At 37.1% G+C, this 72,089-nt stretch overlaps 1 protein-coding gene and 4 long non-coding RNA genes across 5 annotated transcripts in view; 3 read left to right on the top strand and 2 right to left on the bottom strand.

Moving 5' to 3' along the window:
* The window catches only part of LOC134821651 (uncharacterized), a 2,304-nt gene extending 2,067 nt beyond the window's left edge, over window positions 1–237 (bottom strand). The window contains exon 1 of the mRNA XM_063832355.1: window positions 1–237. This exon is cut by the window's left edge and continues 2,067 nt beyond it. Within this exon, the coding sequence (XP_063688425.1) occupies window positions 1–237 (237 nt within the window).
* Window positions 238–18,633: 18,396 nt separating this feature from the next.
* LOC134821893 (uncharacterized) lies at window positions 18,634–24,865 on the bottom strand. The gene is made up of 4 exons (XR_010161077.1): window positions 24,744–24,865; window positions 23,481–23,568; window positions 19,513–19,647; window positions 18,634–19,305 (listed from the first exon to the last, which is right to left on the bottom strand). It is a non-coding gene; the product is annotated as an uncharacterized LOC134821893 (long non-coding RNA).
* A 2,204-nt stretch (window positions 24,866–27,069) lies between these two features.
* On the top strand, window positions 27,070–31,578 carry LOC134822256 (uncharacterized). Its single transcript, XR_010161156.1, has 5 exons — window positions 27,070–27,677; window positions 27,847–28,077; window positions 29,913–30,227; window positions 30,421–30,547; window positions 30,772–31,578. It is a non-coding gene; the product is annotated as an uncharacterized LOC134822256 (long non-coding RNA).
* A 14,595-nt stretch (window positions 31,579–46,173) lies between these two features.
* LOC134821693 (uncharacterized) lies at window positions 46,174–50,373 on the top strand. The gene is made up of 2 exons (XR_010161030.1): window positions 46,174–46,410; window positions 49,913–50,373. It is a non-coding gene; the product is annotated as an uncharacterized LOC134821693 (long non-coding RNA).
* Window positions 46,771–49,794, top strand: LOC134821694 (uncharacterized). Its single transcript, XR_010161031.1, has 2 exons — window positions 46,771–48,731; window positions 48,936–49,794. It is a non-coding gene; the product is annotated as an uncharacterized LOC134821694 (long non-coding RNA).
* Window positions 50,374–72,089: the final 21,716 nt, after the last annotated feature.

Genomic DNA, 72,089 nt, shown 5'->3' with positions numbered 1-72,089 from the left:
AACAGTACGAACGTTCAGTGTCCCGATGAACGTTTTCCTACTACACGACACAACGCTGCCACAATTACTGCTCTTCTTTTCCGGTTCTGTACTTATCCTGTTGTGTTGTGTTGGGTACAACAGTACATCATCGCCTGGCCCTCCCAGATTGGGATTTAAGCCAGCCAAGTCATAAAACTGCCGACCCTCCACAAGATTCGTGTTAGGGGCTTTAACCCTAGTGCTGTATAAATTCATCATAGTTGTTTTTCAAATAGCTAAATGACCCCATGGAGTCCCCTTCATGGTGGCAAATGGTCATTTCCCAAAGCCACGCTACCGGAACATTTGGGTTTGAACCGCAGGAACATCAACTTGAGTTGAACTTTTTATCAGACTTTAACCAATCGAACTGTCTGCTCAGGGTAAATGATGTGGTGAATTCTTCTTCTTCTTCTTCTTCTTCTCCGACACTACCCGAAGGTAGCCACTCCTGTCCCTGAGCTAGGGGGGCTAGGGTGTCAGCATAAGCTAAACTTTTGCAGGAGCTAGCCCTCTCCCTGACTGCCCGTTACCCCGGGTATGGGGGTCATCCTTTCCACCAGAGCGTGGTCCAATCATTTGGGTCGTAGTGGAAAGTCAGAGGATATAATGACCAACACCTCCAGCTGATGCTCCGCACCTCTCTTCTTCAGAGGCTAGGAGTTCGAGAGACAACTGACGTTCCTATCTTGTCTCTCCGGGGGTCAGCTATCTACCCGTCGCCCATCCTGATTCTAGCCTGGAGTTCACCACCATCCATCGTCCAGTATCCAGTCTTCACCACGTGGAGGCATCAGGAGGACTTGTTGCAGAGAGGCTAAGGTCGACTTATTCGACTAGGTACTGACAGGGGGGCACTAGCGGGGTACCTCCGATTCACAGCCCTGGCTTTTATAGTGAGAGCACAGAACTGCTAGTCAGCGGTGATCTTTTTGATCACCTACGCATCTACAACCATTGGAAGACTAAACCCTATGTCATAAGGGGTGATTCGGAATCAGCGTCCGAAAATACATCGATTGAAGTTGGTTTCAACTGTCGGGGGCCCTTTTAGAACAATCTCGAAGATCGACTGTAGAGTGATTTAGCACGCTCGGGTTTTTTGCCTATAACTCTCCGTGGGAGCATTTTACCCTACGTCATGTGGGGTGATTCGGAATCAGCGTCCAAAAATACACCGATTCAGATCAATTTCACACCCTAAGGGCCTTTTCACAAGAATTTTCTTAAAATTTGGGCGAGCGATTTAGTAGGAGCGATATAGTAGGAGCGGTATATTACATTGGCAAATCCAAAATGGCAACGTCAAACTAGGTAGTGTGCCATCGACAGTGGACAGTGAGCCGCGCGTGCCGACTGTAGGATGGTTTTTTAGCGCTAATTTCGGCCAGCACAATTTTCTTCAAACAAATAGATATTAAGTATTCTTCCAGACCTCTGATTGCAACAAAAATTGGTAAGCTTACTCATAGACTTACAAGGAAAGTGTCCGAAAAGTTTAAAGCATATCCAACTAGGCGGTGCACGATAAAATAAACTTGCTCGGATTTTCAAAATTTTTGTACCATCGTTTTCTAGAGACTGTGAGAATTTTCACAGTACCAAATTTATCGTACCTTTTTGGAATGATCAGTGAGTTTCGCCTAGGTGCCATATTTATTTGATGGTGCGCGGCTTTTGGAGCAAAATTGGGTGTAAAAGTCGCGTAATTTGACGAAATTCGTTGATTTTTGTCGTATTATTGAGAAAAGACAATTTTTTTGAGAAAAGACAATTTTATTATTTATCACCAATTCAATACATAATCAATAAATATATATCCGAATAAATTTGATTAAAAATTAAATGATACAAGTATGCTAGCAGCTAGCGCGCTTATATTTGGTAAGTATTCACGCTGTTAAAATGGGTTTTACCACACCGCCACTCACATTAGCACAGCTGGCGAACGGACCCAGGCGCTATTAAGCTTTTATGAGCCCTGGTTGACTGCCGAGAGTGGCGAAGGGGCTGATATTAATTTTATCTTAGTTTAACCTAGATTCCAATAAAATTTTAGTTTTGTGTCATAATTATATGATTTTTATGCGATATTTAAGTTACAGCTGCTCGCAATACATTATTGCTTAAAAATTGTTAAATATGCTCGCTATACGCTTAATTTTAGATACCGTATGTATATATACATATCAGCTCATAATACCAAATAACAATAATAAATAAATTAAAAGAATTGAAGAGGTCCAAAACCAATTCAAGCATGACACAAAGTTGAATACATTTTCATCGGAAGCTGCAAGCTTATTAACGTTTGATTCCGTACGTTCATGATCCGTTATTATGCATTCACCTTCAGGCGGTGTCGACGGATCATGCGAAAAGGGTTTTTGACAGGCTGTGCCCTTACCATAATTAAACTGAACCATTGCCTGATACGATGTAAACAAGAGTGTTGGATAGGTGAGCCGCGCAAGCGCTCGCGCATTTGTGTCGCTCTGACAAATAGCACTTGAATAATTTAGCTACCAAGACGTAAATCGCGCGTTACGTAAAGTATTATTTTACCCTTCGGATAAAGTGAACGTTACACCCGCGTGTAACCTGCTTTAATGTTTTGTGTGCATGTGTGAGTGTATAATGTAATGATTGAATGAATCTTTTTTCTTTTGTGGTGCATATATGATGTGAGTGACAGGTGTAAAATCTAAAAGATATAAATATAAGATATAAATATAAATGGGGGTCTTTTCATAGGAAAGTGTTGAAGTTTAAGTCCCGCCAGTTAATATTGTCAGGTTGGTGTTGAGCCTTCATGATAGAAAGCTTCAATCGGGATTTAATTGAACCTAGTGAACCTATTTTACCACGTGCATTTGACTGCTCAAGAAACCTATTCCATAGATTTGCCCCTTTATATGCGAAATTGTGAGATGAGTGTGGTGTCACAAATCTGTCATCTCTGAGCTCAGACTTCTTAAAGAGAGAATACATGGATATGGGCTGATGACTTTTCACTATCTTCATTGTTTCAGTAATGCATCTGTATCTATATATGTTATGTACTGTCATTAGTTCCTTAGATTGGAAAATAGGTTTTGTTGATTCTCTAGAGTGGAATTCTGCCCCAAGTATTTGGCAGCGATGTGGCCTTGCTTGTTTATCACCAGTCTTCCTCAAGCTGATACATATAGAACACGGTTTAATGTGAGGTATAGTTGATTCATTGGATATTTGACCTTTCTTGTTTATACTGCACTGGATTGGCCTGCTACGAGAACAAGTTTTAAACTTGTCGCTAAATGCTTCCGAGTCCCCAAATAAGATTCGGACACATTTCTTCTGTGCAAGGAATAGTGGTGAAAGCTTATTAATTGATACACCACCCCATACAGTTATACCGTATCCTAGATGAGATTCAAAAAGAGTGTGGTATATCTGTTTGTACAGCTGGCTGGGGAGGGAGTTTTTTATTCGATAAATACGGCCACATATGCTGTTTAATTTCTTAGTTAGTTTCTCGATATGAGGTGTCCAACTCAGTTTGTCATCAATAATTACACATAGAAATTTCGTTTCAGTAACCTGATTGATCGGGATCCCATCATTTTCTAGATTCAAGTCATTTTCAGTATTATCAATGGTCTTACGTTTAGTAGGCGAGAAGTACATGTAACAAGATTTTTTAACATTAATGTGCAGTAGGTTATGGCGCATATATTGGCACACAGAGTCGAGAATTTCATTCGCTATTTTGTATGCTTGTTCCTTAGTTTCAGCAGCTACAAAGATGTTTGTGTCATCTGCAAATAGTACAAATTTTCCTAATGTATTACATATATAGATGTCATTTATATAGATAAGAAAAAGCAAGGGGCCCAAAACGGATCCTTGAGGTACGCCTAGTTTAACTGGGAGAGGCTCTGATTCTTCACCAAGTACACTAACATACTGGTATCTATTATTTAGATAGCTGGGGAGCAGCTTTAGTGCGTTTCCTCTAACTCCGTAATTACTAAGTTTCTTAAGTAGCATATCAAATGGTAAGGTATCAAATGCTTTAGAGAGATCGATAAATATTCCTAATACGTGGTTTTTATTATTCCGTTTTTCTTCGACGTGATTTACGGAGTAGTTAAGAGCATGACTTGTCGAGTGGTTTTTTCTAAAGCCGAACTGATTTTCGAATATTATTCCTCGAGATAAGAAAAAGTTGTATAATCTACTGTAAATAATTTTTTCAAATATTTTACCAAATACTGGTAATGTTGATACTGGCCTGTAATTCTCTAGTAATTCCTCATCTTCTTTTTTATATATCGGGGTTATCTTACCCGTTTTCAGTTGATCAGGGAAGACACCTTCATTCATGCAGTTGTTATAAATGCTGGCAAGATGTTCTGATATAGTTTGACTACACTGCTTCATTACATGTGCCGGTATGTCGCTAGCTTTACCGTTATTAAATTCACTTATAATTTGTATTATTTCAGAGCTTGTACATTCAGCAAGATAAATACTTGACGGACAGGACTGTGGCAAGTAGTCAGTGAATGATTTAGCAATTATAGGATCTTCATCAATCCTCCTCTCATAGACCTCGTTCAGATTGGAGTCGATTGACACAAAGTACTTGTTAAATTCATGAGCAATAACTCGTCGACAAATAACACGCTCATTGTTTATCATGAATGACGGTTTCATTTGCTTATTTTGCTTTCCTCGCACTTTATTAATTAACTGCCAGGTTTTTTTACTGTCACCCTGACACTCCTCAATTTTGTTGCACGTGTAGAGGCGTTGAGCTAGTCTTATTACGTGTTTAACTCTCCTACGTTTGTCAGTAAAATTAGCATGCTTTTCCCTGGCATCATTACAAGGATTGCAGTGACAGGCTTCCTTGATCTCACGACAAAGTTTACCTGGATATGATTATGCAAACATTTTTCTCTCTTCGCTTTATGCCAGTGGTCGTGCAGCTCATGTTTTTTATTTATAGACGCGATTAATCCTCCTGTTATCCACGGATTTGTCATTGGCGTTCTTTTGGAGACTTTAGGTTTACTGAGTTTACATGATTTGTCTAGATTCGTTTTGAATGTGTCGTGAAATTCAATAAAGTTTTTTGGTGGGTGCTCAGAGAAATGTTGGTTTAAGGATGAAACAAGGACTCGAACGTTGGATTCACTGTAATCATAATATTGGGTATGTTTAACTTGAGGTTCAGAGTTAGTTACAGCTAGGTCTTCAAAAATATGAAAAACTGGCAGATGATGCGAGATTCTGTCAGATTCTGTCATATCTTCGGTTCCTGAACATGAATCATGCTGAAAATTTGTCAGAACCTTCCAATCATACTTAACTACCGAACCTAACTTAGTTGGGAGAGATTGGCCTTGATTAAGAGGTCTAAAAATGACAAAGTATGTATAAATTCGTTGATAACTCAAATTCTGAGCATCAAAATTGCTCAAACTAAATTAGGTTCAGTAGAACATAAGTGTTTACGTACGTACTTACGTAAGCTGACCAAATGTCAACAAAATTGTTATATGGGAAGTATTATAACTTTTCGATTGTTTCCAAAATAATGTGCTGGCCGAAATAAGAGCTAAAAAACCATTCAATGGTCAGCGCGCGCGTCTTATTGTCGATGGCGCACTGCCTAATCCAACCATCAGACATTATGTTACAGCTAAAATCAGCGTATTTCGCCCCATTTTTATCACTACATCAACTCCAATATCCACCAAATTTTTCGGACAGTTGTGAAAGCCCTATTGGAAGGTCGTTGCCAATTTTCAGAATGATCTCATTCAAGGAACTGAAGATATATCCAAATAATACGACAAAAATCAACGAATTTGGTCAAATTTGGTCAAATTACGCGACTTTTACAGCTAATTTTGCTCCAAAAGCCGCGCACCATCAAATATGGCATCTAGGCAAAACTCACTGATCTTTCCAAAAAGGTATGACAAATTTGGTATTGTGAAAATTCTCACAGTCTCTAGAAAACAATGGTACAAAAATTTTAAAAATCCGAGCAAGTTTATTTTTATGGTGCACCCCCTAGTTGCACAGCTATTATACAAGAATTACGTTATTCACAATAGCTATGAAGATATCCACCCACAGTGTTAGATCATTTTGCACAAGGCTTTCTTCCCCCGGTCCCAGTGAACCTCTAGGCTCTGACTCAGCCCCTTAGCCTCAGATCGTGACATCATGAGATTCTGATAAATCAATCACAAGGCGCGTCACAATTTTTATTTTTATCAGACTTATGACATTAGTATTAGCATCAAACAATTCTCCGTTTAATGTCTAAATATAATTTTTTGAGACAAATTATATTGAAATAAACAGGATGAATATTATTAGTAGAATAATTACTACATCGCTAGTCCTGCTACATCGCTAGTCGCAAAAGCTTCAAACTGTGAAGATCAAATAGAAATTTATCTGAAAATATTGCCAAAGTAGATGTTTTGTGCGTACCAGGATATCAGCATCTTTGTAGTTGTACTACATACACTGGTCATTGTCACATTTTTTAAAAATGTTTAAAAATTTGATCGCTGGTATGAACTTAAAGTAGATTGGCGAAAAACATCTGTTAGTGCTTGTAAGCATAAAGTAAGCATTAAGTATTGGATATGGAACAAAGTCAAAGAGAGCTTGAAAGCTCTGATGACGTCATAGTCACGTGACCTCAGGCTCATAATCACGTGACCTCAATACCGTCGACAATTCATATGACAAATTTTACACTGCAATCATAGTCGACGATAGCTAAGTATCTTCTATTTCTTTTAAATCTGAGGCATATATAATTGATGTATCGAAAGGATTTTCCCTTTTTTACCACCTTACCATTCTGATTGATTTTGCACATGACTGACATGTTTTAACTGGAGAAGGGGTTCGCACAGTGGTAGTTTTATAAACCACTTTTAATTTATTGACCTATTATACACAATTTTAAAATTGACACAATTTTAAAATTATAATTTAATTATTTTATATATATGTATTGTCCATAACTAGGGTGGCCTGCTAACAGAACCATGATCTGCCTTGATTCATCCTTCAGCACAGAGAAAAGCTCCTTTTTTTATACATTATGATTACAGAGGATCTGATATTTAGATATATATTGCTGTGCTGTAAAAATTGACTTTATTTATTTATTTATTTATTATACCTAGTGGTAGTTTTACAGACCACATTTAATTTATTAACTTATTATACTTAGTATTTATTTTTGGTGACTGTATCACCCAGTACAGTTTTATCATTTGATAATTGTACAGTTTATTGACGACACATTGACCGAATGTTATTTTATATTCTAATTTATATACTAGATATTTTATTTATTTTCCAACAGACGACAACTTCCTGTTTTTTTTCCTTCTATATTAGTTACTCATATCTCTTGTACAGACTGTTCTACAAGGACATTGACAGATGATACTCATATTAGGCATTCATTATTGCATCTAAATTATTTCACTTGCATTAGGTTTAGAAATTTATTCTCTGGTATGGTTAACAGATTTCAAATGTTTAATTAATTTGTAGTATGACAGTATATAAGAAGTTATTTAATTTTGCTTGGGCTGTTGTGTTGACTGTTGGGGTTTAGTGGTGGTATGGAATTTTAATTTTATATAAATTTACACTATGAGGTTGGGGCATTTTGCATAGTAAATATGGTTACTACTCCTATATATCATATTATTTGATTGGTATTCGATTTCTGATTATTTCCCTAGGAATATGATTATTATATCTCAATTTGGCTTTAGGTAGGGTGCCCCGCTAAAAGAACTGGATTCTTCCAGGAAGCATCCCGTGCACAGAGCTTGGTCTACATATATATTAAATTATTAACCATTCATTCTGTATGTGCACGAAAATTTATTTCAATCAAAACCCAATCAATTGGGTTCTGGCCTGGTCAGCCCCCTGTCACCCGATCTTGAGGTGACGTACGACACCTTGCTAACCCAATACATGTCTGGAAGGCTGCTAATTTTCACATGCCAAACTCACAAGGTTCTTAAAGAGTTGTGCGAGATGACGATCCATAGAGGCCGCAGAATTATGAGGACTACCAGATCCTCGTGGAACTTAAGCGATCCATGATATCATGACAGGCCCTATAGTACAAGATACATTTTAGGAAAGGAAATTCTATTGCAAATATCGACTTAAAAAATGTTGGTGAATTTATATCTGGAAGATAACCAAGTAAAACAAGTAAAAAAGGATATGGTAACATAGTGTATTCAATGTGAACAACAACATGAATAAATTATCATAGCGAAAGTCCGTTTACCCTAAGTAAGGCGGCGGCGGTTGTACGAGGATGGAAGGCGATTAATAGGGACTACTGGTTACTGGTTAGGACAGAACTTTGATCTATAGAGCTAAATAGTATGAACTAATCTTAACATCATCATATTGGTACGGTTGAAGGGATGAAAATAATACGGTCAAGAATTTTACTAAGAACTACATTACCTCCCCTGAGTAATATGAACTATAACAATGTCGGACAATAATCTTGGCAACACGATTTACCGTAATATTTAGAGGCTGAAATGTGAAACAAGTTTGTCATGACTAGCTCATTGTTATATTTCTTGTTTATTTGTTTCAGTTATTTTAATACTAATGTTTATAATGTTTCAGAATGTTTTAACCTCAGTGTGATTAAGTCTAAATGAACAAAGAGTTTTACTTATACTTCATTTAATCACACTGAGGTAACAACTATGGACAAACTACTGCGTCCTGAGACTTTTAGCGCCGACCCCTCTGCTGCCAACAGTTCCAAGGAGTGGGAGCACTGGAAAGCTAGGTTCGTGAAGTTCATTGGATCAATCACTAGCATTACGGAGGCTAACAAACAGGACCTACTCGTAAACTATGTAAGCACGGAGATCTATGCTCATATTTCGGAGACAGCTGATTACACAGCCTCAATTGCAGCATTGGAGAGTGTCTTCAATCCTAAGAGGAACGTCATTTTTGCACGACACCTGCTTAACACTTGCAAGCAAGACTCCAATACAGTGGACGCCTATTACCAAAAACTCAAATTTTTAGCCAAAGACTGCGTTTTCGGTGCAGTAAATGAGGCTACACACCAAAATGAAGCCATAAGAGAGGCATTTATAGCTGGCCTACAGTCTCCTGGTATACGTCAACGGGTATTGGAAAGCGAGAAGACTGCATTGTCAGACATCTATTCCTTAGCTAGAGGGCTAGAGGCAGCAAAGGTTCAGGCCCAATCTTATGTCAACCAAAGTTCATCTCTCAACGCAATTGTTAATAACAATGAATCAGTGTCAGATTCAGAAGGGTGTGCTAACCATGATGACAACTTCGTAGCAGCTGCCCCATTTCAATTCTCCTGTTATTTCTGCGGTGGGCCCAAACCGCACACAAACAGACAGGCCTGTCCTGCTTTTAACTCTAACTGCAACGGTTGTGGAATTCAGGGACATTTCCAGAAAGTCTGCAAAGCCGGTCGCCAATCTCAAGTTCGGGGCGGCAGTGCCCGCGGCAAGAATCGACGTAACAATCAATATCGTAGCTCTCAGAATATGACATCATCAGCAGTCCCTCACAGTAGCTCTCAATCCCAAAACGGGACATCATCGGCTCTTCACAACCATTATCTTGCAGCTTCGCCAAGAGTATTACCAGAGTCCTTGTCAATGGAAGAGAGCTTGATGCCTTGGTAGATTCTGGAAGTTCAGCAACTTTTCTCAGTAATGCCAGTGTCCGGAAGCATCAATGGGACATTAATCGCGGAGACCATGCACCTGTCAGTATGGCCTCTTCATCCCACATCTCTCATCCTGTCGGTCACTGTACAGTAGATGTTCATTTCAATGGTGAATTATTACCAAATCAAACGATTGTGGTAATGAAGGACTTATGTGCTGATATGATCATAGGACTAGATATCCTTTCTGATTACAAATCCGTGACATTGGAGTTTGGAGGCCACAAACCTCCTACTATTGTATCTGCAGCTGCTTGTCTCATCAAAACACCTAAGCTCTTTGGACAATTAGAGGGAGACAGCCACCCTATAAGTATCAAATCAAGGAGATATTCTAACATTGATAAAACATTTATCAGAGTCGAGGTTAAAAAGCTGCTAGAAGCAGGAATCATTAAAGAGTGCGAGTCTCCATGGAGAGCCCAGGTCCTGGTCCACCAAGGGAATGAGAATCACAAGAAACGCCTTGTCATCGATTACTCCCAAACGATAAACAGATTTACTAAATTGGATGCTTATCCAGTCCCTCGAATCGACGAGATGGTAGAAGATATCTCAAAGCGCAAGTACTACAGTACACTTGATCTCTCATCTGCTTACCACCAGGTCCCTATTGCCGAAGACGAGCAAAAATATACCGCTTTCGAAGCTGATGGTAAGCTCTACTGTTTCATGTTTATCCCTTTCGGGGTGACTAACGGAGTGTCTGCCTTTCAAAGAACTGTCAACGATATCATAGCTGCAGAACACCTATCTGGTGTATACGTATATGTTGATAATATCACCATCGTAGGCATGACTAAGGAGGAGCATGATAATAACCTAGCAGAATTCCTTACAGCTGCTGCTAAGTACAATCTTGAATTTAATGATAGTAAAACAGTGTCCGGGGTCACTTCGATTAAGCTTCTTGGATATCTTGTTAGTCATAATTCCATAAAGCCCGATCCTGACAGAATACAACCTCTCCTGGGTATGCCTGCACCCAACAATGACAAATCCCTAAAGAGTGTACTTGGCTTGTTCGCTCATTACTCTAGGTGGGTCAAGAACTTTTCAGACAAGATTCACCCCCTGTCTCATGTCACTTCATTTCCTCTCAATGACAAACAGATAAAAGCATTTCAACTGTTAAAATCTGAAATTGCCAAAGCTGTCCTGGCCACGCCTGATCCTAATCTTCCTTTTACTCTAGAAACGGATGCATCAGACTATGCAATTGGCGCTACTCTCTGTCAATCCACTCGACCGATTGCATTCTTTTCCAGAACTCTTAACTCATCAGAGCGCAATCATCACTCAGTAGAGAAAGAAGCTTACGCTATCGTGGAGGCAATTCGTAAATGGAAACACTACCTCCTAGGGTCCCAATTCACTGTCATCACGGATCAACAGTCAGTTTCCTTCATGTTCGGTCTCTTAAACCATGGTAAAATTAAGAACGATAAAATAACCCGTTGGAGGATTGAGCTTTCGCCTTATGCATTTGACATTATGCAGAGGCCTGGAAAAGATAACCTTCCAGCCGATGCTTTATCTCGATTAGTGTATCCTCATTGCTCAGCGATCACTAGTCTAAAAGCCTTACATGATCAGCTTTGCCATCCAGGAGTAACGCGTATGTCTCACTTTGTTCGCTCTCGGAATCTTCCTTTCTCTGTGGAAGATATTAAGAAAATGACAAGATCCTGCAGGGATTGTGCCGAGGTTAAGCCACGCTATTTTAAACCTCAACAGCCCCAGCATCTTATAAAAGCTACGGCCCCATTTGAGCGTTTGAACCTGGATTTCAAGGGACCACTCCCAACAAACACGAAAAACAAATTCATCCTCACTATCGTAGATGAATATTCTCGCTATCCCTTTGCTTTTCCCTGTACCGACACTTCCACCGATTCTGTCAAAAGCTGTCTAACGTCAATCTTTGGAGTATTTGGCATGCCGTCCTTCATTCACTCCGATCAGGGTAGTGGGTTCATGTCTGCAGAACTCAAGAAATGGCTACTAGAAAAAGGCATTGCTACAAGCCGTTCTTCACGTTTTAATCCCCAAGGAAACGGTCAAGTGGAGAAATACAATGGAACAGTGTGGAAGGCTGTACAATTAGCCTTAAGGACGAGAAAACTTCCACTAAAACTTTGGGAGCAGGTGATTACTGATGCTTTACATTCTATACGGTCCCTCCTCTGCACTGCAACTAACGATACCCCGGGGGTGATGCAACGTCAATTAATGTCAGTATTCCATAAAAACCCCAAACTGACATTGACATTAATTGACATTAATTGACATTAATTGACATTAATTGACATTAATTGACATTAATTGACATTAATGTGTCTTGAAATTTGAGATTATCATTATTCGATAAATATTCAAGATATTCACGTCTATGTAAGTTAGACCGGTTCAAAAAAACAAAATGTCCTTGAATAATTATGAGTATGATCTTATCTGTTGATCCTAAGGTTCAAAGACCACCAAAAAAAATTTCAGCTTCCAACTCTTCCATCTTCGGTCCCCACCGGCCACGCCCATATTTTATTGGTTTCTTATACAGGTAAAATATCTAGAATCGGCTTTTTTAGTATGAAGGAGTAATGTTAGCTGTTTAAGATTCGTTATTCAAATATAAATGTCATGAAGGCATTTCGTTTAATGTGGGTTTTAAGTTCTGATGATGTTGAGAACCACGCCCTTGGATGGCCACGCCCATTTAAGAAAATTAAATTTCGGGAAACCGTATTATTTTAGTTTTATTGTTTAATGATCTGAATTTTTTTCACATTTCACATTTCCATATGTGATAGTAGTGAATAAATTGATGATATAAACGTTCTAAAGTGCTAAAAATATGGTAGAACTACATAATCTCTGGTCGAAAAAATATCGTGTCAATTAATGTCAGTATTCCAAAATTTTGCAAAACTGACATTGACATTAATTGACATTAATTGACATTAATTGACATTAATTGACATTAATTGACATTAATTGACATTAATTGACGTTGCATTCCCCCCGATACCCCTCACGAACGTGTGTTTAATTTTCCTCGTAAATCAACAACTGGTAGCTCTCTTCCTGGGTGGCTAACAGATAACTCTAAAGCACTAATGAAACGTCACACCAATCGATCAAAGTACGATCCTCTCGTAGAAGAAGTGGAGCTTCTGGACGTCAATCCTAACACCAGTCATGTCAGAACTGGAGAAGGGGTAGAGCTGACGGTCTCCAATAAACACCTAGCTCCTATTGGTGATGATTTCCGGCCTAATGCTTATGACAATATTGTGACTTCCGATGTTCATGACAGTATTGTGCCTTCAGATAATGTGATTAATGAAAACGAAGGTAATAATGAGGCTGTAACCAAAACTATTGACAATCCTATAAGACTGCGTAGATCTGGTAGAGACAGAACTCCCACAGTGTTGTATCCATCACCTGATAGCACGTCTAGTAACTCTGGCTATCAGTAAACATTTCATATTCACGGTTTTCATATTTACGTTTCATACTTATGTTTCACATTCATGTTTCATATTCACCTGAATTGGGTATTTCCGAAGTAGATGTTTTTCTCTTTATTAGAATTGAATTCTGATTGTTTTGTATTCCGTTCATTAGAGCGTGACTGACGTATTTATTATATTTAGCCTGTCGGAGGTTTAATTGAATTTTTACCCGAGTAGGGAAATCGGCATTATTCTTAGAACCTCTGTTAGGAAGGTAATTTATATTTTGTGCCGTGCACATTTTAAATTGGCACTTTGAAAGGGTCTACTCTAGGACGCCATCTTAGGTCAAAGTTTTTGTAAGCACTTCTGTTTTAAACTTTGCGCGCGCACGCGCACGGGATCACTTTTCGATCTTGATTTTGTAGTTGTGTTTATTTATTCGGGGAGATTGTTATATTTCTTGTTTATTTGTTTCAGTTATTTTAACACTAGTAGTAAATCTTTCAAAGTACGAAATATCTCTTTAAAAGAGCATCCTAGGCACCTTTTTTAATACTAATGTTTATAATGTTTCAGAATGTTTTAACCTCAGTGTGATTAAGTCTAAATGAACAGAGAGTTTTACTTATACTTCACTCATGAACTATGTTGTTGAGTGCCATAATTTCGTTGACTTTTTCCGTCAAGTCACCCTTGAAAACATCATATACTAGAAAAGTTTTCTGTGCCTCCGGCAGACCGACGAGAACCTCAGAACCTTTCCGTCGTTAACTTACGGTACAATAAAGTTCTCATAGTTGTCATATTCTAGACAAAAAGTTCGAATTGGAAACATTTTTGAAAAAATTCAACAGACTTTAACTTGGACGGACATGATATATACAGGGTGGCCCAAAAGTGACTACCCACACGCAACCTCTTAATAACTAACGTCATTCGTCTGCAAATTGCACCACAATTTCAGAGATTATAAATATTGGTCAAACTTAGATTTCCTGAAAGTTTTGTAAGCCACGCCCAATTACAGTGGGCGTGGCGTGACACTCCCTCTTTTTCACTATTTTCTTGGGGGGAATGCAACGTCAATTAATGTCAGTATTCCATAAAAACCCCAAACTGACATTGACATTAATTGACATTAATTGACATTAATTGACATTAATTGACATTAATTGACATTAATATGTCTTGAAATTTGAGATTATCATTATTCGATAAATATTCAAGATATTCACGTCTATGTAAGTTAGACCGGTTCAAAAAAACAAAATGTCCTTGAATAATTATGAGTATGTTCTTATCTGTTGATCCTTAGGTTCAAAGACCACCAAAAAAAATTTCAGCTTCCAACTCTTCCATCTTCGGTCCCCACCGGCCACGCCTATATTTTATTGGTTTCTTATACAGGTAAAATATCTAGAATCGGCTTTTTTAGTATGAAGGAGTAATGTTAGCTGTTTAAGATTCGTTATTCAAATATAAATGTCATGAAGGCATTTCGTTTAATGTGGGTTTTAAGTTCTGATGATGTTGAGAACCACGCCCTTGGATGGCCACGCCCATTTAAGAAAATTTAATTTCGGAAAACCGTATTATTTTAGTTATATTGTTTAATGATCTGAATTTTTTTCACATTTCACATTTCCATATGTGATAGTAGTGAATAAATTGATGATATAAACGTTCTAAAGTGCTAAAAATATGGTAGAACTACATAATCTCTGGTCGAAAAATATCGTGTCAATTAATGTCAGTATTCCAAAATTTTGCAAAACTGACATTGACATTAATTGACATTAATTGACATTAATTGACATTAATTGACATTAATTGACGTTGCATCACCCCCATTTTCTTCATAAAATGAGAACGCTTTGAGCTAAGAACTCCAATTTTTTTGCACACATTTGGCTTGATAATTTAAAACCTTTCCAAAAGTTTCAAGTTCATTGTTCAAAATTTGGCTGAGTTATGACCATTTCAAAATTCATCGGATACGTGATCCGAGCACTCAGTCAGTGATCTTTGCACTCAATCAGTGATCTCGTCACCCAATCTGATCAAGAGTAAGGTGTTAGCGTGTATTAATGAGGTTCATTAGGCTTTACCAAACATACTGAGGAGATGACGACCTGATTATGATTGATAGGATACCGATAATGACTTTGCTAGACAGAAAAACACCAAATTCTTCGTAAAAGTGAGGTCCTAGGATTTCACGAGAACTGATGGCGCACCAGATCATGACCTTTTCAGGAAAATCTGGAATCACGGTCTAAAAGTTGGTGTTTCTTTGTGATGCCCGGTTAGAAAGATCTCGCTTTAGGATTCGTTGAAGGGATGTTCTGCTGAGGTCTAAGGCAGGAGCTCGTTTTCGGGTGCCAATTTTAGGTGTATCCCTCACGTCACAAACAACCATGGTGATGTTTTCTTCGGTCCTCGCAGTTCGTCTTTTGCAGAAAAAGTGAACTTGATCTTGTGATGCATATCAAAGCAGCTTTTCCGGCAAGGGGAGGGTCGGTTGAATTTCATTTGAAATTGTCGTTTAAAGAGGGTCACAAGGTCTCAGAACCATAGTTCATGGCACTTAGGAAATGACGATAACAATGTAAAGAACATAATCTGAAAATTTGAGCTCTCTACCTAGCTCCTGAGCGGAGTTACAGCCATAATTAGATCTCGCCCCTGTGACGTCAGCTAAATTCTTCCGCTCGGGTGGGCTATGCTTGTCAAAGCAAACTTAGTGTAATGTGTTCTGTTTTCTGCCTAGTTTCTTACATGATTAACCTATTTCTATTTCCAATTTCCAGTTATGTTGTCTGCTGCTAGAAAATTACACGTAGAATTACACGATTTATTGACATAATGTTGATATTGTAACAGAAATAAAACATTACATAACATTTAGCATTGTAATATTCACTTTTGGTAAAAAGTTTTAAATGAAAAAGACCTAGTTGCCCATTCTAGAGAAACTCTTATTCTTGACACTAGCCAATGACGGCTTATCTACCCCGTGGAAGGTCCTAGGTACCGGTTTGCGGATGTAACGATTTAAGTCAATCGGTAGGAGGGTGTTTGAATTAACATTCCCCACAATCTCTGACAGGAGACTTTTCTTGAAGGGAATGATGTCCTTCACCACCTTTGTCTTAATCCTATATCGCTTGCTCGCCCTTGAATAATCCCGTACTTCATACCGCTTAGATGGGGCCATGCTCTGCAGATTGTTGTGTATAAGCACCGCAAACATCGTCATACTCATAATGATGCTGGTGTCCATCTTGTAGGCTGTTGACTTGGGCAGGTACTTTATCTTTGTGCTATGTATGACACTAACAGACGATTTTATCAATCTCATAATGAGCAAGTCAGTGCTTCACCTTGTTTCATACTCAGTCAATAAAAAGGGATGCATCAACGAAAAAGATACAGAAAATTTCAACAAAATGCTGAGATTTACTGGGTACAAATCGTTCTTGAACATAATTGATTTGAAAGGGTTGGGGAAAAGAAGGAGATACGGACTTCCGGCATGTGTAGTGCACAACATACGTGAAAAATATCCGAGTGCAAACAAGGACTACACTGGATTTAAGGCAGCGTTAGACGATTCTGAGGGAAGTGGATCAGGCAACCAACTTGGAAGTGATAAACTCCGTGCATTTTAAAGTGCATACTGCATTCCAAAAGTTCACTGCCTAAATTTCACTGCCTCTCACTTTTTCCCACAATAGTGTTACCAGAAGTCAGAACACTCATACAGCTGTCAGGAAAGACTGCTATATTTGACTGCCAGGATTGTAAAATAACAATTTTGCCGCAAAAATAGTTTTCGTCGAAGTTTAATAACACTTTTCACTACAGTCAAAACACTACAGTCAAAACTTAACGAGCCATTAAATAGAAAAGGAGGCAAATCGGGACAGTTTTGCATTTCACGGTAAGAATGTAACGTAAACAAACGGCAAGCTGAGCGGAATGGATTTTGTTTGTGTCATCAGTCTGGCCACTAACGACTCTACAAATCTATTTTTATTCACACTCTGGGCCTAGAATTTTGAGATCCCGGTCCGCAATTACCTCAACATTACACTGAGTAGAGTTGGAATTGGCTGTAATTTAGTCAATATCGACTCTTGTGACCCTCTTTAAGCTGAGGGCAGAACTCCCCATTATCTTTGTTCAGGTAGACAAACAATCGTTGTTCCGCAGTATAGGGAGGATAGTGAACCATTTTCGATGATTCAATGGATAGTTCATTCCTTTTTATCGATTGTAAGGAACGAACCTGTGACTAGCAGGGCTAACAAGCCCTGCAACCAATCAAGCGGTGCATGTCAGACAAACAGGCCATTAACCAAGTGCAGAGATCACTGACTGAGTGCTCGGATCACGTATCCGATGAATTTTGAAATGGTCATAACTCAGCCAAATTTTGAACAATGAACTTGAAACTTTAGGAAAGGTTTTAAATTATCAAGCCAAATGTGTGCAAAAAATTTGGAGTTCTTAGCTCAAAGCGTTCTCATTTTATGAAGAAAATAGTGAAAAAGAGGGAGTGTCACGCCACGCCCACTGTAATTAGGCGTGGCTTACAAAACTTTCAGGAAATCTAAGTTTGACCAATATTTGATTCACGATGTCAATCCTTCGCAGCTCGGTGAGGCACAGTGGTGCATCTCGCCGATCTACCGAAGGATTGATGCATAACAACAAGACACGCGCTAAAGACGCGCATTTTCTGAGTGATGTTAACGATAGCTTTAAATTCACTGATGTCATTATTATTCAGCGTGACCGGTAATAGTTTAAAAATCAGAAGGAGAAAACACATGTTTAAATTACTAAAAAAGGAGTATCACTTTACAGGATTGAATTTAAATATAGTCATAATAGATAAGAGAGGAATTTGTTTCCCTTTGAATCAATCAAACTAGATGAATTGTTGTAAATACTTAGATCAAACTATCAATCTACAGGCTATCGTCAAACATGTTGCAAGGCGTCATCTTCAGTGACATAATAGATAAGAGTTTATTGACTATCATGCCAACTTTAGAGACGGTAACCACATTAAACTAAAGTTTTCCCAATCAAAATAAAGGGTTTATACAAAATAAAAGGTTTATGCACTAGACTGCGAGACAATTAACCTTATGCAATGCAGGTTAGTATAACTATAATATCGGACTGAGTTGAAATTTCTGAGAGCATGATACCCCAAAATAAATATATGCCTGTGTCTGGCAATAGCGTTCAGATGGCTTCCGAACTTGTGCGGATAAGATAATATAAAAAATACAAATAAACTATAATAACAATCTGAAAATTAATGTATCAGCACTTTCAAAACATTTCTCTTAAATTATCTTTCTTAACACCGTTCAATTGTAACTTTAAATTAAAATATTATGATGATCCGGACGATGATAAATATTAAATTACAACTGATTATATTTATGGATTTCGGCCTGTCGATGCTGGAAGCTGATCAGCTAATCGTTAATCGTTACCATGTGACAAGAATAGTATGATGAACCTCCCAATCAGTATCTATGTATCAAAAGAAAATATTGATCTAATTCAACTCGTCGGGAGCCCTTTTGAAACATCTCGAAGTTAGAGTGCAGAGTGCATGATTACTGATTATCAGCACGATTGGGTGAAACAAAGACGAAACCGTGTGTTGATTAGAATTAAAAGAGGAAGATATTTAGTGATAAATTGTGCACTCTTGCATTTAAGTTTTAATTGTTAGACTTGTTCGATGTAGGGCCTTTAATTTAACCTAATACTAATGCAGTTACTTAATACTTGGTAAGTCTAGGGAAAACAGGTGCTAGTTGTCGGAAATGAAATGGAGTCTGTTCCTGATCGAAGTTACATGATGCTGATAGATTTGATGCAGCTCAGCACTCAGCAGCCACTGTCTTCAAATAGAGTGTTCCAGTTCTGCAATCTGCAGTCTCAAATGTTTTCGCCCAGCTTTTCTTTTCATCGTGGTTATAGAAGACAGACCTGAAGAAATACTAGTATAATGATAATATAGGTAACATGTCCAGAATGAGTAAAATTGTATTATCGGCAAATTTACTTATGTGAAAACTCCCAACAGGGTGGCGCTGGCCCAGAAGTAACTGCACACAAGCAACCCTTTAATGATCACGCACGTAATTTGTGTGAAAATATGTAACTCATTTAACGAAGTCAGTGAAAAGAACCTACCTTTATTTACCAATGTCGATTTTTTGCTTGTGATGAAGTAGTCCTCGCAAATGTGAGATATGTATGTAGTTTGTTTTTAAAAGTAGGATTGTAGTCATAGTCGATGTATAGCGACGGTAGTTTACCAGCAGCTCCCTGTACAAATAGAAATGTGGTTTTTATATAATATTACTAGTTAAATTAATGAGTACAATGCAGGAATAAAAAAATGTGTCTTAAATGTTTTATATTAAATGTGTTATAATTATATTAACCACCTTATATTCGTATAATATGTACTCACAAACAATGATAGTCCCAACTGTTTTTAATTGCTTATAATTTAAACCTTCTTATTAAATAATTTAGATGACTGTGTCTGATCTAAAATTGCACGAGAAATAGAGAAAATTAGGTCTCAGACAGAACTCGACCGGGATATAACCGGCGCAGCCGGAATACCGGCTGGTATTTGGCGATTTTGTACCGGTACCGGCCGGGATTTTAGCCGGGATTTTTCAAAATAAATTCAGTTTTTCTCAACGTTAATTTGAGTCCAAAATTAACAAATCTGTGAACATTTTCCTAAAACATTTTGACGAAGTCATTGAACAATGGAGACTGGAGTCAATCTATATTTAACATAATCATGGGTGTACGAATTATGGACTTCTTTCTGACTTATGACTTAATTATTGTGACTAAGTGTCACGGCTCACGGTCTTGTGTTACCGAGGGACAAGTAAAACAGAGTTCTCCGGGTAAAGAAAGCATTAATAAATGCTATTCAGTATTCATCCTATTCAATTATTCAGGTAAGGTGATGTAAACTGTAAAGTGATAAGCTCCAACGTCAAACACCATGTTCAATTAAATAAGTTTAAGTAACCAATACCAGATCACAGGATTGTTATAGTTACGGAGACTGTTGGAAACGATGCAAACCAGGATCGGACTCCTATCAGAAATAGTCGACCACCGGTCCAGCCTCCCTCAAACTCAAATGCCCTACCACTACCCCAGACCACATCCACCTCTTCAGCCAGGAACAGCGCTCCCACTATACCACTACCAGCAGTTCCTACCGCCTCAGAGGATACACTGCACGTGCCCGTTATTCCTCATGCCTCGTCTTAAATGTCCAGTCCATGAATCCTAGTGCATCAAGTGCGAGTATATGGGAAGTGCCAAAAATCTCAGCTCTTATTCAGGAGAAATCCAAAAACCACTCGTTACCGTTTATTGCACTTACGGAAACGTGGCTCAAGTCCTACATGTCAGACAAATACAAAATGTGCATCACCTCTTTCTCCTGCTGAGCAGAACCTCCCCCTTAAAAGTAAACAAATCTGCATCGCCTCCCAACGACAATCCAGATATATTAAGCAGCAGAGACAATCATTTAAGGAGACTTCGATATCTATCAGGATCATGATTATACTGCCTGAGAACTCAGCACTTCAGGATGAAACATATAATATTTGGTTTTCTCGATTTCATTCATATTTAGACAGAAGTCCGTGTAGATAATTGGTTATAGAATAATTGGATATAATTTTATGCGAAGTTGTGTCTGCGAAAATATACGTGTGAACTGGTCATCCCGCAAATGCTGAAAAAGTAGATGTTACCTATCATAAAATAACCGCTCGCACCGTACAGTGTACACGACAGAGTTGTGACTGCGTTTACAAATTCTTTATCATATTGATGTGTTGCCATGGCAACCGAAACTCCATCGGAAGATCGGCCTGTAAGGCATAATCATGATAATACACAGTATCAAAACATTGCCATTGATATCATAGCAACATTCCAGAGATTAGATTATGTGTGTAAGAAAATGTATGTTATAGTATTATACAGTCTGCTAGAACATTCCGTTTACACATGGTGGCCGATAACAACTTGTTTAATTTATCTCCGAATTACACACAAATTTCTGAAAGTTTCGTAGACTTAAATCAATTACAGAGGGTGTGGCTATTGGCCAGCCCCTCTATTTCACTATTATGGTTGAAACTATAAAAATACAGATTATATTGATACAGTGATTTTACAAAAGTCGAAACAGTAAACACCAATTTGTAGGATACTTTAAATCACACCAAAATTGGTCCCAGAATGCAATGAAATCTGATGGCGTCTTTTCAGTGAAAAAGAGGCCACACTCTCTGTAATTGATTAAAGTTTAAGAGACCTTTAGAAAATGAGTTATATAACTTGCAACTTAAACTAAGATAAATTGAGTATTTATACTCAATTTATCTTAGTTGCATGAGTAATATATATATACTACCCACTATACCACTACCAGCAGTTCCTACCGCCTCAGAGGATACACTGCATGTGCCCGTTATTCCTCATGCCTCGTCTTAAATGTCCAGTCCATGAATCCTGTGCATCAAGTGCGAGTATATGGGAAGTGCCAAAAATCTCAGCTCTTATTCAGGAGAAATCCAAAAACCACTCGTTACCGTTTATTGCACTTACGGAAACGTGGCTCAAGTCCTACATGTCAGACAAATACAAAATGTGCATCACCTCTTTCTCCTGCTGAGCAGAACCTGCCCCTTAAAAGTAAACAAATCTGCATCGCCTCCCAACGACAATCCAGATATATTAAGCAGCAGAGACAATCATTTAAGGAGACTTCGATATCTATCAGGATCATGATTTTACTGCCTGAGAACTCAGCACTTCAGGATGAAACATATAATATTTGGTTTTCTCGATTTCATTCATATTTAGACAGAAGTCCGTGTAGATAATTGGTTATAGAATAATTGGATATAATTTTATGCGAAGTTGTGTCTGCGAAAATATACGTGTGAACTGGTCATCCCGCAAATGCTGAAAAAGTAGATGTTACCTATCATAAAATAACCGCTCGCACCGTACAGTGTACACGACAGAGTTGTGACTGCGTTTACAAATTCTTTATCATATTGATGTGTTGCCATGGCAACCGAAACTCCATCGGAAGATCGGCCTGTAAGGCATAATCATGATAATACACAGTATCAAAACATTGCCATTGATATCATAGCAACATTCCAGAGATTAGATTATGTGTGTGTAAGAAAATGTATGTTATAGTATTATACAGTCTGCTAGAACATTCCGTTTACACATGGTGGCCGATAACAACTTGTTTAATTTATCTCCGAATTACACACAAATTTCTGAAAGTTTCGTAGACTTAAATCAATTACAGAGGGTGTGGCTATTGGCCAGCCCCTCTATTTCACTATTATGGTTGAAACTATAAAAATACAGATTATATTGATACAGTGATTTTACAAAAGTCGAAACAGTAAACACCAATTTGTAGGATACTTTAAATCACACCAAAATTGGTCCCAGAATGCAATGAAATCTGATGGCGTCTTTTCAGTGAAAAAGAGGCCACACTCTCTGTAGGTAATTGATTAAAGTTTACGAGACCTTTAGAAAATGAGTTATATAACTTGCAACTTAAACTAAGATAAATTGAGTATTTATACTCAATTTATCTTAGTTGCATGAGTAATATATATATACTCTAATTTTTTTAGAGCAAACGTAATTTAAATGGCTAAACACAATTCAATAAAATTTGGCTCGATCCGATTATCCAAACTATCAAATAAATGCGAAAATGAACCTTCTTTTGAAAACAATGAACACAAATATGTTTCGATTTGACAAATTTCTCGAACCAGTGGTGGTAGTAAGTCATACCAGAACCAATTATTTCAATTGGGCACTCAGTGACTGAGCTATTAATGCCAACGTTTGCACACTGACTTTTGGCCCACCCTGTATATTTATAATATACGGCTGGAAAAAATGTAACTGGATATCTGCCACAATGCAGCTATTATTAAGGTTAAAGTAACATTTAGCACATAAAGAAGTCTGGTTTGCTAGATTTTAATTGGTCGTATAATAACAAATAAAAATGAGTTAAGACTACAAAAACGGTCGATAGAACCTAATTATAATACCTGTATCGAGAACTCGACTTCAATGCACTGATAGCGTTGGTACTAACATTCTATCAAATTATGTCATATCTTGAGACTTGATAGCTGCCTGAAACAGTTTTGAGTCAACATTATCGTGATATTCTAGAAATTGAAACCAATTCTCAACTTTAAAAAAGCAGGTTTCAATAAATGCCATAGAATTAAATTCTACCTTTTTAAATTTTAAGAATTTGTTGATTTATTAAAATTCTGTCTCAATTAATATATAAGGGTACATGCAATGTATTTCGACACGCACTGTAGACTCACTTATTGGGTTCGTGCTAGATGCTGTGTACGTCACCCTCTTAACCACCTCTATGGCGAAGATGAGGATGGTAAGTGCAAGTACAGTAATGTGAGGAGAGGATGGGTATCATTTAGCACATTTTTGCTGTAGGTTTAAAGTAGCTCTTAGTCAAGGAGTATATAAATGACGGCACGACAAGGTTCTGCAACAGATCTCTGAACATGTTATCTTGTGAGCGCCGAGTGAACACTTATAAGAACAAGGCCAGCGATGTAAGACAGTATCATTGACTTAGTCCATGCTGGGAGGAAAAAAGCAAGTACAGACGACCGAAAGGAGTCGTGGTTTGGGATCCTGAGTGGGTCTCGATATTGGATAGTGCTTTTATATATCGGACCTAATTATGATATTCTCAAGGTCACCAAGACGGCACAGTCTTATGGCGGGAGGTAACGGTACCATCTAAAGAGCAGATTGCTGAATCATACAAGTAAAAACTCTACCGGTACAGCAGTCTTACAGCAGACTGAGATTCAAGCGAAAGAATTGTGCTGTTATAATTATGCGGTTAAAGTTCTAGCACCGGGAGTAGTTGTTCACGGTTTGGAGAGAGCTGAGTAGGCTAGTACGGGATAGAAGGGAAGAAGCAGCTCACTGTTCCAGATGGATCTACTTCTTATCAAGGAAGAAGGAGTGGTAGGTATAGTAAGGAAGATTGGAGCCTAAGAGTTAACTTAACATCTAGAGGTACCACAAACTTTATCTCGTCGCCAATTGCGAGCTTTAACGGGTTTCCTCAAGTGACTCGATGGTTTAATTGTGACAAATCATGATACGAACTTTGATGAACCCATAATAGTATAGTGCAATAATACTATGATAGTATTCTCATAAGTTCTACCCTTGCAACCGAGTACAATGTACATACTAAGTGATATCAAGCTGCAATCTAAAATTTATTAATTGAATCTCAAAATAACTTCAAATTTTACCTAATAATTGCGACATCGTTGGAAGTGAGAAATAAAATACATTAAATTTTAATCCAATTCTGCGAGAGAAGATTTGCCCAGACAGCTGACAAGAATGTATTACCATACTTCCTGTAAATGTGGTAGTTATTAGGTCATATCAAACTTGAAAATTATGTCAAAGTTTTTCTCAGTCTCTGGTGTCAATCACCAGTAGAGTGCCCAGCCGCACCAAAACAACCTGCGATTTTTACGTGGGAAACATCGTATAATACACATGCTATACACTCTAGTTATATAGCAGCTACTGATATCATGCGGCAGTATTAATAAGCATACAAATTCAGCGCAAAAAATTGTAAAGACGACACAAATTCATGCGGGATGTTAATAAATGTGTCCATGTTGAACTCAAACTCCGACAGAATAATATTTCAAATCGGATATATTATAATTAATCAAATGGTATCTGCTCATGTTCCGTCTATATAAACTACAAAACTTAATAAATTAGTGAAGTTCTGAAACAAAGATCACGACTAGGTTTTATCAAAATTGAAAAGAAAACCGATCGAAGTGCACTAGAGATATAATTTAAGTTTAAAGGGTCATCATTACTAAAATCTCTTCCTAGCTCCTAGCAATCAAGTTGTTAATCCTAGTTCTACACCTAAACAAGTACAAAATTACAGCCTTACATTTTGAAATTTTTCGATATCCAGCTCAACATAAGACTTCGATACCAATAATGCATAATGGGTACATACCGATGATCGGTGTTCGTAAATATTTGATTATTTATAGTATTGAAGTTTAAAATCTTCCTAATTATGTAAGAATAACAAAAGGAATCACGTACTAGTGTGCTGTTACGAAAAACAACTATTTAATAAAAATAAATTAACAGTATTCGAGTACAAAATTAAAAATACAAACTCCAACATAATCGACAGACAAACTCAATAAATGAAGATTTCGTCGTGAAACGAGCTATATATACAGCTATAACGTAGCGCTCGACTCCACATGCAGTCTGAACCAAAATTAAGTCGCGTTCGTAGGAAATTGACCACCAGCTGCTGGTGGTTCGAATGTTGGTTTGCACACTACTGTGGTTGCGAGAAGCATTATTTGATGCGCGCGCGACCCAGTAGTGCATCGCGCTACAAGACCAATATTTATAATCTCTGAAATTTTGGTGCAATTTGGAGACGAATGACGTTAGTTATTAAGAGGTTACGTGTGGGTAGTCACTTTTGGGCCACCCTGTATAATAAGAACACTGATCAATTCAAGCTTAACAAGCCATACTATGATTGCAATCATTAAACAAATTAATATCGTCTTTAGCGTTATTTATGATTGCTGAATTGCAGTATGAATGGGGCCGGCAGAATTAGATTTCACGATATTATCGTAAAAATCAATTTTATAACTTAAAGTTGAAGTTGCAACCAGTTCAGTTGATGATTCTTGCAAAAAAAGCAGTATTGTACCTAACTATGCAGCATATTGGAGCCGTAAGTGCCACATGTGAGTGCCACTAGTGCTGCATGTTATATATGATAGTGCTGCAAGTGCCACATGTGAGTGCCACTAGTGCCGCATGCTACATATGATAGTGCCGCAAGTTCCACATGTGAGTGCCACTAGTGCCGCATGCTACATATGATAGTGCCGCAAGTGCCACATGTGAGTGCCACATGCTACATATGATAGTGCCACAAGTGCCACATGTGAGTGCCACAAGTGCCACATGCTACATATGATAGTGCCACAAGTGCCACATGTGAGTGCCGCAAGTGCCACATGTTTCAATATAACCCAACTTTCAGCCGTTTAAGACCCCCTCGCCCTCCATCAGACACTAATCAGTTGCACAGCTATTATACAAGAATTACGTTATTCACAATAGCTATGAAGATATCCACCCACAGTGTTAGATCATTTTGCACAAGGCTTTCTTCCCCCGGTCCCAGTGAACCTCTAGGCTCTGACTCAGCCCCTTAGCCTCAGATCGTGATATCATGAGATTCTGATAAATTAATCACAAGGCGCGTCACAATTTTTATTTTTATCAGACTTATGACATTAGTATTAGCATCAAACAATTCTCCGTTTAATGTCTAAATATTGAGACAAATTATATATATATTGAAATAAACAGGATGAATATTATTAGTAGAATAATTACTACATCGCTAGTCCTGCTACATCGCTAGTCGCAAAAGCTTCAAACTGTGAAGATCAAATAGAAATTTATCTGAAAATATTACCAAAGTAGATGTTTTGTGCGTACCAGGATATCAGCATCTTTGTAGTTGTACACAGTGGCTGCGCTGCAACTAGCGCACAAATTTGGCGCCCCGCCGTCAGTCGAACTAAGTAGACCTTACGTCGATTTATCGTTAACAACGCATGATTTTGCCATTTGCACAAATATTGTAAAAATGCGCGGTCGAGCCGCGCACAGTCAACACAATTTTTGATGAAACAGCTACAAGCTAGAGCCAATATACTCTGCAAGCTTTTCAGTCAGCCTCTTCCACATACCAGGCAGCATTAATTTGCATTACCTCTTCCACAAGTACTCCACTCAAAAATTAGATTTCTAGAGCTCAATCTAGGATCATTTCTTTGTGCACTGTTTCAAAACGCGATCGTACGCTACCTTTTGTTCGCAGTTTTTTACCTTCTGTTCACAGCTTTTTTAAAAATTTGTTATTCATTGTGTATTGGCATATTTGTTATATGCTTTTTATTGTTCATGAAGTTGATGACATGAGCATATTATTGTCATGTTTTGTTGATCGTGCAAATTTTAAATTGCTTTATTATACTATACTTCTCCGGTTTTAGAAAATGGATTCTGTGAATTCTAATAAAGATACACGCCCTCATATTGAGCTAAATACTCTTTTCGAGACAGGAGCATGATTAACCAATGGATCGTTTGTGAGTAAAAATGTTCAAGTTTCTATTAAGAATGCTTTTGTTTAGATAAATTCATCGTTCAAAATATTATGGCTCAACGTTATTAGTATTACCGTACACGTATCTATTTTACAGTTACTCTATTTTAGGATATGACCCGATATTTTATATTACTGTATCTATTTTACAGGACATTTCTACCGTCAGTACCAATCTGCTCAGCAACTCCTTTTCTAACAACCATCATATGGCCATCGGTATATAGGACGACCTCATAAGACCTTTCCGGACATCCTACAAGATCAGAAGATACTGGATTGCAATCTGATAAGGTTCGTTGGCTCATGAGTGATAGAGATAAATGGAGAGAAGCGCTGTCACGAAACTGGAAACTCGTTCCAGACTTCATCGACCTAGGCAGGTAGGCATTTTACAATTATTTCAGAATAATATGACCTGACATGTTAATTATTACCGTATCTGTTTTACAATTACTTCAAGATATGAATCAGTGTTCAAAAATGCGTCAATTCAAGTTGGTCTAGTTCGATCGGCCCTTCTAGAACTATATCCGTGTTTCCTAAAAAAGGTTCATCATTTTTTCCAGTTGTTTCTTGCACCCTCTAGATCTCCTCCCATATTTGGGCCATTCGTATCGGCCAATTGAGCAGAAATTCAGGAAGCTTGGTTTCAGATATTTTTGTGATATCAGACATGTGTAATTGTACGCTCCTGTCACCAGTGTACACATCATTTTAGACTACTAGTTCATCTTCCTATGTGGTTATTGGCCTTTTGTTATTAACCTCATTACACACGGTTAGCAAGCTGTTTCCACCTCACTTTCCTTAATTAGGCTTCTTTGTCACCCCTTTTGTTTACTCTACAGACTGACAGGCTTAGTTATACTCCATTAATTGGATGATGTTAGTTTAAGACCGGCATATGTGTCACGTGAATATATTTAGAGGCAATCAGGGAGACTGTCGGGACTCTTTCTCTGTATTACTCTTGATAAAACGTATTACTCTCGTAAAACGGTGAATTCAACGGTAAATGTACTTAAACGCACTTTTAACCTTAGTTGTAGTGAACGCTGAACTTAGTCGTACTGAACGTACGTTCCAATCATTTTGTAGTGAACGTTTGTGAACGTTAGTATACGTTAGTCAATATTTTGATAATTTTCCGATAGTTTTTAACTTAAGATGGATACAATGAGATAAAACCATGTTGTTGGAATTAGACAGTAAATAAACAATGACCAAACTGACCAACTATGGTTACCACAGCAAATATACTGTTCTCGTATCTTGCGGTCGATTTAACGGTCTGTTCATGGTACTTCCCAAAAGATTTGGGGTATGATTACCCTGAAGGCTGAAACTTAAGAAGTCAAAGGTAAAATTGTTAAACTTAAAGTTGCTCAAGGATACGTTTCTTTCTCTGGAATTTGATCTTCCACAAAACTTCATTAGGGATCGATGTGTAAAATGTACATCGTTCTTATATATACGATATTATAGTATAACAACCATTCAGCTCAAGATCAAACAACATTTGTATTTGTAACATACCTCAAGGCCCTGAAGGCCTGGCAATGAAAACGCTAGTACTTTGCCGGATAATTGGGCTATGTCCTGCATTTTAATTTCATAATAGCAATTAACTTTCCTTATGTTCCGAACGTTAAAATTTTTTAGCGAACGCGTTCACAAACTATTTTTAGTGAACGTTCCGTACGTTAGATAGCTGAGCGTGGTGATTAAATCACTCTACACTTGAATTTTGACATTCTTCTAAAAGACCTCCCGAAAATTCATGAATAACCTGATTTTAAGGTTCTTTGATCTAACACTGCCGGCGTCTCTTCCGAGGTTGTCTAATCTATTTATCAATTTAGCTCGAGAGCTTTAAACAAACATTGCACGTGCCTCGGCTGCCCCGATGGAGTAAAACATTTAGCTAGAGCCATGATCATTAGTGGCAGTGGCTATCCCTGCTGCATATAATGCAGTACGTGTACTAATAGCAGCAGATATGAAATAACAACAAGATTGCTTACTGATTCGCTTGCAAGAAATTCCTGAGCTGAATAGGGCCGGTAGCTCAATTAAAGCACTAGGCATGTAACCCGGAGGTTGGCGGTTCATACCCGCCCCGGCATTATGCCGTCCCATGATTTTCCGAATTGCTTACCAGTGGTAGTTTAACCCTGGAAATGAAGTTAAAGATTATAATTGTATTATTTTATAGGGACGTACTAAAGAGAAGAAATTAACGAGGTCAGCGATATGAAGAAGACTGAAAGTAAAAATGTGCGACTGTGCGTACTAAATCACTCAACACTCAAATTTTAAGATTTTGAAAACTGTCTCGACCACTTGATATGACGTGGTAGCCTGTGAGCGTGTAGACCGCTCCTCTTTCATTTTTTTGAGTAGCCGATCCAAAACCAAAACCTGTGACCTGGGTTTACATGAGACGTGGGAGCCTGTGAGCGTGTTAGTTTCTCAAAAATATGTCGGAGGAGGGGATAGAATATATGCAAAAAGATGTCCGAAATATAAGGTAAGCACTTTTATTAATAATAATATCACCGTTTTTCGTCGTTTATTGCAGAATAAATTTTAATAACGTACGTCTCTGCTATATTTATCCTTTTACGCTCCAGCATAATCCAGGAGATCTCTGAAGTCTCGTTTCTCTTTGTATTACGTAGATCAGAGATTATTACATAATTGATAAACAGTATAAATTACAGGAGTTCCCGGTCTTGGCTTGGAAACTACGTCAAAAATCTGGGCCAGACACTAGAAACATCGATTTTGCGTGGCGATCTGTTCCTAAATCACATTGTTGAAGGAATTCCTAGAGCAAGTACTAAGGAGGTAAACCGATTTCTTACAGACATAGAGTCTGTTGCAATATGCTGTACCTATTTAGAAATTCCACCCTAATTTTAAGACTCTTTGATCTATAGCTTCCAGCGTATTTATCGATTTAGTCCCACAGCACTAAACAAACATTGGAGATAGATGATACAATTTTGCGTTTGTAAATAGACATTTATTTTTATATACAAGTCAAAGATTACAATTGTATTATTTTATAGGGACGATATAATAACGGCAAACGAAAAAAGATCAAGTCTCTATATCCAGCCGACATTATAAGTTCCTCGGAGTTAGGCGGGCTAAATTTCTTGAAAAAAGTCATTATAGGATTTACAGAAATCAGCGATGGAGAAGACTGAAAGTAAAGATGTACATTGTACGTGCTATGTCATTCAACACTCGAATTTTAACATTTTTAAAACTGTCTCGACCACTTGATATGATATTCTAAGAATCTGATATTTCATTGCATGCTTTAGTTAGGAGTCTTCTTTCTCGGAGTATGTAGCTGATATCTTAAAACATAGATATCAGCTACAGACTCCGAGAGTCTTGAAGCTCTGTTACCACCACCCCTGGTGCAATTCCGTCGGGTTAAAGACGGAGAGACAGGAACTCTCAGGGAAGGTCATGGCCTGCTACGTGCAACTCGTAGTCGTATGTAGTGTTCCTGGTAGGTGTTACTTATAAATCTGGTTAACGGGATCTTCAAACAGTTGATACACAGTTGTCTAGGTACTGTCATGTCTAAGCGGAAACTTGTCTCTGGCCCTCACCTATGGGTTTATATCTCAAACCACACAGTGTCCATGTCCTGCTCCTGAATATTTCCATATTTTTGAACTGCAGTCCATTAATATTGCTAAAAGTAAAAGTGATTTCAACTACTATACCTTTAAACCTGTAACGTCACTGTAGACCGCTCCTATATCCTTGCTTCCAGTTTCCGATCCAGAACTAAATCCTGGCTTATACTAAACGTGGTCAGTGGTAGCCTGTGAGGGTGTAGACCGCTCCTCTATTGTTTTATGTTTATCTATATCAGTATTTTGATTGTCCGATCCAAAACTAAATCCTGGGTTTCCAAGAGACGTGGTAGCCTGTAAGCGTGTAGACCGCTTTTCTATCTTTGTTTTGAGTGTCCGATCTAAAACCAAAACCTGGGGTCGGTTACATGAAACGTGGGAGCCTGTGAGGGCGTTAGTTTCCTGCGAAAGGAGTTATTTGCTCATACTTCTGCATTGTGGAAAGAGCATGGTTATGCTCTAAGGCTAGTAGAGGTTATTAAATCCTTTCCTTTGTTGTAAAGATGGCTAGTCTCTTTCTTCACCTACGCATATATGATATAAGATCGCGCGCGTTCCGCGCATTTTGTTCAATTTAAGGTCAATATTGTAAACAAATAAGTATAATTCGTATAACTTTGATTAACGTTTTGGTTACGAATATTTTACTGCCGATCATTAAAACTTTGACTGTATTGTTATTTAGACAATTTCTGATCATTTCGTGTAAATATGCCCAAATACTTTTACTTAGTTAAAATGTTATGATCAAAACAAAATGGAAGACTTTTACTTGTTTTAAAATGCACTTAACTCTATTTACAGTTAAGCTAGAAATTTCAAAATTGCTAGATAATGATATTTAGACCATAAATTGTATGTTGTATTAAAAATCATACTAAAAGGATTGTTCTGGAATTTATGAAAAGCATTTAAAGAGTGCTCATAATATATATCTTGTCAAAACGCGCGAAAACGCGCGAAAATACTTAGTTTGCAATTTGCGCTTTTGCAGCCACTGTGTTGTACTACATACATTAGTCATTGTCACATTTTTAAAAAATGTTTAAAAATTTGATCGCTGGTATGAACTTAAAGTAGATTGGCGAAAAACATCTGTTAGTGCTTGTAAGCATAAAGTAAGCATTAAGTATTGGATATGGAACAAAGTCAAAGAGAGCTTGAAAGCTCTGGTAGGTAGTGCGCCATCGACAGTGAGCCGCGCGTGCTGACTGTAGGATGGTTTTTTAGCGCTAATTTCGGCCAGCACAATTTTCTTCAAACAAATAGATATTGAGTATCCTTCCCGACCTCCAATTGCAACAAAAATTGGTAAGCTTACTCATAGACTTACAAGAAAAGTGTCCGAAAAATTTAAAGCATATCCAACCATCAGACATTATGTTACAGCTAAAAGCAGCGTATTTTGCCCCATTTTGATCACTATATCAAGTCCGATATCCACCAAATTTTTCGGACAGTTGTGAAAGCCCAATTGGAAGGTCGTCGCCAATTTCCAGAATGATCTCATTTGAGGAACTGAAGATAAATCCGAATAATACTACAAAAATGGTCAAATTTGGACGAATTTGGTCAAATTACGCGACTTTTACAGTTACTTTTGCTCCAAAAGCCGCGCACCATCAAATAAGGCACCTAGGCGAAACTCACTGATCTTTCCAAAAAGGTATAACAAATTTGATATTGTGAAAATTCTCACAGTCTCTAGAAAACAGTGGTACACAAATTTTTAAAATCCGAGCAAGTTTATTTTTATCGTGCACCCCCTAGCTCTGGTGACGTCATAGTCACGTGACCTCAGGCTCATAATCACGTGACCTCAGACCCAATCTGTCACCCGATCTTGAGGTGACGTACGACACCTTGCTAACCCAATACATGTCTGGAAGGCTGCTAATTTTCACATGCCAAACTCACAAGGTTCTTAAAGAGTTGTGCGAGATGACGATCCATAGAGGCCGCAGAATTATGAGGACTACCAGATCCTCGTGGAACTTAAGCGATCCATGATATCATGACAGGCCCTATAGTACAAGATACATTTTAGGAAAGGAACTTCTATTGCAATTATCGACTTAAAAAATGTTGGTGAATTTATATCTGGAAGATAACCAAGTAAAACAAGTAAAAAAAGGATATGGTAATATAGTGTATTCAATGTGAACAACAACATGAATAAATTATCATAGCGAAAGTCCGTTTACCCTAAGTAAGGTGGCGGCGGTTGTATGAGGATGGAAGGCGATTAATAGGGACTACTGGTTAGGACAGAACTTTGACCTATAGAGCTAAATAGTATGAACTAATCTTAACATCATCATATTGGTACGGTTGAAGGGATGAAAATAATACGGTCAAGGATTTTACTAAGAACTACTACTAGAGAGAGAGAGAGAGAGAGAGAGAGAGAGAGAGAGAGAGAGAGAGAGAGAGAGAGAGAGAGAGAGAGAGAGAAGAGAGAGAGAGAGAGAGAGAGAGAGAGAGAGAGAGAGAGAGAGAGAGAGAGAGAGAGAGAGAGAGAGAGAGAGAGAGAGAGAGAGAGAGAGAGAGAGAGAGAGAGAGAGAGAGAGAGAGAGAGAGAGAGAGAGAGAGAGAGAGAGAGAGAGAGAGAGAGAGAGAGAGAGAGAGAGAGAGAGAGAGAGAGAGAGAGAGAGAGAGAGAGAGAGAGAGAGAGAGAGAGAGAGAGAGAGAGAGAGAGAGAGAGAGAGAGAGAGAGAGAGAGAGAGAGAGAGAGAGAGAGAGAGAGAGAGAGAGAGAGAGAGAGAGAGAGAGAGAGAGAGAGAGAGAGAGAGAGAGAGAGAGAGAGAGAGAGAGAGAGAGAGAGAGAGAGAGAGAGAGAGAGAGAGAGAGAGAGAGAGAGAGAGAGAGAGAGAGAGAGAGAGAGAACAAGCGGAGCACAACCCCGGGCCGATGACTGGAAAAAGGCCCCAAGTCGTCACCTAATCAGTGACGAATAATATACAGAATTGGATTGATAAGTAGGTGAGTTGATCAGCTGTCAGTACTTACTTACTTGAAAAGGTCTCCTCCTAGTCGTTGGAGTGGCCTGCACCACATAGTAACTCCTTTCTCCGGTGTATTAGACCTCTCCAGTGAACCCTGTCTGTAGCTTGTTGTTCTGCATCTTCTATCGTGATGTTATCGACACCTGTGAAGATTGCTGCATCCTCCCGGACACATGACAACCAGTTTTTCCGAGGTCTACCTCTTCACCTTTTACCATGCTTTGGGATCCAGTGCAGAAGATAGTTGGGTATTCTTTCTTCTGGCATCCTCACCACATGGCCAAACCATCGGAGTCTAGCTGCTCGTACGAAAGTATCAACATCAGCTGTCAGTACACAACCATAATGTTGCGAGATAATAAATAGCATGACTATCTAACATCCCTGAATAAGAAGGAAAGAAAAGGAAGTTGCAATGAGAGTAAATACCTGATACAGCCATCTGAAATCTGAAATCTGAAATCTGAAATCTGAAATCTGAAATCTGAAATCTGAAATCGGAAATCGGAAATCTGAAATCTGAAATCTGAAATCTGAAATCTGAAATCTGAAATCTGAAATCTGAAATCTGAAATCTGAAATCTGAAATCTGAAATCTGAAATATGAAATCTGAAATATGAAATCTGAAATCAGCAGCTGCCCGTAGTACTTGTATTACAGGACAGAACCCAATTGATCGGGTCGGAGGTCACGTGATTATGAGCCTGAGGTCACGTGACTGTAACGTCACCAGAGCTTCATGTTCTCCGTTTCCCGCTCATTGGACCAGGTGATCTTGCATGCTTTTTATTTAAATCTGAGAATCTGAATGTAAGTGTAATTCTGATTACCTCCCATAGAAAGCCAGATTCATTTTCTGAGAGAAAGCTACAAATTTACCAAAATATAATCGACCTTGTTACAAACTCATTTTGATGACCGTTCCTGAACTAAAAGTAAAATAAATATTTCAGAACATTCTAGAAGGTTATGGATTATTCTATGAGTACAGGGTAGCAAAGCCTGCAGCCTAACAATTATAATGAGTAATTCGCCGCAACTTTATTTTTAGATAAAAATTCCAAGATTTATCGAATTTGCATTTTTATTGTTGCATATATGTTCATTTTCCACTATATTCATCTTGCACAAACTAATCATTGAGGTTAAGACCGAGTTTGTTTGTCTATTTCTTGCTTCTCCAATCAAATTAGATGCGGTGCTTTATTGAAATAATGATCCCTGGAGGTCCAGTATAAATGTCTTGGGTCGCAGACTGACATTAACCATAAAATTGTCTTCGCAAATTCCATCTTATAGATCATTTGGCTTGAAAATATGATCTTACGCGACATAAACAGGATTTTCTGCAGCTCAGCCTCCTATATTTACATTGTTTAATTTACGTTGTTTTATTTAGCATGCGGGAGAAAGAGAGAGAGAGAGAGAGAGAGAGAGAGAGAGAGAGAGAGAGAGAGAGAGAGAGAGAGAGAGAGAGAGAGAGAGAGAGAGAGAGAGAGAGAGAGAGAGAGAGAGAGAGAGAGAGAGAGAGAGAGAGAGAGAGAGAGAGAGAGAGAGAGAGAGAGAGAGAGAGAGAGAGAGAGAGAGAGAGAGAGAGAGAGAGAGAGAGAGAGAGAGAGAGAGAGAGAGAGAGAGAGAGAGAGAGAGAGAGAGAGAGAGAGAGAGAGAGAGAGAGAGAGAGAGAGAGAGAGAGAGAGAGAACAAGCGGAGCACAACCCCGGGCCGATGACTGGAAAAAGGCCCCGAGTAGATGGTGCGCTCGCCTTTTGTAGTGAGTCTTTACAGCGGTAGTTCCGTGGAGATGGCAGTGTTCTTCGCACTTGCATCATTGCAAATAAAAAATAGCAGTTACATTAAAATACTGGCAGTTACATTAAAATACTGGTTTACAATACCGGTTATCAAATTACATTATAGATAATTGTAAAGAACTTATTCATTTTAATCAAATCCAAAATCTTAACACAAACGCAACTTTTTGTTGGGGACCGGCCCGAAGTACCAGCCAATGTTTACTCAAAAAATAATATATATAATAAGTGTTATCAATTCAAACTCAAAACTCATACAAGATTAGATCTCATTAAAACGATTAAAATGTATATAATAGAGCTTGTCGAAACAAAACATAGCTGAGCACATATAAAGTTGCCTTTAGTTGAAATTATCATATTAATATGCTTTTAGAGTTGTTAGAGTGGAAACAGGCGCATAGCTACTGCTAGCTAGCTATTCCAAAATTTTTAAAATTTAACGACTGTTATCAGTCGCATAGCGTCATGCCGTTTTTGCTGGCGAATTGATGGCAGTGTAACTGAGATGGTATGCAGTGAAATTGATTCTGTGATGGCGTGCTTATGGGACAGAGTTATTATTAGCATTACGGTTGATGTTGCGCTCTGATTTCCTTAGTCCCGTTATATTGTATAACATAAAGTTAGGCCATTCGTCTGCAATGCCCTCGTTTTGTTGATCAATGAGCATGTTTTTTATGCACCTTTTGTAGATGTTAAGGTTGAATAGACTTGGCAAGGAAGTTGCTGCGACACTATATCTGTTTATTGCTAATAGTGGACCTTTGTAGAATACTGAATTATTGTAAGGGTGTTTACCGTATTCATCTGACCATAAAGTTGTAAGACTCGAATCCGGATCGGCGACGTTAAATATTGGTGCACTGTTAGGTATTGTTTTCTTTATAGAGGGAGGCACTAGACTTGGGAAGTTTTTTAGCTTATGTATAAAAACTAATGCGTTCTTCACGATGATACTTTGAACTGTCAATATTTTGTGTACATAGAAACCAGACTTGGTACTTGCTGGTGGTGTACCATCTTTGTACCAGTAATTAACAAAACCTGGTAGTATTGCTCTAAGACCCATTTTCTGTTTAACAAATAGTGTTTCTATATGGGATTTGGCAGCAAAACCCCAGACGAGGGAGCAGTAATTAAGGTGAGACTGCACAAAGCTGTGATATATTTGTAAACGTGCTTCCAGAGGCAAATATTTTTTAAGTTTGTACATGACTCCAATGTATCTGGCCATTTTCATTTTCATGGCAGAAATATGTTGCGACCAGTTCAGTTTGTTATCTATTATAACACCTAAGAAACGGGCTTCTGTTTTTCTTTCGATTGTGACACCAGAAATTACTACATCGCGATAAATGAGGTTTCTTTGTCGAGAAAAGATCATATAATTCGTTTTTTTAAGATTTAGAGCTAATCCGTTGTTATCTACCCATTTAACTAAGACATCGCTAAGAATTTTGAGCTTATCATAAACCTCGTTTATATTTTCTCCTGTTAGGAAAATGTTTGCATCATCTGCGTACATGATGAAATTAGCTATTTCTGATATTTGAGGAAGATCATTTATGTAGATTATAAAAAGGAGAGGTCCCAAAATTGAACCTTGGGGTACACCGTAAATAATTGGATTGGCTGAGGATTCAGAGGATCCAATTGATACAAACTGGTTTCTGTTCATAAGATATGATTTAAACCAGTTTAAAGCTAGACCTCTTATGCCATAGTGCTCGAGCTTATTCAGGAGTATGGAGTGATCCACAAGGTCAAAGGCTTTGCTAAAGTCAATCAAGAGGAGCAAAGTAACTTGCTTTTTAGACATTGAATTGAGGATTCTGTCTTTAGCATTAAGAAGTGCATGTTCACAAGACCTACCTGGGCGGAAGCCGTATTGATTTTCACAAAGTATATTGTAGGTATCCAAGAAATTTATGACTCGATTGTGCATAAGCTTTTCGTAGACTTTTGAGAAAGTGGCAAGTAGAGATATCGGTCTGTAATTTTTGATGTCAGTTTTAGATCCACCTTTATGTACAGGAACTACTTTTGCCGTTTTCAAGGCTTGGGGAAAGACCCCTTGTTCGAACGAGCTGTTAACAACGTGGGCCAATACAGTGGTAAAATTATGACAGCTGTTGGCAATTTTGAGTGGTTGGATTTTGGTGTCAAGAGTAGCTTTATTCTTAAATAGGTTAATAACGTCTTGAACTTCGGTAGTTGTGACTGGTTTTATGTAGATACTATTTGGAGAAGGGTTACGTAGTGTCCCCTGGGCCCCACCAGGATCGAAAGTGGTCCTACTACTAATTTCAGATTTAATTTTTGGAGCGATGTTTGAGAAGTGATCATTAAATTTTTCTGCTACTGCTGCCGGAGTGCTGACTTGTCCGTTTTCGTCCGACAGTTTTATCGATGTAGGTTTGGCTGGTTTCCTATTCAGAAGTCCGTTAATCATCTGCCACTGCTTCTTAGAATTATCTTTGTGTTGTTCAAAGAATTTTTTGTAGTGTATGTTTTTGGCTTTGTCAACGTGTTTGGTGCAAAACTTTTTCAAACGGTCATATTTTAGCTGGTTCCTATCAACTGGTTCCTTAACAAAATCATGATATGCCTGATTTTTACGTTCTATAGCTTCTTCAAGCCAGGGCAGTATCCATGGTTTGGGATTAACACGTTCATTTTGTCTGCGCTCGGACTGTCTTTTTGTCGGGTAGGCAGCGTTATAAATCCTGTTGTAAGCCGAATTTAAACAATCAAACTGCTGGTTAGCATCAGGGGTATTTGTTAGTATTACAGACCAATTTTCTTCCATTATTAAATCTCTAAATTTATGGTTGTTGGCCTCATTAAAACTACGTACGTTGGTTTGTGTTGGATTTTGATTATAAGATGCGGAGCGGTAACTGCTGGTGGATGTATTATCAAGATTAATTGTTGTAACTATCGCTAAGTGATCCGACAGATCTGTCGTTAATACGTTGCAGCTTATTGTATCTTCAAGATTGTTCGTGTAGATATGATCAATAAGCGTGGCACTGTGGTCTGTTATGCGAGTTGGACGTGATACAATTTGGATGAAACCGTAAGAGGATGCAATATCTATAATGCTTTGACATGCCTGGTTGCTACTGTGCTTCAGTAAATTTAGATTAAAATCTCCATGTAACGTCATATGTTTGCGAGAGTGTCTTCCCAGGTTGTGAAGCGTACTTTTAAAAATTTCAAGAAATGCTTCAGGTTTTCTAGCGGGAGAGCGATAAAAATTTCCAATTATCTTTGTTCTATTATATCCTTTACACTGGTGGATCTTGATAAATTGAAATTCGCCGCTAGTATTTGAGGGTTCAGGGTTGGGATTGAAAATATCAATTTTATCAGAGTCAGCTACACGTTTGTGTATGTATATGGCAAGCCCCCCACCTTTACCCGATGTGCGGATGGGATCTTGGATATACGGTTCATGGAATCCATTTAATGTGATGTCGTTTATTCCGTTAGGCAATTTTTCTAGTGTGCAGTTAGTTTCGTTAAAACACAATACATCATACTTATCATATATTTCTATATCTTCTCGTAGTTGATCAATATTTTTGAAAAGGGATCTGATATTCATGGAAAATGTTTTAAGTTGAGAGGATGTCGACCTTTTTACGTTACGTTGCTGTTTATACTGACAGTGAGTTAGGAAAGCCGAAATGTCACTCCATGTTGAATCCTGGTGCTCTTCATTGGTCATGGCGTCTCCAATAAGATTACATCGACTATTTTGAGCGTATGGATTATAAATAGCGCAATTAAGCTTATTGTAGTCATCGTAAATTTCATAGTAAGTCGCGTAAAATCCAGGAATAAGACTTTCACAACAGCTTGTACAACCTAAATTTTCCTTAAAACATTTGACGTGGACGTTGTTTTGGCACCATGAACAGCTGCGGATGTTTTTGGAAGAATAACACCAGCCGCTACAGCTACCACATTTTATTTTGATTTTATGACCAGAAGTATCAGTAATATTTCCATTCGCTGCCATTTTAAGTTAACTCTTATGCTTGTGGAGGAATTAGAGAATAAAAAATGTATAAATTTATAAATAACGTAAAATATATCTATACTAGTGCAAATCAGATTCTTTCACGAGAACCGGAGGTCCTGTATGCTACAGAATCGTGATCTGAGTCTTATCTACTTATTTGTTAAAAATATTCGCTAAATCAAATGTTACAATATAGTGCCCTTATCTCGATTTTCGGGCTTATCAGTATGATAATATGACTTTACCTAAAGTGTATATTAAGTCGTTGTGATTTGTATGTGTGAAATTGTTTCGTTGTGTAGTTTTGTGTGGTGATTTTTGCTATTTAGTTGTTTGTGAAGTTTTCGAAAATACTGTTGCACTGAACTTTGACTGAGGAAACGTGCTTGATGCTGATTTACCAGAGAAGCTTCTATAATTATTAAATAAAATGTGCACAGTTTTGTTTGGTAATGTGAAAATGTTTTAGGAAATGTATGGTGGGATGATAAGAGACAAAAATGCTTGATAGTGAAAGAATGTTCATCAGTTCATCTGATAAGCTTAAGAAGATAAGCATTTTCGACCAATCAGATCATTTCTTCAAAAATCGATCGTGGTAGCAATCAAATGATGAATTTGGATGAGGAGTGAGGATGTACTGAAAAAGATATGAAAATACTTGATGATATGCTTAATTTAAGGGCTTGACAGAAAAGGTTGATTTTTATATAATTAATTCATTTATGGATTAGTGCTCAACCACGGTGATATCTGAAAGGACTGTTAGGCTCATGGTGGTAGAGCCACGCACAGTTCCTGTGGCGTGGCAGTTCTGATCCACATAACTTGCCAACGCAGTTGACAAGTTCATATGCAACAGCCCTTCTGACATCGTGATGTAAATGGATGCCATGCTTATCATTGCGGTCCCATACGTAGTATGAATGAACCCGCTTGATAACGGCAACAAATTTTACCGGAGACTTCATGCTTCATCTAATTAGGTAGTGCGCCATCGACAGTGAGCCGCGCGTGCCGACTGTAGGATGGTTTTTTAGCGCTAATTTCGGCCAGCACAATTTTCTTCAAACAAATAAATATTGAGTATCCTTCCCGACCTCCAATTGCAACAAAAATTGGTAAGCTTACTCATAGACTTACAAGGAAAGTGTCCGAAAAATTTAAAGCATATCCAATCAACAGACATTATGTTACAGCTAAAAGCAGCGTATTTTGCCCCATTTTGATCACTATATCAACTCCGATATCCACCAAATTTTTCGGACAGTTGTAAAAGCCCTATTGGAAGGTCGTTGCCAATTTTCAGAATGATCTCATTTAAGGAACTGAAGATAAATACGAATAATACGACAAAAATGGTCAAATTTGGACGAATTTGGTTAAATTACGCGACTTTTACAGCTACTTTTGCTCCAAAAGCCGCGCACCATCAAATATGGCACTTAGGCGAAATTCACTGATCTTTCCAAAAAGGTATGACAAATTTGGTATTGTGAAAATTCTCACAGTCTCTAGAAAACACTGGTACAAAAATTTTTAAAATCCGAGCAAGTTTATTTTTATCGTGCACCTCCTAATCTAATTTAGTGCGCGAGAATTCTGGGTCTGCTGAGTTTATTTGCGAATAATTTACTGTTATCAATAAAAATTCTATTCGCACGCCAGTCGGTCTCGTGCAGAGATATTTTAAATTTAACTTTGATCTGGCAGCTATAAGAATATAATTAGAGGGAGTTATGTGCCTCGCCGGGCTAAAGTAGTGGATGACCTTGCTGTACGGCAAGTTAAACAAGGATCTGAAACTACTAGGTTCCGTACAGACTCAACTCTGCACCCGTGTCAATATGTTCATTATATGCAAGCCTCTTGATTTATAAGAATATAATTGTTACTGCCAATTAACTTCTAAATGCTGCACGTGTGCTTAACACCAACCACTAGGTCCCATGAGATCCGGGGTCTCACGGTGATCTGCAGATCACGTCACCCAATCAGTGACGAATAACAAAAAGAGTTGGATTGATTAGTAGGTGAGTTGATCAGCTGTCAGTACACAACCATAATGTTGCGATATAATAAATAACATCACTATCTAATATCCCTGAATAAGAAGAAAAGAAAGGGAAGTTGCAATGAGAGTAAATACCTGATGCATGATGCAGCCATCTGAAATCTGAAATCTGAAATCTGAAATCTGAAATCTGAAATCTGAAATCTGAAATCTGAAATCTGAAATCTGAAATCTGAAATCTGAAATCTGAAATCTGAAATCTGAAATTTGAAATCTGAAATCTGAAATCTGAAATCTGAAATCTATAAAATCTGAAATCTGAAATCTGAAATCTGAAATCTGAAATTTGAAATCTGAAATCTGAAATCTGAAATTTGAAATCTGAAATCTAAAATCTAAAATCTAAAATCAGCAGCTGCCAGTAGTACTTGTATTATAGTATGGCCTGTCGTGATATCATGGATCGCTGAAGTTCCACGAGGATCTGGTAGTCTTCATAATTCTGCGGCCTCTATGCTTCTATGAATTGTCATCTTGCACAACTCCTTAAGAATCTTAAGTGCTGGGCATGTGAAATTTTGCAGCTTTCCAGACATTTATAGAATTAACGAAGTGTCGTACGTCACCTCAATTAAGGTCAGGTAACAGGGAGCTGACCAAGACAGAACCCAATTGATCGGGTCGGAGGTCACGTGACTATAACGTCACCAGAGCGTCATGTTCTCCGTTTCCCGGTCATTTGACCAGGTGATCTCGCATGCTTTTTATTTGAATCTGAGAATGTGAAGAAAGTGTAATAATTCTAATTACCTCCCATAGAAAGCCAAATTCATTTTCTGAGAGAAAGCTAGAAATTTAACAAAATATAATCGACCTTGTTACAAACTCATTTTGATGACCGTTCCTGAACTAAAAGTAAAATAAATATTTCAGAACATTCTAGAAGGTTATGGATTATTCTATGAGTACAGGGTAGCAAAGCCTGCAGCCTAACAATTATAATGAGTAATTCGCCGCAACTTTATTTTTAAATAAAAATTCCAAGATTTATCGAATTTGCATTTTTATTGTTGCATATATGTTCATTTTCCACTATATTATTATTATTGACGGCCCTTGCACAAACTAATCATTGAGGTTAAGACCGAGTTTGTTTGTCTATTTCTTGCTTCTCCAATTATCAAATTAGATTATAGCGGTACTTTATTGAAATAATGATCCCTGGAGGTCCAGTATATATGTCTTGGGTCGCAGACTGACATTAACCATAAAATCGTTTTTGCAAATTCCACCTTATGGATCATTTGGCTTGGAAATATGATCTTACGCGACATAGACAGGATTTTCTGCAGCTGGGCCTCCTATATTTACATTGTTTTATTGACGTTGTTTTATTTACGTTTTTTATTTACGTTCTTTATTTACTTTGTTTTATTTACGTTATTTTATTTAAGTTGTTTTATATACGTTGTTTTATTTACGTTGTTTTATTTACGTTGTTTTATTTACGTTGTTTTATTTACGTTGTTTTATTTACGTTGCTTTATTTACGTTGTTTTATTTACGTTGTTTTATTTACGTTGCTTTATTTACGTTGCTTTATTTACGTTGTTTTATTTACGTTGTTTTATTTACGTTGTTTTATTTACGTTGTTTTATTTACGTCTGCTAAGCTAGGGATGAAATATTAAAATATGCACACATTTTAAGTATATTTACTTTTTATAAAAAGCACATTCAATTTAATACATATAAAAACTACTTAACTTGCTTGATTCTGCACTAGTTTGACGATCTTAGACCCGAAATTGAACGGGAGAATCGACTTAAAATATACTAAAATTTCCAGAAATATGTTAAGATTTCCCTGATATAAATGATTAAACATAACTTTTTATTATTCTTATACTAGTGTATAAAATAATAAGTACATTATGAATTATAAATAATGATAAAATATTAGTTGTTTCATTTTTATCAAGTTGTAAGTGAGTGGTAAAACGTCATGACGATAACGATCATCATTTTGACGATCCTACTGTGGTCATCAGTCAAAGGTAACATTTTATATGGTAAAATCTTTACTAGTCATATTATAATTATGGACACGGGAGGCTAAACGTTACCACCCAAGTCCCAAACGTTTCAGTTAACAATTGATTTATTATTTAAATACTTTTTCTGATAAGACTTACTAATCGATTACTAAGCAATTGCTATAAAAGTACAACCACTGATTGAATAATAAGCTAATTGATTAATTTGCTTATTATCCAAGTAGCAACCAATTTTTCGATTATAATAAAAATGAAACCTCCTACCATCCTCACCTCACAACTGGGGATGTATCAAAATTAGTAATTACTAGTTGGTATTCATGAAAACCAAATTTCCCCACTTTTTATGAAAACGACTTACTGTCATAACTTTATCGGCGTGTACATCAAATTTAATTAAATTATTTCAATTTTTTTTCGAATCATAGTTCAATATCGCATATTTTAGTTATTACTTATTCGAAATAATTGGATCAAGTCAAATTATAGTGCAAAGTGATTTAATTTAATAATTGGCCTTTCAAATTACAGTTTTCCTGAAAAGAAAGTGAGCTCTAGCTAAACTCTAATGATTGAGATATCCAAGACGAGTTCGTTAGTGTTCTCTTTGTTCATTTCATGTTTAATTCCTGTTTAATTCCTGTTTAATGTTTAATTCCTGTTTATCAAGTAAAAATACTTTGACAATTGGGATAGAATAGTAAAAAGTGAGTGCTGTCACGTCGGCCGGGTGGTTTAGTGGTTTTAATACATTTGCTTCTCACGCGGACGACTGGGGTTTGATTCCCAATGGGGACCAATTTGGTATGATGCGGTTCGGCAACCAAACCATGTAATGGTCTGAGCTTCGAAAAAACTTATAAAAAATTACATTTTAAAATTTTCAAAATTTTGTCAAGTCTCAAAAAATGTCTAAGTGAACAATTTTTGAAATATTCTCGAGCCAATACGTAAACATTTTTATAATTTTTGTTAATTAGATAATTAGCTAATTAGTAATTATAAAATTATCTGATTGTCTGACGTGAACATTTTTCGGACAAAAGTTCTTCTCGTCGATAAGATAAACACCCTCGATTAATTTGTAACCTTCTACGATGTTCATAGCTGAAGATATTTGACAAACAAGAAAGGTGGTAAAAAGTGGTAAAAGTAGCAATTATAAGACATGTGGAAAATTATAAGACATGTGGAAAATTTTGGAACAGTTAGTCAGCCTAATAACGTCATAAATCCTTTGGAAGCTTTTTGTGTCCGTAGATCGATTTTTCAGACGATCTGTAGCTGTACTATAGTACTATCTTTGCACTCTGCGCTGCCAATATCCATATCACGCAAAATATAGACCTTATTAGGTAATCGTGACGTCACGTTATCCATGACAGTTGGCACGAGTACTGAATAGACTGTGCAGTGTGCCTGCAGTCACGTCAGGCACGGATTTTTGGCTAGGCACGGCTTTTGAAAAGCCACGCGCGACGTGCCTGAGGAGTTGTCACGTATCCTTGGCACGCCCTATAAATAACACACTACGTACCTATGGTCATTACATCTGACCGCACCATGACAACAGTCATGGTGACAACAGTCATAGTATATATGGTCGGGCCCTTAAATTCTGAGAATAAACTATGGGCGACATTCTTACAATTCCTTTATAGTCAAGTTAAACATACAATTAACAGGTGAGTTTCCAGTCAAACGTGACGTGCAAATAGAGTGGGATCTTGAGTCGACACCTTTAGAAATTAGGACTGATAGTGTGTTGGGGAGTGACGATCAGGTGAATGTGGAATTCTACTCTGCTGAGGATGAGTATGCAGGAGATGTCCAGCTCTTCTTCACCTCTACTCCACAATACGGGCTCGCCTCCTGCACATCCGGGACCTGACTTCCCTGTTAATCCCCCCTCTGCTACTAACAAGGTGTGGCGCATCACTCTAACCAAAACTACAGGTGTCAGAGTAGTGATACACTGTAACGAGGTGGAGGTGCTCAACACAGTGCTCTCTCAATCAACGTGTAGTTGGAAAAGTTGGAGCAGGATCTGGAACACGGAGGTAGCAAAGATAGTGTTCCTTTCCTCCGACACAGCATCTGATTACTACGGAACACAATCACAATTACCAGGTGACTAATAAAAACAAGCATTGGTTTAACAAAGTAACAATAACTTTAATTTATAAATAAACCACCTTGCTGATCTTCTCGTAAGCTCGTGATTACGTGTTTTCTGTCTAAATTTCAAGTGTGTTATTTAACATTATGGTACGGCACAAGCACGTGGTAGTCGAGTGACGTAGTCACGAGACATGCCCCCGTGACACAGCGTACTCTGCTGCAATGGCCATTCACAAGCGTCTCAGAGTAAAACCGGTTTTTCTGAATATTTATGTGAGATTAGATTCACATCCTTATAGTTCTAGAGAACAGCACGGGTCAAGTATGAAGTATCATTTTAAACGTTTTAAAGTAGATCGGAAAGGAACTACTTTCATAAACTAATATATTCAAGTTTTATTTATCAAAACTACCTGGTAAAGCGGATTTAAATAAAGCGCTTTTTTCACTCCTAATAATTAAGGCGACTAATCATTCCTTAAGAACAAGAACCATCAACACACTGTTTGATGCAGGTGTAACGGAAACTGACATAATTAAGAGGACCATACACAGGAGCGCAGTCACGAGACATAAGTGATGAGACATCAAAATAAATGAAAATTCCTGGCACAAAAAGATCAAATAGGACCGGGTCCTTGCACGCTCATCCTCTCAATCTCCTCTCAATAGTTAGTTGCACAAACTAATCATTGAGGTTAAGACCGAGTTGGTTTGTCTATTTCTTGCTTCTCCAATTATCAAATTAGATTATAGCGGTGCTTTATTGAAATAATGATTCCTGGAGGTCCAGTATAAATGTCTTGGGTCGCAGACTGACATTAACCATATAATCGGACCGGGTCCTTGCACGCTCATCCTCTCAATCTCACCTCTAAACTCAATTTAAAGATCTGCCAAAAAATACGTTACTCAATAAGTTGTTTGGAGTATACAAACAACTTATTGAGTAACTAAAAACCGGTTTTACACGTGCCCACAAGTAAGCATCCAATGAAATAGAGGAAATCTTTCACGTGACACGCAAGACTGATCATGCTATAGGCCATGTGGATCGTCTCTGATTGGTCAGCGTTACGGAAGAAAATATAAAAACGTGTTTTTAAAATTGTTAATTAAGTCCAAATTTGGTTTTTTTGGTCGCAAATTGTAGCCTTATCTATCTTGATGTGCTGTACCATAAGTAAGTTGTGGAACAGCTGTCGGAACTCGTGCCTTCGGCACTCGTTGCTCCAGCAGTTCCATAACCTACCTAATATAACACATATATAGGATATGGGATATAGGATAGTTAGCATATTGTTATTTATAACTTAATAAGGTGGTCATAATTTTATCAATTACTGTTCTCCGAATGAGATAGAATCACACTCTTTCAATGAAGGCAGAGTTATAATCATATTGGCGATAGCGGATTACAAAATAGCAAACTATAAGTATAATTTATAAATCTTGTATATTTTCAATTTTGTAGTAGACATGATGGAGACAAGCCATTTTCAGTTACTAAAGGTTGAAACAATTATCAATTGAAAACTGATGTTTTTATAAAATATCTTGAAAATAAGCAGTAATTAGGTATTTTACCAAACAAACTCAAAACTGTTTTGGTTCAAGATTTATTTTGCAGAGTTTACACAGTATAAAAGCATGTGCATTGTGCTTCATTATAGTTTGTTGATGAGGCGTATTTTTAGCGTTAACCCTGGTGACTGAAGGTCTTAAATCATCCATGTCTTTCGGTTAGGCCCATAATTATCACTCCTGTTTTCTCTCCAATGAGCTCCTCCCTCGACAATCGATATCACGTGTTCCTTTCTGCCTCAGCTCGGTGAATTGTCTCCTTCATCTGGTTGATATTCGTTTTCTCGAACATGAGATAGTAATTCCTGTGATTGCTCTGGTCATTTCTCGACAGTTGTTACCAGAAGGACTTTCAGCATCAATGTTCCTGATAAGGCCTATATATAATTTATCGTCTCTACACAGTACACTCTATTTTCCACTTTATGAGTTCCTTCTCTCCTTTTGTCATGATGAAAGCACACCACGTGACCTGTCCCGTAGCTTGTAGGCTGTGAAATAGTTCAATTATTGTCTCGTGGACCAGGATATTTATATCGCCTTCACCCTAGCCACACCTGGCTAGTCGTAAATAGGATCGTAACAGACTTGATCTGTTATACTACATAGAATCGTAAAAATCAAATGTCAAATTTTATCTCAGAACCATAAATAAAAAATGATAATGAGTAAAACACATTGCTTAAATTACTACGACAGTTATCATGGATTAATCTAGATGTTCTGATGCGGTTTCTTAAGACTTGGTGGGTATTTATAACTGCCCATAAATGATGCTCTGCTGTTTTAACTTTATTATTATATCTAAGATAACTTGTTACATCCTACTGTTAAAACAAAATTAAACTTATCATAGGATCCAGTGAATTTAGTTTAGAAAGTTCAATCATTCAGTTCCTGTACAATGCTAGAACGTGTTTCTTGGTTATTATTAATTATATAATTTACAGATTGCAACATAATACTATGACATAATGACATCGTTACATCTGACACTGGAAACACGGATCATACTCGCCAAAGACAATTTTTCAGTCGAGTAGATATACAAAATAAGTTATGATGTTCATCGAAGGGTGGAGGGGGGATTTTCGGTAGTTTCGTGAAAAACTGCCAGGTAGCCAGGACTTTCTATTTTTATTAATGGACATGTTCATTTGAAGTTGAGATTATTTGTACATATACAAAAATATTAACCAAGCATGTTCAGAAGTTCTCAACACAGAAACTTTATTGTTGTTATGCACTATAATGTTACAACTACAAGTTTGCATTTTTTTGAATCTGTTAACTATAGCTGCCTTTACTGGGCCGCGCTCAGCCTGTCATTCCGCCTAATCTCTATTCGTTTATGAAAATGATAGCCTGAGGTCCCCAGGTAGTAGCTGCCTATAGTTAACTGTATAGTATTCCTTATTCTGAAATGTAGTAGGTTCTGGTTACTAATTAGATCAATTTAACAATCATAAAACATCATTGGTTAAAGAGCAGGGATTCGAGTTCGACGGTTATAAGGCAAGATTTGGTCAACTTTGTCGCACACTCTGAATCTGATACCTATTTTCTACTGTGTCCTAAAAACTTTATTATATCAGGCTCCACCTATGAATAGAAGAATCGTCCATCAGGATGATGAATAATTTTTCAGTGCCAGTATTTTGACGGTTGCACTCGATTTTATCTTACCCATTTAATTAAATTTGTTAACATCGAAAGACAAATGAACAGTTTAACGTACGGGAGTCAAGCGAACTAGGATAATCGAATAGTTGTATTTGTAATTACTTGTTTATAGTTCCTAAATATGAATATGAGATTTGTGTCTTTTCGTGGTCTTGCAATAATTAGTCAAAGCCATATAAAATAGATCATGCCGATATCTTTCCAGAATGAAGGTATCTTTTACTAAATTAAATTTCCCCTTCAGAAGAAGATACAAGTGAAGAAGAAAATGAAAGTGAACAGGGAGACAACCAGAACTACTCTGATGCAGCAGCCCTGAAAGTCAGCTTAATTTTCCTCGTCGTTCTCCTGTTTGCTGTTGATATGAGAATCTAAACTTGTTTGTTGTTGTGGACTGGAATGGTTCTACGGTACAAAACAATATATTAACATGGTGTTTTATCGGGATGTGATAGAAAAAATAACAACTTAAAAACCCGGACGAATCTATAAATTTATAACCTATAATTAAACTTTTGATATTTAACATTTTAATATTTTAGGCAACTTTCAATGTTTCAATAAAAAATAAAAGAAAGAGACTGCGATTCAGTAATTATTGATATTCATTGTATGTTTTTTTCAGAATACTTATTATATTTATTGTAATATACATTTTTTTCCCCGATCCATGACTTTTGTGTCAGGACTAAGAACGTGAACAAAGCTTTTTTATTTGGACCAAGTTAAATTGTTATGCATTGTTATGACTACCCAGGAAACCCTACCGGCTGGGGTATATCTCCAAAACTAAAAGTAAAATAGATAGAACCTTCCGGTTTTCAACAAAATGTCCGTCTCGCGTCGTAAATTTAAAGTTGGCTCCCCAGGAGCACAATTTGGGACAACTTAGATTTTGAATTAAACCAAAAAGTTTGATTTTGGGCTAAATAAAATATCACAGCTTTTAAACTTTGCGAAGTAATGTCGTTGTCATGACTACTAGGCTCAATGCAGCGTGCGAAAGGTAAACTTGATGTGACGCGCGACGCCAAACGTGCTGTTGAAAATCTATCACCTCTAGCAAGCCCAGCAGGCGGTAAGGTTTTCTGGGTGTGTGATAGAGCTGAGAGTTTATAGTTCAGCTGCAGAAGAAAGCAGCAGGAAGGGGGGGGGGGGGTGAGAAGGGGGGGGGAGGTGCAGGGAGGTAGGGGGATGTTTTGCGATATAAGAATTATAATTTCGGCGGAAAATGTATGAAGTTTTAAAAGTAGATTTTGAGGCTGAAGATCGCGTTTTTACCTGCCCATCCAGGATCAGGAGTCCCCTTTCATGTTGGCGAAATTCTCTACTTTCTTTTGATATTTTAAAATTGAAATTTGACTTGATTGGTGGAGAGTTATGGTTTGTCAAAATGAACGTTTTAAAATGAAAGCGCAAATTATTTTAAACGCGCGTAGGTTCGGCCCAGTAGTAGAGGCTCTTACGGGCATTGTCTGCTCGATACGCTAGGGACCCCAGATACACCTTACTAGACGTATTTTTGACCGTAGAATCGATTAAAAGTGGTTTTAAGATGATTGGACTGACTTTTTGGGGGTAACATCGCAAAAAACCGATTTTTGGGCAAAAAATAGGCTAAAAAACCATGTTTTTTGATATTTTGAACAAGTTAATTTTGTTGGCATGTCGGCAAAACTTGCATGGAGATAGCTAAAACACAGCCGCATAAGATGGTTTAAAAATTTGAAAAAATCCCTCTATTTTTTGGGGGTAAAAATCCAAAAAAGTGGTAAAAATTTTGACTTTTTTGCTTGAAGTTTGAATAATTTTTTGCAGTTGTATTAAATCAACCCAAAAATAGTCACATCGTGTTTGCCTAAATTTTTCCTTTCCGAGAAGTACCCACTTCATATACTTTATCGAAGTTTGAATATTGTCACTCCGCAAGCGTTTTTGCCAAATTTTCGACGCGCACTACGCGCAAAAGTATTTAGTTGTTATCAATTGGCATCCGCGCGTTCATCATAAATTTCAAACAGCTATAACTCAGCGTGATTATGTCCGTTTTAGCTCATATTTTCACACCAAATAGAAAACAATGTAATCTTATTGCTGACAAAATATGAATATAATTACTTTATTTGCCTTAGAGTAATAGACTGTCAAAGTTTAAAACGCGCATTGGTATAGCACGTGACTAATAAGGCCAAATTTATACTTCTTAACATATTATCGATTCTTAGACATCATACTATTGTGTCCAATTAGCGGTTAGGTCTGTAAACTCGTAGCAGAAAACACGTCTTTTTGCCCGTAAGAGCCTCTACTACAGGAAACCCTACCGGCTGGGGTATATCTCCAAAAGTAAAATAAATAGAACCTTCCGGTTTTCAACAAAATGTCGGTCTCGTAAATTTAAAGTTGGCTCCCCAGGAGCACAATTTGGGACAACTTAGATTTTGAATTAAACCAAAAAGTTTGATTTTGGGCTAAATAAAATATCACAGCTTTTAAACTTTGCGAAGTAATGTCGTTGTCATGACTACTAGGCTCAATGCAGCGTGCGAAAGGTAAACTTGATGTGACGCGCGACGCCAAACGTGCTGTTGAAAATCTATCACCTCTAGCAAGCCCAGCAGGCGGTAAGGTTTTCTGGGAGCTACAAAAGTATTCGACCCAGCAAAAAAAGTTGCGATTGGATCTTATATCTTTTAGTTTTACGGCTTTCGCAGAAAATTGTGTTAAAGTTATTGGCATTGCCGTGCAGTGTTGCCATTATTTTGCTTTATTAAATTATATTAAGTAATGTTATTGTCACAATGCTGGCAAGCATAACCGTTGCCCTTATTCACATAACTATTTACCCCCTATACTATTATATCCCCTTTATTGTTTTCCAGGCATTAAGACTCATCGAAAGTAGTTCAGCAGGTATATTTAAGTTCAAAACATTCTAATTCAATGTTAAAGATGACAGGAATAGGAAATAGTTATGTGGAAGTTTTTAAGAAATTTGCGCAAAATACGCGCCATCGCCAGCATGTTATACGAAATTAGGTAAAAAAACCCAAAATCGCCATATTCAGGTGCCTTAAAAACCATGTTAAAATTGAGTTAGAGATCTGAAACTTTGCAGGGCGTCTAGACCTTGTCCAAATCGACTGTAAAAAAAGTTTCATATTTCAGGAGTATCGGGAAGTGGGTTTTCTGGAACCCCTGTTTGCTGTTTTACAACAGATTGTCGTGAAGTATATAGATAGATAGATAGATGTATATATGTATAGACGCTTTGGCAGTCAATTGTAGCCTACATTTAAGTGTCCGTAGATTCAAAAGTATAAAAGATACAGTCATTTCGAACCACAGGTTTTAAAGATAATTGGGAGTCCCGTGTGATCCAAGTTCTTTTGAAATCTCTGAAACTGTGCGTGCTTGTCAAACTATATATTATATACCACATGCAAAAAGTTACGGTGATTCACTATTGTATGTGCACGCAACGTCCGCTCAAAGTTTGCACGTCGAAAAGGTGAGAATTTTGCTCATTAGTGATTCGAATAATTCTGCGTTTCCCACGATATTTAAATGGCATTATATATGAATTAAATGCCAACTGAATGAGCAAAAAGTGCCATAGTCAGTTTTTTTTTGTCGACAGATAACCTACCTAGCTAAACACAAGAAATGTTTTTGAAGGTTAAATTTCGAAATCGTTGAAATTACCTCCTTAAAGGATATTCATGAATTTCGACTGTGTAAATTAATCCTGACAATATAATCAAAAATAGATGAATATTTAACCAAACCCATAATCATGGGTAGAGTGAAAACCGCTGCCAGTGTCCTCTCTTTTCCAAGAGCTATTACATTCGTAAGGCCGGAATGAATGGGAAAAGCGAGCGACCGATTTTCATTCTCGGATCAATTTGCATTTGCGACGTTTCCTCAATTTAATATCATTTCCTTTGTTTGGAAAAGAGAGACACTGGCAGCGGTTCACTCTATATACCCATGATTATGTGTTTTGGTTAAATTATGAACTCACATTAATATAAGTAATGACAATGTTAACAACTCACATTCTTAGATTTACATACAACATAGAAAATGTTAACGGGTGATACTCGTAAATATCTGTTCATATACATAACAGGACCGTCGACGAAGTCCAACTCGGCGCGCGTCCTGGTAGGTTGTAAACCTACAAAGAAAATGTCGACGTTTCTTTTCTTTTCGTTGATATTATCCCAAGAATTTTGCCTACAGCTTACCTGAGTGGTAAGTGACAAATGGTTTTATTATTAGCTCTTGCCCAATTTGCTAAAGTAATATATTTGATCGCTTCCTCAAATTTATACCAATATGCCAATGCGAGGTGAAATTAAACAAAATGCTATATCATTAGGCAGTAATATAAGTGATAAGGTTTAGTGTGAATATGAAATTTCATCACTCGTGTAGTTGATCGCATTTTATTAAACCAAAAGTTTGTAAATCCTTTTCCAAGCCTATTGAAAATTGTTTCTAAATTTTTAGTAAACATGATATAATTTTTTATATTTAATATGAATAATGTTTCAGTAAATACTCTAGACGTCATTATATCATGTAACATTTTGACATGTGTTTAAAGCTGAACATTTCAATTTGATGACCAACGAAAAGTTGGTGAGATTACTCTTAGCGATGCTTTAGTTAAGTGGGTAGATAATAGAAATGGTTTTATTTAGCTCTCAACCTTAGAAAAACAAATTATATGATCGTCTCTCGCCAAAGAAACTTAAATTATCGTGATGTGGCAATGTTCTGGTGTCACCAATTTGAGAGAAAAACAGAAGCCTCGATTTTTAGGAGTTATAAAGATATAAACTAAACTGGTCCCCATCATATCTCTGCCATGGAAAATAAAAATGTCCATATACATAGGAGTCATGTACTAACTTAAAAAATATCTGCCTCTCGAACACTCGTCAAATGTATCAAAGTTTTGTGCAGTCACACCTTTAATTATTGTAAGCCTTGTATGGGTTTTGCTCAAATCTCATATTGAATCACTTTTTGTAAAACAGAAAAATGGCCTTCGAGCAGTATTCACCGGGTTTCGTCAATTACTGGACAAGGACTTATCCCCCCAGCAAGTACCAAAGTCTGGATTTTATTCACATAAAATATTGACAGTAACTGAGTACACAGTATCATTGTAAATAACGCACTCATTTAATGCATAAATTGAAAAATTTCCTAATCTAGTACCTTTGTCTCTCAAGAAAACAATTCCCCCAAAAGCGGCACCATTATTTAATACTAAGCCGGATTCACTTCTCACTACAGAATGGTCACGAAAAGTATGGTCAACACTCTTACAATAACTCAGTATTTTAAAGGTCCATTATTAAGCAAAAAACCGTTTTTATAATGTTTGCAGCAACTTCCCCGCCTAGTCTATTAAACCTGAACATTTACAAAACTTGTATAAAAACTATGCTCATCCGATCAGCAAAATGAAAACATCGAGAGATGAATGGCCTTTTTCCAATGTTATTTTGTATAACATGACTAAAAAAATCAACGCGTAACATAAACCAAAATGCCGATAATAACCTTGACTCTACATCTAAATTATATGCACACATTTGTTTTTTGTTTGTTTATAGAACCCGTCCCCAATCTCGTATCGGAAAATGACTAAACTCAGGTCTGAGTGTGAATACTGGTGTACCTGCAAGAGTTTCATTAAGCATTTAGAGTTCTGTAAACAGCAGTTACAATTGTGCTAGATTATTTTTAGTATATCCGATTGGTATCAAAATATACTCCACATGCTTCCAAAATTTGTAAAGCCGTATACATACATATCACACTACACCGGAAGCCGACACAGTGCAGATCTCCTCCATACCAGTCGATCTGCGCCGCGTATGTTTAGTTATAACGCGCGGCGCAGACTGAGTAAACCACACGCCGCAATTCCGATCCAGTGCAATGCTACATGTAAGAACTACGGCTTCAATCCCAACTTTCTGCACAATGGTCCTGGAATGTTTTGGAAGGAAAAGAATGAACAAAAAAAAGGGATATATATAAAAAAAAATCAGCGATTTAATGTTGCCTTAGAGGGTAACTTTAATTCCCAGGTTTCAAAATCAAGCTTTTTAAATAAAATAAAACTAAAGTATGTAAACGTCGAACCAAACCGATTATTGAGCGATAATACTGAGTTTATTGATCCTGGGTGCGAGTCATTCAGATTTCCATTTTTCGAATGGTTCATGTCAGTCTTGACCGAAATTGTCTAATGAAGTAAAGCAACAAGCAAACTCTTCCCGTTAATGCTGATATAAGTCGGTCTCAATCCCAAATTATGATGATGACCCAGTGAAAAAGTGCAGAAATCGACCGAAAATAAACAAAAACTAAAAACAGTTAAAAAGGACAAATTCCAAACACAAGGAATAATTAATAACTTAGAGCGGAAATAAGCAATATCTCCAAACGGAGTTTCTGAGAGGTAGAAGGTTCTTTAATTAGAGCGATTATTAAATGAGACCCACTAAAGTACTAAATTAACCGGACTGCTAGCAAGAATCGAGAGTGGAATAAAAATAAAAGCGGAATAAATTTTAAGATAATGAAACAGAAACTGAAAGCAAAAATATATACCGTTCTAGAATGCTTCGCAAACTATTGCTCCTTTGTAAAGCACGTGTTGTAAGTGTAGTAAAAAGATAAAATAATAAAGCTATAAAAATGACGAGCGTTGAAATCGAGAGGGGGAGACAGTGAGTTCTTAATTAATAAACTTAGAGCGTAATAAGGAATATAATATCTCCAAACGGAGTTTTCTGAGAGGGTGAAGGTTCTTTAGATTAGAGCTAATGATAAAATGAACCCACTAAAGGTACTAAATTAACCGGACTGCTATCAATAGAATCGAGAGTGGAAATAAAAATAAAAGCGGAATAAATTTAAGATCATCACACATTGATGCATCAACTCAATATACGTCGCAATTTCATAAATTACACTGCAACATTGACTTTTTTATTATCGCCGCGTATTTCAAACAAGTACAAATTCTACAAATTTTGAAGTGCTCATCTTTTTTTTACTTTTTAATCTTTTACCTATTAACCCATTGAAAATAAAAACCTTTAAGGTTATAAACAATCCTTGCATACTTACCGGTAGAGTCCTAAAATTGAATAGTTTTTTGAGATTTCCTTTACATTATATTTATGCATGTGCCCCACGGTATGAATTTCTTATTACCATTGATATTATATTATTTTTTGAGTAAACATTGTCTGTACCACGGCCTAAAAAAAAACACCATCGAAGAAGCGAACACTCCCGCTCTTTTTAAGATAAAGAGGAAAAGTTACGCTGCTAAATTTCGCTGTATAGACCTTGATATAGAGACCAATCTTCTCACGATCTCCTGACCAAGTACCTTTGGATAAAGTTCAAGCTTGATCAGGTTGCGGTGTGTCGAGGAAGTAAGATCCACTAGGGTGGAAGAAAGGAAACTTTAAAGCCTTAAGAACCAGGCCTTGCACAGAGGTTGAACTGCTCCCATCTTGTAATGGTCAATATTGTGACTCCTTCCTCCTTGACAGCTTATAGAGAGGGTGCTGCCACCTGAAAACATTCCTCATTTCTCAGAACTGTACATATGGCGACAAACCGTTAGACTACAGATAATGATCATATAACATGGAAATACTTGAGATTGCTATATCGAGAAAGAATAATGCTGAAAGTAATAGAGTATAAACGAGGAATACTTTTTCATGTTTCAGTGACCAAATGACGCCCCTACTAGTACTACATCAAACATTTATAACAAATAACATCGAACGTTACCGATAACCAACAACAGACTTCTAAAGATAAACCAGACTCATCTCCTATTAATATGAATACTTTTTTAGTATCAAGCGACTACGAAGCGGTGACAATGGAAGCAGCAAGGAAGGAAGCAGTGTTCCAAATAAACGAACAAAAATGACAATTCAAAAATTTCCCCCGCCCCTACTATTACCCTGACCTAGCCCCTAAAATTGTCGTTATTACTTAACTCAGATATCATGTCTTTAGCACATAGTACTTACCTATAAATGTATAGTCACTACATAATAATATATAATTATAATACTAGATATCTTAAATGTAATTATACCATACAGGGGCGCGGCGGCGCTCGGGCGCTCAGCACTGTCATTTACAGTTATTTATGCGGCATTATGTGGACTTATAATCAATTGTGGGGGATTTCCAAAATCCATTAAGGACTTTTGTACCACGTCGTGACGCATACAAATAAATACCATAATAGCTAAAAAGGTCCACATAATGCCGCAAACATAACTTTTAAAATGACTCGTCCAGATCCATCTTTAAAATCCTTAAATTGGACACTACTCACTAGCTGAACTAGCTCTTAATTATCGATAAAAAATCTGTGTATCTGACTTCCAGCTCGCCATTTTTGAATTCAAGCAAATCAGGATATCCAAACGGTGTAGGAAGTTCATTCGTTAAAAACTGGTGTCAAGATATCATAGGCCCCTAAAATGACTTGTCCATATCAGTTTAACCTTAAATTAGACAGAACTCGTTGCTGAATACAATACCTTCTGAGTAAAAGGCTGTCATTAAACTTAATTGGATGATTGACCCCCAGCTGCAGTTTTTTGGAAATTCCAGATAATTTATGATATTCAGGGCTGTAGAATATTCTTTGTAAGACAGAACGTCCCCGTTAACAATATTTACATTGGCCCGAAAATGGCTCTTCCAGATCCAGTCCTCAATCATAAATTGGGCACAACTTACTAGCTTTTTGAAACTGTCATTAAATCTGTATGATGACCTCCAGCTGAAGTTTTTTGAATTGCAGATAATTGAAGATATCCAGGGCCTTCCAGGGGTTGGTGGAATTTTCTGCAAACGACCAAATCCCGTTGGAAAAAGCCAAAAACCGTAATTTAATTGCATATGGCAATTTGATTCCAGTGACCCTTGAGCTATTAAAGTTACAGGTTTTCTAGCTCACTTCCAATGACCCGAGATTAAAATCCAGGACAAGCCTGGACCTCAGATCTATAGTCGACAATTTAATCCTGATCTTTATTCGACAAGTGAGCCCTAGTTCACTGTAAAGTAAGGTAAGCCAGTAATCCACAGCCATTAGTAATGCGAACCGAGACCTGAACGTTTATTTCAACTCACGAATTTTCAGACGCCCTAAATTAAGCTATACACATATTCTCCTTTCCTGTATCACCAACGTTTTAATTCCCATAATTAATAAATGTAGGATGCCTCATGGCTCATCTACCAGTTAACCTCCGACTATAGCTGACAGCGGTGGCGCTAAAGAAAGACGAAAGGACCGAACATATAAGAGTTTGTGACGGTATCGTGGTCACATTCACCACGGTCATCTAGGTCACTCTTACTGTAGGGGCGACTGAGCGCAGACGCTCAGCGCGCTTGTCAGAAAGTTTCGTGAGAAAATAACTTAAATGGGATACCTGTTATTGAACAAAGCTTTGGAATTCACGTATACAAACAAAATAGTTTACCAAACAAGCAAACTGCAAAAGCGCATCAACTATTATATGTTACAGATATTATGATCATTGAAGACTAAGTGGTGTTATTCCTAAACAGATTTACGTAACGACCGATTTGATGTTTCCTCGCCGCACTTACCACACTACACACTTACACAGTTACACTGTAAGTTACGACGTTACGTTATCACTATCAACATATAAAAAGGGACACCACGTTTATTTGCCGCGATAAAATTAAAAATTAGCCGGCAGTTTGAAATCAGGACAGCTTTGATTTCTTAATTATGACTGGCTACAAAATGAACAGATTATACTGAACGTTAGTAAAGATTTTTAGAGAAAGCCTTTAAGAACTTAAAATCACATATGTATATCATTGCAGCCCTGCTAGTTTTATGAGCAGTACCGGCAGCACAAACGTATTTTACAAAATTTCGTGCAAGAACATTCAGAGTTTCAACGAAAAAGTAAACTAACTATGAGTACAAAAATTGGGTTCTTCGCCGCTGCCGTTTACAAATTAAACGTGAAAATACGGGTCAACGAAACAGCAGAATAAAGATTCTAAATAGTTGATGAATTTGTTGATAACCGCTAACAAGCTTTAAAACTGGCTGAAACTAAGTTCAGCAGATAGCGTTAGTCGCCCTTTTTCAAATAACAGAAATTTGACCAATTGTGTAGTTATTAAATTCAGAGCCGACCTCATCATGTCCTCACTCTCCAGTCTCTAGCTACCCACAGTGGCGACTTGCATCAATAAAAATATGGTTTAAGCAGCAATGGAGAACAGTTTATTTTAATGAGTTCAATAAAAATTCGCATTACCAAATCCAGGCCTTATAGTTGTGCAATTCGTTGTATAAGGGTTTTTAATATTAACCAAGACCAAGAAAAAAATAAACTATACGCCATCGAATTGTAAAATTAAATTATTCTGAATCAATAACATAAAATCGGTAAGCTATTAAACATTAGTATGTCTATAAGAATCAGTAACTGTAAAGATCTTGACCAAAACCCATAATCATGGGTACAGTGAAACCCTGCCATGTCCTCTCTTTCCAAACAAAAGAAATGAATTAATTTAAGAACCGGCCGCAAATGCAAATTGATACCGAGAATGAAATTCGGTCGCTCGTCTTTTTCCCATTCAATACGCTTTATTTCAATACGTAATCCTTATGGGTTTTTGGTCAAATTACATATAAATGTTTCTAAGATCGTTTGTTGTACGTGATTTTTTTCGAGGGGTATGGATTCTGTTAAATTCAGATTAAAACTGCGAATTTGTTGATAAATACTGCTGAACTGCACTGGAAAATTAGATTAACTAGCAGAATGATAATATCAGCAGACTTACAGTTACAATTATATAGGTAGGCAGATTTTAGGTGACGCTGGCATCGGCCAGTCCCTGAGCACGCGCTCTTTTCAAGCTTCCTGAACACGAGCAAGCATATAGATTATATATAAGCAAGCTACCCAGGAAACCTTACCGGCTGGTGCCAAAACCTTTTTTTTTTTTTTTTCGAAAGTAAAAGAATACTGGGATAAGACTTCCGGTTTCTTGCAAAATGTTCACGCCTCGTCAAAATAAGCCGAAAGCCCGCACTATGAATATGATAAACTATAACGCGGCTGTTGTGCTTGCCAGCACTGAGATTTCAATAAATTAGATTGATTATCCTAACGAAAAAAATGTCTATTGACTGTAAATTTAAATCAAAAAGTGCAGGGATGTTAACTCGTCCAGTCGAGCAGACAAATCTTAAACTTGAAAGTCGATCATGATCATGTTAACTTCTTAAAGTTAATGTACAGCTTTGACGTACAGAGTTGACATGTGAACTCTACCCTAAGTCTACCCTTTCTTGTCATAACGTTGTATGACCCGCCGCGCAGAGTGCGCGGCTTCCCCTGTATCGTAAGAAACTCTACAGTGGAAAAACACATTGGGCATTGGGGGTCCGACCGTGGATACAACCATTACTAGTCAATAAATTCTACTGATAACTGATGATCATTACTACTTGAACTTAAGTTGATAAAGTCTCCTCAATCATTCGAGTGCCTGCACCAAGGAATTGCCGCTTATGTCGTATCACATCTCTCCCAGTGCTTTCGGTTTCCTGCCAACTCTCGGACCTTATCAAATACAATGTCTGGATCTCCTGTGTCTATTAACTCTGGCGTCTTTCTAGGACACAGGTGCGCATTTCTTTCTTGGCCGCCCTCGTGATTCTTCGGCCGTGACAGTGTCGCAATCAAATAGATACTTTTGGTAGCCTGGTGTCAGGCATTCTAGAAACATTTCACAAATCAACCAGCGAAGACGTTGGGCATAATCGGGGCCCTCTATACACAGAGACAATTGTGCAAAGAAACTGCTGCTACTGCTGCTCACTCTGTTGCTCACTGCGGCTCACTGCTGCTCACTGCTGCCACTGCTGCTCACGCTGCTCACTTGCTGCTCACTGCTGCTCACTGCTGCTCACGCTGCTCACTGCGCTCACTGCTGCTCACTGCTGCTCACTGCTTCTCACTGCTGCTCAACTTGCTGCTCACTGCTGCTCACTGTGGCTCACTGCCTGCTCACTTGCTGCTCACTGCTCAACTGTTGCTAACTGTTGCTCCACTGCTGCAAAATTTATTTAAAAACAATAGAGGGGTGCGAGAAGCAGCACAGGTGACATAGAACCATAATTAGCCGTTGCAGTTATATCAAGAGTGCTGGCAAGCACGAGCGTTGTCTTTATGGGGGTATACTATTATCCCCCCCGTTTACTATTAGAACCCCCTTTACTAAAATACCCCCCCTTTAACTATTATCCCCTTTACTATTATACCCCCTTTGGGTTATAAAAGTAAAGGGGGTATCATAGTAAAGCGTGCCTCCGGCCGAGTTTTTTCAGGCATTATACTTTATTTGTAGTTCAAAACATCTAATTGATGTCAAAGATACAGGAAATAGAAATAGTTATGTGGTAATTTTTAAGACATTTTTGCATAAAATACTGCCAGCACTGTATACGAAATTCGGTAAAAAACCCAAAATCGCCATATTCAGGTATTAAAAAAACCATGTTAAAATTTGAGTTAGAGATCTGAAACTTTGCAGGGTGTCTAACGTTGACCAAATCGACTGCAAAACAGTTTCAAGTTTCAGGGCATCGGGAAAATATTTTCTAGAAACCCGCTGTTGTACGACAGATTGTCGTGGACATATACTACAGATATACAGATGTTGACCAAAACCCATAATCATGGGTAGAGGTACCGCATGCCATTGTCTCTCTTTTCCAAACAAAAGGAAATGATATTAATTTGAGGACCTCCGCTAATGCCAAATTATACCGATATGAAATCGGTCGCTCGCTTTTTCCATTCGATCACGGCTTACAATTTTAATACTATAATACCTCCGCCACTGAGTGCTGCGCGCTATAATTTTCCCGACCAAGCTTGCTGGAGGGGAATTGCGGGCACAAAGTTGCGGAGGTATTATATTTTATAATACGTTCCGGTTCCGATTGCAGAAGGGGTGTAATCCGATACGTGGCGCATCATACACTATAGTGTCTAATATATAGAACGCCAGTGTTATTTGTTTTGAAACTTGCCGCCAGACCAGTCTGAGTCTGGGCGATAAAAACCTCCAGCTTCTCTTGCGGGAAAAATGAGCAAATTATCAGCCCTTCGGTGTCCCCGAGTTTAGTGGATATAATTCCCGAAGGTATTATAATATAAAGCTTTATTGAATTGGAAAAGCGAGCGACCGATTTCTTTCTCGGATCAATTTGCATTTTCGGACGGTTTATTCAAATTAATATCATTTCCGTTTGTTTGGACAAGAGAGACACTGGCAGCGGTACACCTCTACCCATGATTATGGTTTTTTGGTCAAATATCATCTCTTTTGATTATAATGTCAGGATAATTTACAAAGCCGAAATGTAACACATCATAACTTCATTAATATTATATTATTAATTAGAAGGAAATTTTCACATCGATTTCGAATTTTACCTGACTGAAAGACACTTTTTACTCATTCAAGTTGGCATTAAATTCATAAATAATTGCCATTTAAATATCGTGGGAAAGCAGAATTTTTCGAATCACGAATAGCAAAATTCTCTCTCTACCTTTCGCACGTCAAACTTTGAGCGGACGGTTGCGTGCGGCATACAATATTGAATCACCGTAAATTTTTTGCATAGCAGTAATTTTTATATAGTTTAAATAAGCATAGCAAAGTTTCAGAAGATTTCATATAGAACTTGGATCCACAACGGGACCTTTCCAAAGTTGAAAAAAAGTGAAAACAGCAATTTTCAGTAATTTTAGAGCAATTTTCTATCAAATGGGCGTGTCCCGACGTGTGCACACTTTTTGAATTTCAACTTAAACAGCCTATAACACAATTTAGACCTTTAGAAAGCAAAATTGAGCTCCAACAACCCAAGGGATGGCCCAGAAACCAGAGAATACAATTCACAACTTTTTGTGTTTTTATAAAATTATTCTTCAAAAAGCACGTAATACTTCAAATACGGAAATAGCTTTATGAATGAGCAAAGTAAAAAACTTTTTCCGGTAGATTTTCAAATGCTTGAACAATTATCTAAGATGAAAATGTCCCAGATTTTTGAATAAATTAACTGCTTAATGGTTAAAATCGATTGAAAAGTTGTTACTTTGTCCAAAAATCAAGTTTTATAAAAACTTAATTTGATGACCGTCATCAAGGTGATGATGATGAAGATAAATTATTTTTTGATATAAAATGTACACTAAAAGTATAAACAAATTCTTCAAAACCTGTGGTTTCGAAATGACGTATCTTTTATTACTTTTGAATCTACGGACACTTAAATGTAGGCGAAATTTGACTGCAAAGTGACTGCAGAAAGCGTCTATACTATACTTCAACGACAATCTGTTGTAAAACAGGGGTCCCGAAAACCCACTTCCCGATACTCCTAAACATGAAATTTTTTTTACAGTCGATTTTGGACAGGTCTAGACGCCCTGCAACGTTCAGATCCTCTTACTCAATTTTAACATGGTTTTTAGGCCAACCTGAATAGGCGATTTTGGGTTTTTACCTAATTTCTAAAAAACATGCTGGCGCGTATTTTGCGCAAATGTTCTTAAAAACCTCCACATAACTCATTCTTATTCCCTGTCATCTTAACTTTGAATAGAATGTTTTGAACTTAAATATAGTACCTGCTGAACTACTTTCGATGAGTCATAATTGCCTGGAAAACAATACAGGGGATATAATAGTAATAGGGGTAATAGTATTGTGAATATAAGTGCGGACGGTAATGCTTGCCCGCATTGAGATATATTATAATCATGGATAGACGCTTTGCCCAGTCCAATTATAGGCTTATATTCAGGGTCTGTAAGATTCAGAAGCTTGTAACAAGAGTCACAGCATTCTCGACCATGCGGAGGAGAGGTCTTGAAGTAAGTGTTAGACTTCAGTTTACAATATAATAAAATTTAAATCTAACGTCATCATCACGCACTTGATGACGCAACAAGTTAACCAATTTTTAAAACGTGATTTTTGACAAATAGTCACGTTTTTAAAAATCGCTTTTACACCATTAAGGATTAATTTTATTCAAATCTGAGGCATTTTTTCGTAGATAATTGTTCAAGCATTCTGAAAATCTACCCAGAAAGTTTTCCTACCTTGCTCCTTCATAGAGATATTCACTTTTGAAGTTATGGCATTTTTTGAAGAATTATTTTAAAAAAAAATCAATTTTGGCGATTTAGTATTCTCTGTGTTGGGCCATCCCTTGGTTGTGGGCTCAGTTCTGCTTCCTATAGTCTATATTGGGTGCATTATGGCTAGTTTTAAAGTTGAAAAACAAAAATTTGGCACACGTGGGGACACGCCCAAATAGAATAAAATTGCTAAAATCCCAAAAAATGCTATTTTTCCGCGATTTTAATCCACTTTGTAGTCTCGCTTTGATCCAAGTTCTTTTTGACCTCCTCTAAAACTTTGTATGCGTAAAAAGTTATACATAAATACGAATATGCCAAAATTTTAATAGGTGATTCAATTGGATGCGCACAGCAAAGTCCGCTCAAAGTTGCACTACGAAATGGAGACTTCGCTCAATTCCTCGATTCAATTAGTTTTCTTCCTGCTTTCACAAGACAAGTTAAATGGAGTGTATGAATGCAATAACCACTTAATTGAGTATAAAGAGCATAACCCAGTCAGTGATAAAGATATGGTGACTTCTGCAACGCAAGAAATGTTTTAATAGGTAAAATTTCGAAATCGTAGAAATGACCTCGCTATTGACTGAAAGTTGCCTCAGTAAATTACACATATGACTTAAATCATAATTACGAATATTAGAACATTGATGCTCATGTAACGTCCGCTTTAAAGTACACACTGAGAAACGGGAAAAATTCACGTATTCGATATAATACTAATACCTTTGTTAAAAGAGTACTTAGCTAGGCATTGGTGGCTTAGAATCCATAATATTAATGTTAGTTATGCCTGCAGTCCCACGTAATTGCAATGCTTTTGATGTCCCCGCCCAGTGCGTAAAAATTAAATCTTGTTGGATTAGCTTTTTTATAGTATCTGCAATGGTCATGTTATGACGTAACTCTTACGTCGAGACTGGGTGATTTCCAGCGTGGTTTAATTCACAAACGCCTATATCTAGTAGTCCAAAATATTCCTGCGAAATTAATTTATTATCAGTGTCGGCTACCATGAAAGGTGAATAATTTTTTTCTCCCCCGGCAACCCTGCGGCTTATACTTTAAAATTTTCGGCTGGACGTCAATGCACGGTGCCCACCCTAAACCTGCACCGTGCTGATAACGAGTACCAGCTGCTACAATATATTGTATAGAAAACCGACATTTTATAGGATGTTCCTTTCGAATTGGCCTTTGAAACCCTAATTTTAAATTACGTATTGAAATTTTGAGATTCCTGTGAGAAATGTGTTTGAAATGACACCTCTGTTCATTAGTGTTGGCATCGCTTTTGCTGAAATTGATCCCTTTCTTTTGTTCGTGCGACATGTTTTTTGTGATAGCACTTTGTAATTTACATTTAAAATATTAATCAGCAGCCGATTTGGCCTCCATACACTTAGTTCAAATATTTATAAGATGTTGTCTATTGTCCGTTCATAATAGGTTCGTTTAGCTTTCAGTAACAAGATTGAACATTCTAAACCAATACTCGATGCAAGTAAATATTTAGTTGCCAACATGCAAGACCTAAAGCTTTGCTCACGAATGCGTGGTCATAGATCGACTTGAAAAACAGTATGTCCAAGAACACTAATATAATTTTTAACAAAACCCAAACATTGGGTAGATTGAGCGTTGGCAATGTGTGTGCATGCAGGGCAAAACTAAATTGTGATAAGTAACTTAATTATATTTCGTTAAAATCAGTTCCACGATACAATGTAAAATAAATAACTCTTAGACCAAATTACATAGATAGTTAATAATACGAATAGAAGATTGATATAAATATGTGACCGTTCTTGTCCCGTCACAAGCGCTCGCTTGCTTTGAACCTCATGTCACCAACTTATGAATTAAACGTCAGCCTAGCCCGATCAATAATTATGAAAAGAATCAAATTTACAAGTCAATTGCTAACATAAAAAAGACCGTGAAATAGCCGGATCTGAATATATTTATTAGTCCACATTATATCGTTCTGTTCCCAGGTCAAATTTGTATAGATCCAGTTTATTGCCACAAGGCTGTTATCATTTCCTGATAACACCTTTTCCTTGTGCAATAAACGGGTCAATACAAATTTTGTTTTAAGTATAGTAAGCAAATACCAATCATCATAATTTAAATAACATTTTGTTTATTCATGTGTAACACTGATTTATCATTTATAGCTACGCTAACCTATATTTGGTGTTCTGGTTTAAATAAATTAAAGTCCGGCCTTCATAAACTCAAAAGTGCATGCAGAACGATTCAAAATGGACGTTATAATAGCTAACTAAGCTTTAAGTTTAGATACAAAATATCATACCCGATTTTGTATGCCAATGATCATTGTGCAGTACATAAACTCTTTTAGTTCCTTTGGTGCCCAGTAACAATTGGTTTCACTAACTTAGTTTATAACTTTATGCAGTCAGTCTAAACTCTAGGGAAGTCTAAACTATAAGCTTTAAAGTAACTCTCAATCATCGCTTTTTTTTGAAATCGGGAATAGAATTAATTTGATTGTGATTTATAATGACAAAAATAGTTTTAATTTTATTTTGTAACGTTTAGACAAATACACACATTTTCTATGAACATAGTTAAATTTGTAAACCGTTCGGATTAAATTTTTACTACTAGTACTATACTACAACAACAAATTTTTAATTTGCTGTAAAAATACCACTTCTTTCAAATCGAATAAATTTTCGTGAGTGATTTGGTGACATGACGGTCAAAGCAAGCGAGCGCTGTGACGGGACAAGAACGGTCACTTTTTTATATCACATCTTCTATTCGTTTTATTAACTATCTATGTAATTTGTATAAAGAGTTACTTTATTTTACATTGTATCGTGGAACTAGAGTTATAACGAATATAATTAAGTTACTTGATCACAATTTAGTTTTGCCCTGCATGCACACACATTGACAACGCTCAATCCTACCCAATGTTTGGGTTTTGGTTAAAATTACTATTAGTGTTATTGGACATACTTGTTTTTCAAGTCGATCTGACCAAGCATTCGTGAGCAAAGCTTTAGGTCTTGACATGTTGGCAACTTAATATTTACTGCATAGATTATTGGTTATAGAATCGTTCAATCTTGTTACTGAAAGCTAACGCTACCTATTATGAACGACAATAGACAACATCTTATAAATATTGAACTAAGTGTATGGAGGCAAATCGGCTGATATTATTATTTCTAAATGTAAATACAAAGTGCTATCACAAAAAACATGTCGCACGATCAAAGCAAGGGATCAATTCAAGCAAAGCGATGCCAACACTAATTGAACAGAGGTGTCATCTTCAACACATTTCTCACAGGAATCTCAAAATTTCAATACGTAATTTAAAATAGTAGGGTTTCAAAGGCAATTCGAAGGAACATCTATAAAATGTTCGGTTTTCTATACCATATACTTGTAGCAGCTTGGTACCTCGTTATCAGCACGGTGCACGGTTCAGGTGGGCACCGTGCATTGACGTCAGCGAAAATTTTAAAGTATAAGCCGCAGGTTACCGGGGAGATAAAAATTATTCACCTTTCATGGTAGCCGACCACTGATAATAAATTAAATTTTCGCAGGAATATTTTGGACTGCTAGATATAGGCGTTTGTGAATTAAACACGCTGGAAATCAACCCAGTCTCGACGTACGAGTTACGTCATAACCATGACCATTGCAGATACTATTAAAAAAGCTAATTCCAACAGACTTTAATTTTTACGCACTGGGCGGGGACATCAAAAGCATGGCAATTACGTGGACTGCAGGCATAAATACATTAATATTATGGATTCTAAGCCCACCAATGCCTAGCAAATGTCACTCTTTTAACAAAGGTAGTATTATATCGAATACGTGAAATTTTCCCGTTTCTCACGTGTGTACTTTAAGCGGACGTTACATGAGCATCAAATGTTCTAATATCGTATTTATGATTTAAGTCATATTTGTAATATACTGAGAAACTTTCATTCAATAGCGAGGTAATTTCTACGATTTCGAAATTTTACCTATTAAAACATTTCCTTGTGTTGCAGAAGTCACCATATTCTTTATCACTGACTGGATATGCTCTTTATACTCAATTAAGTTGGTATTGCATTCATACACTCCATTTAACTGTCTTGTGAAAGCAGAAACTAATTGAAATCGAGAATGAGCGAAGTTCTCACCTTTCGTACGTGCAAACTTTGAGCGGACTTTGCGTGCGCATCCAATATTGAATCACCGTAAAATTTTGCATATTCGTATTTTATGTATAACTTAATTTAAGCATACAAAGTTTTAGAGGAGTTCAAAAAGAACTTGGATCACAGCGAGACTTCAAAGTGGATAAAAATCGCGAAAATAGCATTTTTTGGAGATTTTAGCAATTTTATATCAATTTGGGCGTGTCCCCACGTGTGCAAATTTTTGATTTTCAACTTTAAAACTAGCCTAATGCACAATATAGACCTATAGGAAGCAGAACTGAGCTCCACAACCCAAGGGATGGCCCAACACCAGAGAATACTAAATCGCAAAATTGATGTTTTTTTAAAATAATTCTTCAAAAAAGCAATAACTTCAATAGTGAATATCTCTATGAAGGAGCAAGGTAGGAAAACTTTCGGGTAGATTTTCAGAATGCTTGAACAATTATCTACGATAAAAATGTCCTCAGATTTTGAATAAAATTACTCCTTAATGGTGTAAAATCGATTTTAAAAGTGACTACTTTGTCAAAAATCAAGTTTTTAAAATGGTTAACTTGATGACGTCATCAAGTGGTGATGATGACGTTAGTTTAAATTTTAATATAATGTAAACTGAAGTCTAAACAATTATCTTCAAGACCTGTGGTCCGAGATGGCTGTATCTTTAAAGCTTCTGAATCTACAGACACCTGAATATAGCCTATAATTGACTGGCAAAGCGTCTATCCCTGAATATAATATATCACAATGCTGGCAAGCATTACCGTCGCCCTTATATTCACAATACTATTTACCCCCTATACTAGTATATCCCCTTTATTGTTTTCCAGGCATTAAGACTCATCGAAAGTAGTTCAGCAGGTACCTATATTTAAGTTCAAAACATTCTAATTCAATGTTAAAGATGACAGGAATAAGAAATAGTTATGTGGAGGTTTTTAAGAAATTTGCGCAAAATACGCGCCAGCATGTTATACGAAATTAGGTAAAAAACCCAAAATCGCCATATTCAGGTGCCTTAAAAACCATGTTAAAATTGAGTAAGAGATCTGAAACTTTGCAGGGCGTCTAGACCTTGTCCAAATCGACTGTAAAAAAAATTTCATGTTTCAGGAGTATCGGGAAGTGGGTTTTCTGGAACCCCTGTTTTACAACAGATTGTCGTGAAGTATAGTATAGACGCTTTTGCAGTCAATTTGCAGTCAATTGTAGCCTACATTTAAGTGTCCGTAGATTCAAAAGTATAAAAGATACAGTCATTTCGAACCACAGGTTTTGAAGATAATTGTTTATACTTTAGTTTACATTATATCAAAAAATAATTTATCTTCATCATCATCACTTGATGACGTCATCAAATTAAGTGTTTTAAAACTTGATTTTTGACAAAGTAACAACTTTTCAAATCGATTTTAAACCATTAAGGAGTAATTTTATTCAAAATCTGAGGACATTTTCATCTTAGATAATTGTTCAAGCATTCTGAAAATCTACCGGAAAAGTTTCTTACTTTGCTCCTTCATAAAGATATTCGCTATTGAAGTAAGTGCTTTTTTGAAGAATAATTTTATAAAAACACAAAAGTTGTGAATTAGTATTCTCTGGTGTTGGGCCATCCCTTGGGTTGTGGAGCTCAATTTTGCTTTCTAAAGGTCTAAATTGTGTTATAGGCTAGTTTTAAAGTTGAAATTCAAAAAGTTGCACACGTCGGGACACGCCCAATTTGATAGAAAATTGCTAAAATTACTGAAAATTGCTGTTTTCACCATTTTTATCAACTTTGGAGTCCCGTTGTGATCCAAGTTCTATATGAAATCTTCTGAAACTTTGCATGCTTATTAAACTATATATAAAATACTGCTATGCAAAAATTTACGGTGATTCAATATTGTATCCGCACGCAACGTCCGCTCAAAGTTTGCACGTGCGAAAGGTGAGAATTTTGCTCATTCGTGATTTCGAATAAATTCTGCTTTCCCACGATATTTAAATGGCATTATATATGAATTTAATGCCAACTTGAATGAGTAAAAAGTGCCATATTCAGTCAGGTAAAATTTCGAAATCGATGAAATTACCTTCTAATTATTAATATAAATATTAATGAAGTTATGAGTTTACATTTCGGCTTTGTAAATTATCCTGACATTATAATCAAAAAGAGATGATATTTGACCAAAACCCATAATCATGGGTAGAGTGTACCGCTGCCAGTGTCTCTCTTTTCCAAACAAAAGGAAATGATATTAATTTGAATAACCGTCCGAAAATGCAAATTGATACCGAGAATGAAATCGGTCGCTCGCTTTTTCCAATCAATAAGCTTTATATTATAATACCTTCCGGGAATTATATCCACTAAAACTCGGGGACACCGAGGGCTGATAATTTGCTCATTTTTCCCGCAAGAGAAGCGAGGGTATTATCAGCCCAGACTCAGACTGGCTGGCGGCAAGTTTCAAAACAAATAACACTGGCGTTCTATATATTAGACACTATATTGTATGATGCGCACGTATCGGATTACACCCCTTCTGCAATCGGAACCGGAACGTATTATAAAATATAATACCTCCGCAACTTCGTGCCCGCAAATTCCCTCCAGCAAGCTGTCGGGAATTATAGCGCGCAGCACTCAGTGGCGGAGGTATTATAGTATTATAATTCGTAAGCCGTGATCGAATGGAAAAAGCGAGCGACCGATTTCATTCTCGGTATCAATTTGCATTAGCGGACGGTTCCTCAAATTAATATCATTTCCTTTTGTTTGGAAAAGAGAGACACTGGCAGCGGTACACTCTACCCATGATTATGGGTTTTGGTCAAATCTGTATATCTGTATGTATATGTCACGACAATCTGTCGTAAAACAGGGGTTCTAGAAAACCTATTT

This window comes from Bolinopsis microptera, chromosome 10 (assembly GCF_026151205.1).
Source record: "Bolinopsis microptera isolate Bmic1 chromosome 10, MBARI_Bmic_1.0, whole genome shotgun sequence".
Lineage (NCBI taxonomy): Eukaryota > Metazoa > Ctenophora > Tentaculata > Lobata > Bolinopsidae > Bolinopsis > Bolinopsis microptera.
Note: the sequence above shows the minus strand (reverse complement) of the source record. Positions and strands in the feature narration are given on the sequence as shown.